Source organism: Diabrotica virgifera, chromosome 4, assembly GCF_917563875.1.
Source record: "Diabrotica virgifera virgifera chromosome 4, PGI_DIABVI_V3a".
Lineage (NCBI taxonomy): Eukaryota > Metazoa > Arthropoda > Insecta > Coleoptera > Chrysomelidae > Diabrotica > Diabrotica virgifera.
In genome coordinates this window covers 242,741,639-242,802,586 of record NC_065446.1, presented here as the reverse complement: position 1 = coordinate 242,802,586, position 60,948 = coordinate 242,741,639, and the positions used below count along the sequence as shown (strand labels likewise).

The 60,948-nt window shown below is 32.4% G+C and overlaps 2 protein-coding genes across 2 annotated transcripts in view; both read right to left on the bottom strand.

The window, feature by feature from the left end:
* Nucleotides 1–574: 574 nt before the first annotated feature.
* Nucleotides 575–30,343, bottom strand: LOC114347214 (UDP-glycosyltransferase UGT5). The gene is made up of 4 exons (XM_028297946.2): nucleotides 29,847–30,343; nucleotides 7,015–7,833; nucleotides 4,030–4,249; nucleotides 575–913 (listed from the first exon to the last, which is right to left on the bottom strand). Exons 1-4 carry the CDS (start codon nucleotides 30,100–30,102, stop codon nucleotides 619–621), a joined length of 1,590 nt encoding a protein of 529 aa, XP_028153747.1. The 5' UTR covers nucleotides 30,103–30,343; the 3' UTR covers nucleotides 575–618.
* Nucleotides 30,344–53,449: 23,106 nt separating this feature from the next.
* Nucleotides 53,450–60,948, bottom strand: part of LOC114347204 (UDP-glycosyltransferase UGT5) — a 38,657-nt gene continuing 31,158 nt past the window's right edge. The window contains exon 4 of the mRNA XM_028297935.2: nucleotides 53,450–53,779. Within this exon, the coding sequence (XP_028153736.1) occupies nucleotides 53,497–53,779 (283 nt within the window). The 3' untranslated portion in view covers nucleotides 53,450–53,496. The remainder of the gene's footprint in view (nucleotides 53,780–60,948) is intronic.

The window sequence follows — 60,948 nt, the reverse complement described above, 5'->3', positions numbered from 1 at the left end:
GCATACCTTGGACAGCTCATAGGACAAACGTTTCCATTCTAAACCAACTCAATATTAAAAAAAGGCTGTCCACAATATGTCTGCAACGAATTCTGCAATTCTTTGGTCACGTGGTTTGCAGAGGTGACGACAGTTTGAAGAGATTAATTGTTTCTGGAAACGTTCCGGGGAGAAGATCAAGAGGACGATCACCAACTAGATGGTCTGACCAAATAAAGTATTCAGCTGGAAACTCATTCTGCGAAGCTCTTAGAGCAGCTGAAGATAGAGACCAATGGAGAAACATTGTTAGGAATGTTGGAAGAAATCACGATCCCCAGTAATGGGGGAAACGAAGAGATAAGAGGGAGGGTGGATAAGACGAATCATGGAATGGAGGTGCAAAAGCAAAGAAAAAGCCGAGGACAACAATCGACTGATTGGACTGATGACGTGAAAAGAGTAGCGAGAAACTGGCTACAAGCGGCCCAGTGTAGAGAACACTGGAAGAAACTGAAGCCTATCTGCAGTGGATGCGATTGGCTGAATGATTATATTCTGGGGATTTATTTAGCTCTGAGAATATTATAAATACTTTAAAAACTTAAAAAATTTATTATTATTTATTGTACAACAATCCTATTGGTTTTTAACTTTCTTATTTGATGATTTAGGCTTTCCCCCACAAACTAAACTGCACAGGAAACCAAGTGTCTTCTTTATTGCATATAAAACTAAGAATATAGTTCCGAATATAAGTCCGAAGACGTCTAGTAGGTAATATTGGTACCAGGCTAAATCCACATAAGCAACTCTGAGATGTTTAGCACCATTATGCCTTGCGATGTATTCTACCCAGAAAACTGCTTCGTCCATGGGCTTTACTGGTCTGTCGTGGAAGATTTTAGACCGGGTTTTTGCATTTTGGCGATATCTGCAAAAAATATGTTACAATTATACACAAAGTTATTAAAACACAAAACTATACTAAAATGAACAACCACATAGAAATCAAAATCTTGAGGGGTATTATAAGAGTAAGTATTTACATAGACTAATTTACAGAAAAATTTAAAAGAAACCAATTATTCTTGTTCTGATTTTTTCTTTAACGTCTTTCTTTTTTGCGTATCTCTCCGTGACTCATATTAATTCGTCGTCTTTCCCATCGTCATCAACATCTCCTTTTCCTCCATGGGTATATTTGACGTATGTGAAATTAATTGAGCGGTATCGTCATCATTTAAAACTTTATCGTAGTACCTACCATTTTAATCATACAACCCATTTTAAAATCCCAAGAGAACGGCAGTTCTCGCCAGTGGCACACAACCCCCCTACACGCGACACTATATATACACGAAATTTTTGATTTTCTGAATCGGACTGAATTGAAAATTGGGCCAAATCCCATCTTAAAGTTCAGAAAAAACTCACCCATCCATATGTCAACCGTCCATTTTGGTCCAAGGGTGTGGATTTTACGGCCCTTCCTGTTTAGGGTCTGTTTCTCGTTCTCGTCCCAAAAACTCCCAAAAATTTCGAAAATGTAAGTCCGGCCTTTGCGGCTTCTGATGTTACTGATCATTACCTTTCCAACGCATGTCTAATTTTGAAAATCGGTTATACCATTCAAAAGTTACCGAGCTCAGAAATATGATTCAATTTCTATTTAAAAAAGGAAATAGTATGTGGATATGTAATGTAATGTACGTATGTATGTATGCATGCATGTATGTATGTGTGTGGAAAAGTTAAACCGATCTGAATTTTTTTTCTGTGTTTGAAGAGGGGGTCAGGGCCGATTCAGAACCGGTGTAGTTTGTGACTTTTGACCACCCATAAGATAGCTATAGGACTTGGTAGGAACAAAACGGCATATTATTTGGGGGTATATATCTTCGGTTCAATAAGAGACAGGAGAACCGCAAGTACACCAAATCAATAGTGTTCAGTTAAGCTTTCAAATGGTGTTTAAGACGTCAGGATCAGACATACACACGGCTCAGTATAGCCGAAAAACTGAAAAACTAAACTTTAAAAATTTTGGTTTTTCGACAATTACTCAAAATTTCAACCTACGAATTGCGCCAATAACCGAGCGTTTGTAGAAGGGCCTCTAGGCATACCTAACGGTGTATACCTCATATCCGGGAAAATTCGAATTTTTAAGTTATAGGCTTTATAAGTATGATAAAATCTATTTCCTATGGGATAAAACGGTTTTTCAAGCTCAATAATTCCAGTAATACCTTTAGTTACCATACTTTACCTTAGATGCATCAGATGCTACTTGTCAATACGTTTCAAACTCATGTTTAGTGATCAAAATCGGTTAAGCCGTTTAGAAGTTATTAAGCTACAAAAGTATAATCCAATTAACCATTATCTCCGAAATGGTTTATGTAGTTGTTGTGGTTACGACGCTAAATTTGATCGGGAAAACGGGCAATCCTTCATTTACCGGTCATACGAATATTTTTGTCAATGTACTTCGAATAGAAAAAAAATCTAGTGTACATTCGATGGACGCTAGATCATTTTTGGGAGATAATGCGACAAAGGCGACCATTTATAAAGCTTAACGTGTAATCGAGAAACATTACATTCAACTTCATACATTTAATTTATAAATAACTTTGAAAAACTCCTGATACAAGAATAAAAAACCGCTAAATGCCGTAAAACTGAGTGGCGCATACAATATTCCAGCTACAAAAGATCTCATATGAATATTGCGTGGCGCGAAAATGTATTTTCATTTTGATGCAAAATAAAGTTCTAGTTTTATTTTAATAGATTTTTTCATAACATTTTCTAAATTTGAAGTAAACGCGCCACAAAAGAGTTTCAAAATTCAAACTGTATCAAAGTTAGTCTTTTGTGGTGCGTTTTACTTCAAATTAAGCAAATATTATGAAAAAATCCTTTAAAATAAAATTAGAATTTTGTTTTGCATCAAAATGAAAATACATTTTCGCGCCACGCAATATTAATATCAGATCTTTTGTAGCGGGAATATTGTATGCGCCACTCATTTTTACGGCGTTTAGCGGTTTTTTTATTCTTGTACCATATTCAGCAACATTTTCGCTGGATTGATTTTAGGTTTTAGGATACTGCTTGTTCGTCTGATTCAGTTTGAAGATTTGACGTATCCACAGCACTTCCTTAATTTACAACTTCTTCTATATCTGGGCACACTTTTCTCCATGACTTGATGTCATGGGGTTGTATTTGATCAAAGGCCACAATGATAATCACATGTTCATCTTGATTATCTTAACAATTGGACAAGGTCAGTCTTGCTTTGCTCTCTAACTTATACAGAACTTCTGACAGGAGCTTCCTGCGATACTTTCTATTTTCTGTAAATTTTGCTGACTTACCGATGGCAAAAGTGGAATTTGTGTACCTGCAGCATTGGAACAGTGAGTCACTGTGATCCTGTCCTTGTCTTAATTTAAAACCAGGAGCAAACATTTTCTGCTAACGCAGTCAATGTTTTTTGTGGTAAAATCTGTAACCCCGTTTTGTCAATTTTGTGTAACTGTTCTAGGCTTAGATTATTGTCGACTACTTGCTCTATTTATTTTTTTGAAAACTTGCTTGCAGCTGTTTGGTCTGCTGATTTCTTCACCTCACATTCCAAGAAGATGAACGCCGTGTCTATTTTTCCAGCGTGAAAGCCAGTCGTCAATAGCCTCAAATTTTCCTTCTCCTTGAAGTTAAATGTGTAGGATAACCGCCTTTTCTTATAAAATTGTGTTACTAATTGGTGTTCTTCTTCTACGTTATTGCAAAAACCAAACCAAAAGATCATTATTTACTGACTTATTTTTAGGTTTGTTTTAAGTTCAACGAGATGAAAGAACTTTACCGGGTTCTGTGTACAAAAACTCTCAAAAAAAGGAGGATTATTGGTCTAATTGCTGCTCTGTAAATTTTCAGTTTAGTATTCTGAGTAAGCTTCTTATCTTTGAGGAAGTTGCTGTGTTTCCAGATATAGGATTCAGGATCTTATATACCTAATAAATTTAATATACTTACTTTGGATTCGAAAGAATTTCTTCTATAGCCGCCGAAAGTTGTTGTTCTGTAAGAGTATTATAGTCAACAACAATGGAATACCCATTTTTTTCTGCTTGTTTTGCATTCGTTTGCTGATCGTGAACCACAGGTACTGCGACAGTTGGTATTCCGTGGTAAAGAGTTTCGATAGTGCTCAAGAATCCTCCGTGAGTAATAAATAGTTTAACGTTTGGATGAGCTAAAAATAAGTAAACCTTTAAATCAGACAATGTGACATTATTTCTTACTGGAGATCAAAAGGTATTAAAATAAGATAGGATCTGCTGATTAAGCAAAAAAATAGAAATTTAGCTATGTCGTTCCTCTTTTCAGGGAAGACATTAAAAAGGATCATGGATGTGTAGTGGGGTCTGCAGACCAGTTAACTATTTCCCTCTGGTATTGCGAATTTCAACCTGGTCGTTCCAGTCTCAGCGACGAATCCAGAACAAGTCAATCCAAAAGAGCAATCTCACAGCAAAACATTGACGTGGTCCGTCAGCTAATTAAGGATGACTGCCGTGTAGCATATCGGGAAATAGAGGCATCTTTGAGTATTTCAAAGACCTCGATCCAAAAGATCCTACAATAGGAACTGGGTGTTCGAAGTCAGATCCCTCATTTGCTCACAGAAGAGCAAAAAGCGGTTCGCGTCAATTGGTCTCGAAAAACAATGAAACGGTTCTACAAAGGAAGCCCCAAGAAAGTATAGTATTGCTAGTGGAGATGAATCTTGGATTTACACCTACGAACCGAAAAATAAACGCCAATCCGCTGTGTGGGTGTTTCAGGATGAGGAAAAACCAACAAAAGTGATCCGTTCTCAATAGGGGTCAATAGTAGTAAAAATTTCAAATCTCGACGGAATTTGACCGTCGCGTTAGCCGCCATTTTGATTTCAAACGAGAGACGTTTTTGCTCAATATCTCCGCCATTTTCAACTTTTCGACAAAAAGTGTAGAAACTGAAATTATTTAAAATGTGATTTTGTATCATTTCGTTTATTATATTTTTTTTTCGTGCTGTCGATATTTTCCGAGTTATGGGGAAAATAGTGACAGTTAGAGCATAATTATTGATTTATTGAATTATCTCCTTTATTATTAGTCTTACAACAAATTTGAACCTATACAAAAGTGAAGAGAATTAAATTTTGTACAATTTTGATCTACTTCATTTTTTTGATAAAATCAATATTTAAGGTAGTACGTATGCGGTAAAAGCGCGAGCGTAAGACCTGATTGATTTTATAGCAATTGTTTTTGTTTAATATCTCCGTTATTTTCAACTTTTCGACAAAATGTGTAAGGACTGAAATTGTTGCAATTAAGATTTACTACAATTTTTCGAGAGAACCAGGAGTGGGTCTACGAGAGGGGGGGGAATGGGGAAATTCCCCCCAACAGGGTCCAAAATTTTAAAAAAATTGATGAAATATTAAAATATGTTAGCTGACATGAAACTTAATTATCGGCAGACAAATTCAACCAATAAAACCTGCCAGTTAATAAAATTAAGTGAACTTAATGCATATAAGTTATTATTTATGTCTTTTATATACTAAGTTTGGTTGGTGTTTCATTGGAAGTTTCAAAAATTGTATAAAATATAATTCTCTTTATTTTTGTTTATGTACAATTATGTCGTAAAGTTAATAATAAATGAGACAATTCAATAATTATGCTTCCCCTCCGCTTCCACTATTATCCCCTTTACCTCGAAGAATATTGATCGCATAAAAAAAGTTGTGGAAAAGAAATTGTAGGAAATTGCGTTTCCAACAATTTTAGTTCGTACCGTTTTTGTCAAAAAGTTGAAAATGGCGGAGATATTAAGCAACAACGGTTCTCCTTTAAAATCAATATGGCGGCTAATGCAACCCCGGAATTCAGTGGAGATTTTAAATTTACACTACTATTGATCTCCCCTAAAGGATAGAATTATAAAATTTGGGGCAGCTCGGAAACAAGATTCAAGTCAGTAATTATGCTCCCCCCACCACTTTTTATTCTTTTCCCACTTAACTCGGAAAATATCAACCGCATGAAAAAATTTTTAGAAGTAAATTGTAGGAAATCATATTTGGAACAATTTTAGTTGAAAATGGCGTAGATATTGAACAAAAACAATTGCTACAAAATCAGTCTGGTCTCACGCTCGCGCCATTATCGCATACGTACTACCTTAAATACATATTAACTTAAGCAAAAAAATGAAAGAGATTAAAATTGTGTATAATTTAATACTCTCTATTTTTGTATAAAAACATTTTTGTCGTAAAACTAATAATAAACGAGATAATTGCATAATTATGCTCTAACTGTCAATATTTTCCGCCATAACTCGGTAAATATCGATAGCACAAAAAAATTGTAACAATTTTAGTAGTTATACTTTTTGTAGAAAAGTTGAAAATGGGGGAGATATTGAGCAAAAACGTTCTCGTTTAAAATGAAGATGGCGCCTAACGCAATGGCGGAATTCAGTCGAGATTTTAAATTTACACTAGTATTAACCCATCTAAAAAATTAGAAAAATAAAATTTGGGACAGCTCCTAACGCAAGGTTAGGCCTGTTATTCGTCTAACCTGACTGGACTAATGTGGCAACAATTGCTTTAGAAGATCGAACAACGGTTACTTCTGATTGGGATATAACCGTTTGCTTACCAAAAGTTATCGCGAAACTCCGACAAAGCAACACTCAACGGCGAATCATCATACATCAGAACAATGCAAGTGCTCACACTGCCCAAAAGACAGAGATTCCAGTCGCAAGAAGAAGCCATCGATACCTTTAAAATATCGAGATTTTGCAGGTGTCACTGTCAACTGAAGACTGGACTGGGACATATTTTGAAAAGCAATAAAGTACTTTAATTTTATTTATTTTTTGTCTTAATGGCTATATGCAAAACTGAATAGACAAACTTCCTCGTAGCAAAACTGAATTAAAAAAACTTACCTAATAAATCGGACTGCGGCAACCACTTTTCAATTCTCACATTCTTAGGCTTTCCTGGCAAGTCTGTATCTTCAAATTTCCACAAAATGTTTTCTTTCCTTTTAGAGAAAGCTTTCATGATGCTCTCCCTTTTTTCTTTGGGAAAGCTGTTACTGTAAATATTGGAACCCATACTGAAATAAATGACTCCGTTCTTAGATTCATCCAAGTATTTTTTAAGATCAGCAGGCAATGGTTTAGGTTCCTTGACGTGGTACCCTGCTATTTCTTTCATGCATGGAACTGATGGTGCTGGATTGTTTAAGCTAGGATGCGAATTTGAGAGTACCAATGCGACATCATATTGAATTTTGGTCAAGTCCATATCTTTTGAAACGTATTTCTTTATTAGCTCAGCATGAGCTGGATATTGTACCAAATTATGGTTCACATAAGTTGCTATCGTATACAAAGTGTTAGCTAGTCTCTGTTTAAAACTCATCAATTGTGGATAATCGAATATTAGTTCAGGATTCAATGAAGGTAGGCCCGAGTTTCCTACAAAATGATTTACCCAGCACGTTGCAGCGTTGTCATTATACAGAACTAAATGAGCGCCAAAATGTGTAGCTAATGCCTTTGTTGCTTCTACTGCATATTGTGTGAGTATCATGACATCAAACTTTTCTCCTGACTTAATCAACGCTTGTACTGTAGGATGGGATAATGTTGCTTCTGTTACAGTTAAGCCAACCATATTGAAAATTTTCATCATACCAAGAGGATTTTTCGCTGCGTACGAATCTTCGTCATTGAGGTTTGACATGTTTGCGAACAATTCTGAAACCAAAAAAACCTTATTAGATATTAAGATATTAAGCAATAAATCTTCTGAGATACATTGAGGACGCTTTAATACGGTTTAGCGATCACTACCCTACGTTACTATTGGTCATATGCAGCATTTTATAATCAACTAGCTGACCCGGTGAACTTCGTTGCACCTTAGATAGTGTGTCATAATTAGATAATCTGTCATAATTTTGATTCTAGATCAGTTGCTTGAACGCAGTTGCTAGAAATCAATTACTCAAAATCAACTGCTCGAAAATGAATTGCTAGACACGAAAATTGATCGAAATGCAATTTGCTCGAATAAAAAAGAAAATTTTATGTCCAAATATTTTTTTACAATAATGCAAAATTTTTAGGTATGGTCGAACGAAATTCGATAGTTTTAAGGCATCCCAGAAGCCGCTACAGATAAAATGTTTTAACAACTCATTAATCATTCAGAATTAGTTGACGGTTATTAAAAGTTAAAATAATTAAGACGATAACTGGACGATAACGATTTAATGAGTGAAATTAAATTTTTTTTTTACTTTAATGACAAAAAAAGCAAGCTCATTAGCAGAGCCCAATTAAAAATTATTTTGCACATCATATTTGAAGCAGTATTTGGTTGAAAAATCTCATTTTTGCTGGCAACAAATATATTAATTAGTCTGGACTAAATTACAGTTCTGTTTATCTTAAAAGGGATATGTTTCTATCAACATTCACACAGTGTTGCCAAACTGAATTTTGTTATTTTAAGTGTAAATTTTCCCAGCAATCTCCGAGGGTACAAACGTCAAAATATGAGAATGAGAAATATTTTTAGCCTAAGAGAATGGAAAAACTGTTTAGTTTTTAAAGTAAAATAAATTTTATTATTTTAATTCATACCTCAACCTTTAACTACACGCGCTGGCGTATTTTTGTACGCCACATATAAGAATTCTACTACAAATGTATTTAAAAATTTAATTTTTGTCTTTGTTTATTTATCTAACCTATCACTGGAATGTGCTTTACACTGGATTTAGTTTAATAATCGGCGTTCTAGGAAGATCGTAATTTACAGTTTATTATTTGTTGTTTCCGGTGGTGGATAACATACGCCACAATTATAGTAATACAATTAGTAATATAAGTAGGTACATATTTCAAATGTTTTTAGTCATTATGGCACAAAATATATTTTTCTTTATAAACAATACTTTTTCTTAAGTAAAAAATATCATTTCAAAAAAATTTTTATTAGCAATTTTATTTATCATGGAATCAGATTCCAGTTATATATCCCAATTTGCTTACTGAGAAGGAACTCCAAGTATTCGCTGACGCCGAATAAGGTTTATAACAGACAAATAAGTGTATTTTTTCAAAAAAAAAAACAAATCCGCTCTTTTTAAGTGTATTTTCTTGTGGCGTATAAAGTACGCCACGCGTGTAGGTATGTTATATTTTGAAGCGCGGGTAGTTAAAGGTTAAAATTCTAAATATTAATTAATTATGACAATAATAATTTTTCGTTAGTTCATCTAATAAACATAAATAAACTGGACGGTTTGCCCAGGCGAAAGCAAGATTTTTTGAAAATTGCGTAAAATTAAAAAATTCATATTTTATACAATTTCAGTCCAAAAGTTAATCTGTTTAACTTTTCTTTTATGAAATTTCCCATTCGTTCTTCTTCTGTGCTCAGAATTTTGCTACGGCTTACGGTTCGCTATTTCGGAAACGGACTGCGCTAGAGAAGAAAAAATAGAACCGTTTTGTTCCGAATTCATTCATAAAAATCGGTCAAGTCGTTTCGAAGGAGTATGGCAACAAAGATGTACAATATTTAAATGGCTATTAAAAAATAACGGTTGAAGATAAAAAAGTGAAAATTTAGAATTGTATGTATCTTTTGCTTCTACATCATACAAAATTAAAAAAAAAAATGGTTTGTCAAAAAATTAAAAAAATATTTCAGGGGGGGCAACCCCCCTTATGACGTACGGGCATGAAATCAGAGCTATGCCTATTCCCAGTCCGGTAGAATACACGTGTAAAATTTCATAAAAATCTTTTGAGCCGTTCTCGAGTTATAAATGGTGTAACTAACATAACTCGACTTTCTTTTATACAGAGAGCACGTAAAAGTTGGAATAAATTCATTTTCTCGAGAATGGACAACTTTGGAAAAAAATTCCGAAACAGGTTAATTTTTATTTTTAAATTACGACTTTTTGGCATATATATCATACTACTGACTTCACCCATCTGGGCGTGATGACGTCATCGATGATTTTTTTAAATGAGAATAGGGGTCGTGTGATAGCTCATTTGAAAGGTAATTTAATTATATATTCAGTAATATAAATATTAACACAATTATTTATATAGGGTGTCCAAAAATTTTTTTTTTATTTAATTTATTAACATAATATAAAGGAGGATGTGTGTAATTTATTTAATTCAAAATACATTTTACTGCTATCAGAAAACAGGAAAAAATGTATATTTGATCAATAAATATTGTTTTTTGCTTAAATTCAATACTAAAGCAGCCACCCACCTGCCTCTTGACAGTTTGAACCTTTAATTTTAGCGAAAAGCAATGATTATTTTTCAAATAAATATTTTTTTCTGTTTTATGAGAGCAGTAAAATGTATTTTGAATTAAATAAATTACCTATGTTCATCTTTTTATGTCAATGAATTTAATTTCAAAAAATTTTTTTGGACACCCTGTATAAATTATGTTAATAGAGAATTTAATTAACTTTCAAATGAGCTATCACACGACCCCTATTCTTATTTAAAAAATCATCCATGACGTCATCATGCTCAGATTGGTGACGTCACTCGTATGACATATTTGCCAAAAAGTCGTAATTTTAAAAATAAAAATTGACCTCTTTCGGGATTTTCTTCCAAAGTCGTCCACTCTTGATAACATGAATTTATTCCAACCTTTACGTGCTCACTGTATACAGTGCTAGTCAAAAGTCCGTACCCCCCTCGTAACTTTTGAACGGTTATACTTATAATAGTGAAATTTGGAGGAAGGAAATGAACTGACGTATGCTTCTTAACTAGTCATGACAGGTGACGTAAAAGTGACAGATGACTTTACAACGCCACTGTGACAGATAATTTTAAATGGTACCCTATGGTAAGCGATACCTCGTTTGATAGGTATTGAAAATACCCATTCAGCTATACTAATTTTGTTTGAGTTTAAACTCATTTGTATGAATAAATGAAATAATATAAAATTGTAGTTTCGCATTTAATTAATAAAAATTCAAACCTCCGCCTATGGTTACTTGTCAAAAAGGTTGACGTTGACGTAAAAACTACTAGAGAGCTGAAAAATGTCAACTTTTTTGACAAAATAACCATGGGCGGACATTTGAATTTTTAATAATTAAATGCGAAACTACAAAGTTATATTTATTTCATTTATTCACCAAAATCAAAATCAAATTAAACCCAAAAAAAATTAGTATGACTGAATAGGTATTATCAATACCTTTCAAATGAGGTGTCACTTGCCATAAGGTCCCACTTAAAATGATCTGTCACAGTGGCGCTGTAAAATCATCTGTCACTATTACGTCACCTGTCATGACTAGTTAAGAAGCGTACGTCCGTTTATTTCCTCTCTCCAAATTTCACTATTATATGTATAACCGTTCAAAAGATACGAGGGGGGGTACGGACTTTTGACTAGCACTGTATATAGATGTACAATATTTAAATAGCTATTACAAAATAACGGTTGAAGATAAAAAAGTGAAAATTTAGGATTGTATGTATCTTTTGCTTCTACATCATACAAAATTAAAAAAAACGGTTTGTCAAAAAATTAAAAAAATATTTCAGGGGGGCAACCCCCCTTATGACGTACGGGCATGAAATCAGAGCTATGCCTATTCACAGTCCGGTAAAATACACGTTTAAAATTTCATAAAAATCTTTTGAGCCGTTCTCGAGTTATAAATGGTGTAACTAACATAACTCGACTTTCTTTTATATAGGGTGTCCCAAAAGTAGGGGAACGGTCGAATATTTCGCGAACTAAACATCAGATGGAAAAACTGAAAAATACGTGTTCAATCATTTTCAAAAATCTATCCAATGACACCAAACACCAACTCCCACTACACCCCCTGGAGGTGGGGTGGGGGGTAACTTTAAAATCTTAAATGGAAAGCCCTAGTTTTTCTTGCAGATTTGCATTCGTTACGTAAAAGTAAGCAACTTTTATCCAACACATTTTTTCGAACTGTGGATAGATGGCGCTATAATTGGGAAAAACGATTTATCCTGATACCATAGGTAAATTATAGAAACGGTCTAATATCTCGAGAAATACACTTACAAATAAGAAACCAAAAAACAGGTTTTTAATATTTTTCGAAAACCTATCGATAAACACTAAACATGACCCTCCAACCCACCCCCTGGAGGTGGGGTGGGGGGTAACTTTAAAATCTTAAATAGCAACCCCCATTTTATTGCAGATTCGAATTCGTCATGAAAAATTAAGCAACATTTATTCGAAACATTTTTTAAAAATGCTGATAGATGGCGCTAATAAAGCGCCATCTATCAACAATTCTAAAAAATGTTTCGAATAAATGTTGCTTAGTTTTTCATGACAAATCCGAATCTGTAATAAAAAGTGGGGGTTGATATTTAATATTTTAAAGTTACCCCCCACCCCACCTCCATGGGGTGGGTTGGAGGGTGTTTAAACATAACCCCCATAACATTATGTTTAGTGTTATTCGATAGGTTTTTGAAAAGTATTAAAAAAAATTTGTTTGGTTTCTCATTTGGAAGTGTATTTCTCGAGATATTAGACCGTTTCTATAATTTACCCATGGTATCAGGATAAATCATTTTTCCCAATTATAGCGCCATCTATCCACAGTTCGAAAAACTGTCTTGAATAAAAGTTGCTTACTTTTACGTAACGAATCCAAATCTGCAAGAAAATCTAGAGGTTTCCATTTGAGATTTTAAAGTTACCCCCCCCCACCCCACCTCCAGGGGGTGTAGTGGAGGTTGGTGTTTGGTGTCTTTGGATAGATTTTTTAAAATGATTGAACACGTATTTTTCAGTTTTTCGATCCGATGTTTAGTTTGCGAAATATTCGACCGTTCCACTACTTTTGGGACACCTTGTATATAGGGTGAGGCAGATAACTGGCCTATTAGAAATATCTCGAGAAATAAAGGCAACAGAATCATAAAAATTGGAATGTAGGGGTTTTGAAGGATGATCTATTAAATGAAAATATTTTCATCTCTTTGCAACTTCCGGTTATACCGGAACTTAACTTCGTTTTTTTTAATGGGACACCCTGTATATTTTTATATTTTTGGATTCTCATCAATATCTTCTTTCTTAAAATATGAGGTTTTGTAATATTATACAGGGTATTTTAAAAGATATTTACGTTTTTTTATTAATTTCGTAGCAATATGCAAACCCTGTAGAATTGTAACAGTTTGACATTAAAAACTCTGCTTACGTTCAAGTGATTTTTAATATAGTCTACTATTGTTAAGAATCATTAGTATATCTAATTTTGAAATTTTAGTATACAGGGTTGGTCGAAACTCGGAATGAATATTTTCTGAGTTTTCTTAAATGGAACACCCTGTATTTTAGTATTGTAACGAAATGATATTTCATGGTACTTTTTTATTTTATAAGTATTCCCTATACCTAATTGCTTTCATTTGTTAGTTATTGGTGATTCAATCTAAACATTAATTGCAAAAAAATACGTAAAATTTTATTAGGTTGGCCGTGAAAAAATTCAATCACAAATAATTTTTCAGAAATAAATACATATTAATCCAGACTGATCCTTAAAATTACCAATAATGGTTTAGCTATCAAAATACCTACGTAGTTAAAATTGTTGGTGTGATTAACAATTAAGCACAAATTAAAGCAGTTAGGTATAGGGAATGCTTAAGAAATAAAAAATTACCATAAAATATCATTTCCTTACAATACTAAAATACAGGGTGTTCCATTTAAGAAAACTCAGAAAATACTCATTCCGAGTTTCGACCAACCCTGTATACTAAAATTAAAAATTTAGCTATACTAATGATTCTTAACAATAGTAGGCTATATTAAAAATCATTTGAACGTAAGTAGAGTTTTATATGTCAAACTACTACAACTCTACAGGGTGTGAATGTTGCTACGAAATGAATACAAAAACATGATTATCTTTTAAAATACCCTGTATAATATTACAAAACCTTATATTTTAAGAAAGAAGACATCGAAGAGAATCCAAAAATGTAAAAATATATAGGGTGTCCCATTAAAAAAAAAAACGAAATTATAAGCAATTTCCGGTATAACCGGAAGTAGCAAATTGATGAAAATAATTTCATTAAATAGATTACTCTTCAAAGCCCCTTAATTCAAATTTTCATGATTCTGTTGCCTTTAGTTCTCGAGATATATCTAATAGGCCCTTTATTTGCCTCACCCGGTATATATAGATGTGCATCAATGTGCAAACATACGAGTTGGTCAGAACACGACTGAAGCAGTGGAAATAGGAGGTGGAGTAGTACTACTCTGGACAAATTAGCAAAATATAAGGAAAAGTTATTTACCAGCAATTTTATTGCGGGAATCGAATCTTATGATTGTATATATTAATAATATAGGTATGCAAAGTCCGCAGATTGTGTGCTATTTTTTTTATAAACAAAATGGAGCCCCCGAATAGTGTTTTTTTCAACTATTGCTCTATAACTCTGAATTTTAACGATTTTAGCTTTACACCAAAAATACTCTAATAAAAATTCACTACTGTAAGTAAATTCTGCATAGAGACATGTTTTTCCCGATTTGCTTTAACGAAAATTTTCCTCGGAAAATGCGGGTTTTCCCAACAAAATCTTTAATTTTCAACAAAAATTTTAGGTAAGTAATTATTTATCAATAATTAAATAACTTAGTGACCTAAAAGCCCTTTTGGTATAGATTATATTTCCAGAAGCCGATGGAAATTGAATAAATATTTTAGCAACAATTAAATTGTTAGTTAACAATTTACGGTCGCAATAATAACCATAATAATTCTAATACATCAGAATAACTATGATTTTTGTGTAAAAACACTATATCTAACGTATTTTACAGAATTGAAATTGGACTATTTAAGCTACCTCAGGAATATTTTAAAATTATAAACAATTTTTTGGCTTATAAACAAATATGATATCTTGGCAACCATTAAATTAAATTAAATTAAATCATAGGCGTAACCAGGATGATCCTAAGGGGGGGGGTTACAACTACTGGAAGGTCTCTGAGGGCTATGGTGTTAAGCGTATAGAGCTCAAAGTACATCCCAGTGGGGGGGGGGGGGGGGTTATAACCCTCAAAACCCCCCTGGTTACGCCTATGAATTAAATTATGAAAAAGTGTTCTTTTCTAAAATGAAGAGAGTGTTCTGTGGAAGAGATTTGAGTCTTGAAATGAAATTTCGCCTGATGAGATGTTACGTACTTTCTGTGCTGTTCTACGGAATGGAGTCATGGACGCTGAAAAAGATTGATACCAAAAAATTAGAGGCATTTGAACTGTGGATGTATCCCAGAATCTTGAGAATATCATGGACGGAGAGAGTCACAAACGTCGAGGCCTTGAGTAGCCCTCTGGCTAATACATCCTTTTTGGTCTCGAATTTAGATTTCTCATCCCAAAACACCCCCGCTTACCAAATTTCGTGTTATTATCCCATGCCCGTCAGCAAATATTCAAGAATAAATAAAATAAAAGTTTAACTTTGACACCCTGTATTTCGGTTATTATCAACTTTTGTACTAAGGTAAGTTAGCTTAAATCGACCTATTTTAAGCTCAGGAATCTATGGTTAAGCTATGGCCCATTCTTTACCAAACACCCTGTATATACAAGGTGTCCCAAAAGTAGCGGAACGGTCGAATATTTCGCGAACTAAACATCGGATCGGAAAACTGAGATACACCTTCTCAATTATTTTTAAAAATCTATCCAACGACATTAAACACGATTCCCCACTCTACCCCTTGGTGGTGGGGTGGGGGACAACTTTAAAATCTTAAATAGAAACCCCCAGTTTTCGTTATAGATTTGGATTCATTATATAAAAGTAAGGAACTTTTATTCGAGACATTTTTTCAAGTTATGGATAGATGGCGCTATAATCGGAAAAAACCATTTATCGTGAATCATAGGTAAATTATACAGCGTGTCCAATTAAGTCGGCATCATATGGGAAACTTTTTTATTCTTAGTTTTAGGAAAAAAAGTTATTCTTTATAAAAAGTTGTGCATGGTCTAAAACTTAAAATACAACCATCAGTTGTCAATGTTTTTAAGCCATATACGAGGTATGTCAAAAAATATGAATTTTACTCAAAAGTAAAGTAGCTTTATTTTTCGCAATATTGAAAACTGTTTTAAAAAAAGTTGTTTGGAATTAAGAACTATATTCTAATATGCAATTTCATCCTTCTAATTAAAAAAAAATTGAATTTTTTTTAAATTATGGATAACCAACATTATTTTCAGTTATTTCAATTATGATAACTATTTTATTATTAATTTTACGAAAAATACTTATTTTTTGTAAAAAGTTCTGCATGGTTAAAAAACCTTAAATACAACCATCTAATATCAAATTTGATTAATATTATACGAGGTACGTCAAAAAAGATGAAATTCCATCAAGAATAAAGTACCTTTACAGCTCAGAATATTTCAATAAGAAGGATGGAATTACATATTAGAACATGGTTTTTAGTTATAAACAACTTAACATAAGCACAATTTTCAATATTGTAAAAAATAACGGTATTTTTTAAGCACTCTTGAGCAAATTCATATTTTTTGATATACGTCGTATAAAATTGACAAAATTTGATATAAGATGGTTGTATTTTAGGTGTTAGACACTGCAGAACATTTTATAAAGAATAACTGTTTTTCATAAAATTAATAATAAAAGAGTTATCATAACTCAAACAAATAACTAAAAATAATGTTGGTTGGTAAAATTTTCAATTTTTTTTTCTATTAGAAGGATGAAATTGCATATTAAAATATAGTTCTTAATTCCAAACAACTTTTTATTATAACAATTTTCAATATTGTGAAAAATAAAGCTACTTTACTCTTGAGTAAAGTTCATATTTTTTGACATTCCTCGTATACGGTTTAAAAAAATTGATAACTGATGGTTGTATTTTAAGTTTTAGACCAGGCACAACTTTTCATAAAGAATAACTTTTTTCCATAAAACTAAGAATAAAAAAGTTTCCTATATGATGCCGACTTAATTGGACACGCTGTAGAAACGGTCTAATATCTCGAGAAATACACTTCCAAATGAAAAGCCAGAAAATACTTGTTTAATATTTTTCAAAAATCTATCGAACCACACTAAATATGACCCTCCACCCCACTCCCTAGAGGTGGGGTGGGGGTTAACTTTAAAATCTTAAAAAGCAAACTCGATTTTTATTACAGATTTGGATTGGTCATGAAAAATTATGCAACATTGATTCGACACATTTTTTAGAATAATTGTTGATATGGCGCTATACCAGGAAAAAGACGATTCATTAGCGCCGTCTACCAACAATTCTAAAAAATGTTTCGAATAAATGTTGCTTAATTTTTCATGACGAATACAAATCCGCAATAAAAAATGTAGGTTGCTATTGAATATTTTAAAGTTACCCCCACACCACCTTTAGGGGGTGAGGTGGAGGGCTATGTTTAGCGTTATTCGATAGATGTTTAAAAAACATTAAATACATATTGTTTCTGAATAAAAATGTATACTATTTTTATTCGGTTGCAATGCAAAGGCAAAACTGTATTATTTTTCACTTAGTGTAGAGTGCGCAAACTAGCACTCTCTACACTAAGTGAAAAATAAGACAGTTTTGCCTTCGCATTGCAACTGAATAAAAATGGTATACATTTTTATTTTTATTAGTATTACTCCTATACAGTAACTAGGTCCATTTTCCGTTGGAATTTTACCAAGCTGTAGACGTGGTTGTGAATTGCAACTTTTAGAATTCCCTCTTGTCTTCACTGCAACATCCATCTGGCTTGCAATTTTTAGAAGCCATGGAGGTGTCACCAGGAAAATGGTCCAATAAGTTTTTCAATTAAATATCTTTTAAAATATTTATTTATTAAATATTTTATTAGGTTGAAAAACTTTGATTTACATATTTTTTGGTTTTTCATTTGGAAGTGTATTTCTGGAAGATATTAGACCGTTTCTATAATTTACCTATGGTATCACGATAAATTGTTTTTTCCGATTATAGCGCCATCTATCCATAACTCTAAAATAAAAACTGGGGGTTTCTATTTAAGATTTCAAAATTACCCTCACCCCACTTCTAGGGGGTGGAGTGGGGGGTCGGGTTTGGTGTCATTCGATAGATTTTTGAAAATAATTAAATATGTATTTTTCAGTTTTTCGATACGATGTTTATTTCGAGAAATATGCGACCGTTCCGCTAATTTTGGGACACCCTATATATTATATACATTGTAAATCATGATTTGGGAGTGCTCCTTGTAACATTCAACATGTCTTGGATTGTTTATTTATTTCTATAGTTTATTTTTTAACCAGGAGGAGTAAACTAAAAAGACAAATTCACACCCATGAAAGTCACTAGAATAACAACCAAATACATCTTCTTTTTTGGTTGATCTAGTCGGCCCTCAAGAGTAATCCATAAATATTATATTAAATTAATACGTCGCTAAAGAGTTCCAAAAACAACTGCTTTTTATATAAAAGTAGACTAACAATCTAAAAATTAAAGGAATAACACAGAAAACACAAAAATCGCAGATATAACTTAATTAACCTATGAAATGTCACTAGTGTCAAAATTTGATAAATGTCATTAGTGTCAAAATTTTATAACAGTGGAGTAAACTTGCCTGCGGTTGGACCAATTACAAACAAGCAATACAGCGCGGTAAATTTGAATCACTCCTCTTGGTTAAAAAACAAACAATAGTGCATCTTTATTGTGATTTTAGTATAGTCGTTTCGTCAGCTCACAAGAACGTTAGCTAACCAAACAAATCTTCACTTTTCACAAATAATTAATAATAATTCTTACTGCCAACAAAACTCCATGGAAATAACAACGAAGCCACTTCATTCACAATTATTCAATATTATGGTTATATAATTAATAATTACCTAATTATACAACCAGTTTAGTGGCACGTTCATTATTTCTACTTTCTACAGTAAAACTTACATTTTTCATGGCTAATTTGATAATTTATAGTAGGTACTAACTAAGGCCACTTGAAATCCATTCCTTATATGGATAACATAATTTAAAACAACTGATCGAAGCCAAGGACTGAGGACTTATCCTACAAATAAACAAAAAAATATTGGAGTACCTATCCTTGGGTTAAATGGTACAGATAATGAAATGCGAGGTGATGATACGTAATTATCTGCCCACTTTTTAATAGCTTATCTACTTAACCTAATTCTAAAATGCAAGTGGGCTAAAATCTTTTTTGTTTAACTTTAATAGCGTAAAGATGGTTTTTACACTTTTTTAATTTAACCTAAACCGTGAACAAATCAAATCCCGGGCTCAAGCCCTTCTTCTCCATTGGGCACACTGGGCACGTGCCCAGGGCCCCGAATCAATTGGGGCTCCCTAGCCTCTACTCGATTACGTAAATGATAACCGAATCTAAGCACGGAAAAAATATAGGTGAAATATAAGAAAAATATATCTTAGATACATATGTGTAATACTTGTATCAGGCTAGTATCATAGCAGTATCAGAGGTGACACCGTTCTTAAGGGGGGGGGGGGGGGTATGGTTTGAAATATTTAATTTTTTTATTATTTCAAATAAAAGTGCATACTTTCAAGAATACACTCTGAAAATTTCAAAATAATCGGAGTAAAATTACCAGAGATACAGGGTGTTGAATATCCCTACATTCGACTCGCTTTGCCGCGACTTCGCGCCAGCACGCTTGAGCGTAGTGAGAAACGTTAAACAACTGTTCGCCTTCTCTTTTGTAGATTATTCCTCGATTCAAAAAACATATTCCAATGTGCATCACTTTACGATTTGGCAGACAAATAAGAAGATGAAGATGCAGTTGTCAAAACTTTAAACGCATTTTTCTCAAAACTGCTTTTTCAAATGCGGTGGACATTGTAACTGAAAAACTACTAGGCCGATCTACCTGATATTTTGCACAGATTTTCTTTGGACATTTCATGAGGTAACAACGTCGAGATATTTTTCTTTTTTTGCTTATTTTTTGTTCGACAATAATAAATCTGTTGATTTTCACAAAATTTTTACCAAAAATTTAATTTTTTTGATTTCTGAGTGATACCAAGAATTCAAAAATCATTAAAAATAAAAAAACTCGACGTTGTGATCTCGTGAAACTCATAAGATAATAAAATCTTTTTGAATTTTTTGTTTCGTATGATCGAGTGTCGAGTTCTGATGTCCACCGCAAAATCCATTTTTTTGTGAGCTGCCTGTCAAAATTTGTCACCAATGGATTATTTTCAATATTTTGGATTGAATTTTTTTCTAACATATTCTTTGAATTGTATGCTTATTTAATTTAAAAATAAAATAATTCTACCATAGCTTCGAAAAAAATTTACAAAAATGTGCTTGATATGTTGATTTCAAACCATACCCCCTCCTTAAAATGATTCAGAAAATGTATAACTTTTTTCCGGGCTCCACTTACCTTTGAAATGTGCTGACATAACATTTAGGTTTAAAAAAAGTTGTTAAAAGCCTTTCACAAACAAGATGTGAAGAACCAGACGTAGAAGCTCACGCCAGACATTTTTTTGATGACTGCACCATCAGTCCAACTGAATGGAAAAGAACGATTCAGTGTCGAAACCTCTATCCCCATAATTGATAGTCAACGCTTTGGATTTTTTTTCCCTTAAAAGCTCTAAATTCCAAAGAGTTGAAGCAAAGCTGCAAATAATTAGCTGAAATCTATTATGAAGACGTAAACGAGAAAGTGTTAGAAATTAAATGTCTGCTTTTACCAGAATATCTACTTGAAAATTAATCAAAGTAAAAATGAAAGAATTGTAATAAGTAGTGTGTTGTTACTGTCTTCTAGGTCGTAATTAATTAAAACTCTCTTCTTAGTTCAAATACATTATATTATTTACACTCAACTCCATCAATGACTAACCATAACAATCTGTTTACATATATCAGTAGCGACCTACCTTACATTAATTAAATACTGAGTACAATAATCTTTCTCCACCGAGTTAATGTTTATATACACATTTAAATAATAACAAAACATGACAATTCAATGTTACTTGCGGTTATTGAATCCAAGAACAGATACTACATGGATTAATGACTTTGAATGAGTTTTAAACATATTTTGTACAGGGTGATATTATAATGCCACAGAATTCAGCGGCAGAATTCTTAAAGAAGGGACGTATTTGGTGCTCCGAGATATTTACCCGAAAAATACGGGCTATTTCGAGAATTTAATACGGGAACGTTTTACCGAAGAGCGGAATATGTAGTTGGCGTAAAGTGATTACGGAATTGTGGCAATCGCCTAATTATTGTTTCAGAACAAAAAGAAATTGCGAAATTCACATTGTTTAGTTTTAGTGTTTACAATCATTAACAATATTCGAAAACCCATTAAAAGATGATAAGAACGTGCAAAAACTGATACGGTAAGAACTGCTTTTAATACGGTGGATAGAGGAACGAGTTCCGAGCGGAGGAAGCGACGAGCTCCTTTTACGCTATCGTGTTAAAAATTTTGTGTAGGTACCGGTAGCCCAGTCGGGATAGCATTTTACCTTGCATTACGAGCTGCCCCAAATTTTATTTTTCGAATCCTTAGGGGGTTCAATAGTAGTATATATTTAAAATCTCGACTGAATTCCACCGTTGCGTTAGCCGCCATCTTAATTTTAAACAAGAAAATTTTTGCTCGATATCTCCGCCATTTTCAACTTTTCGACAAAAAGTATATACACTAAAATTGTTGAAAATGAGATTTTCTCTAATTTCGTTTATTATAATTTTTTTCGTGCGGTCTATATTTTCTGAGTTATAGTGACAGTTAGAGCATAATTATTAAATTATTGAATTATCTCGTTTATTATTAGTTTTACAACAAATATGTACCTACACAAAAATAAATAGAATTAAATTTTGTACAATTTTGATCTCTTTCATTTTTTTGATAAAATCAATATTTAAGGTGGTCCGTATGCGGTAAAAGTGCGAGCGTAAGACCTGATTGATTTTATAGCAATGGTTTTTGTTCAATATCTCCGCCATTTTCAACTTTTCGACAAAAAGTGTAAGGACTGAAATTGTTGCAATTACGATTTACTACAATTTTTCGAAAATACCAGTGACGGGTCTTCGAGGGGGGGGGGGATGTGGAAATTCCCCCAACAGGGTCCAAAATTAAAAAAAAGGAATGTGTGTGTACTTTGTACGTACGTAAGAAGTTATACTTCTACTACATATTATGTGATTCTTAAGACAATACCAAAAATTTAAAAAAAATAAAAGAATAAAACGCACACAAACACATTGAAAAATGCCACAAAGAAAAAATGATTTCTGAACGATAATAATTGTTGGCAAAAATTTTAAATACGCATTTTCTGAAAAAAAAAATATATAACAAATATACTTACAATCATAAAATGCATAAAAAAATAAAAATAATAAAAACTTGCATCGGGAATTAAACCCGTGAATTTCGGGGCGCTTTGATTCGTAATCGAAGCCTAGACTCACTCTTTTAACTATGTATAATGGGAAATAAGCCGCAATATTATTAAAAAATGATTTTTAATAACGTTTCGACGCCCAAATCGGGTGCCGTTGTCAAAATACAAAATACTACTAACATAAACAAAAATGTTGTTGCTTAGTAAAAAAATTCTTCTAATAATTTATTTAATTTGACTCATTTATATCGGCAATTCAGATACATATAATACATTTTATAGTAGAAGACTTTAAAATGATATTGCCAATATTTATGAGTTGCGCTCCTGGGACGACTTTACTGAAAGATAGTTCATTCGATTACATGAAATCAACCCCAACTCGGGTTGATAATAATAATAATGTTGCGGCTTATTTCCCATTATAAATAGTTAAAATTGTAAAAATGCCACAAGAAAATAGCTTCAGAACAACTAGACTCACTCGTCCAATTCCACATTATTTGTCATGTGGAAAAATAGGGTAACTGAACGTTTTACTGTTTGACAGTTGTTTTGAACATAATTAAATCATGTAGTTTAAATTTTGTGGAAGAAAATATTAAAATATAACAAAACAGTAAGAAAACAATATATTAGATGAAGATTGGTAGAACTTTTGTTGGTAATCAAATAAAGTATGTAAATCAAAGCATTACATACCTACTAGATAAATAAATCTACGCCAAAAAATCATAATTTAAAAATAAAAATCGGACCTAATTTGGGATTTCTCTCTAAAATCCCCATTCTTGAGAAAATAAATGTACAGTAGAGCGTCGATTATCCGAACGTCGATCAACCGAACGACCGCTTATTCGAACTATCGACTCCCGCGTCCCGCACTCGAATACCGAGCAAGCGTTAGTAATTGACGCCTAAAATATCTTCAATTTTCTTCAATATTGTATCCAAAAATAATTATGTTGTTGCAAAGACTGCACTTTTTTGTTTAGTTGCTAGTTGTCATTATCAAGATATAAATAAATATGTAGGTATATAAATATGGATTCTATTCACTTGTGGATAAATATGTATGACTATAAATATGTATCAATATATTGTAGTTCGACTATCCGAACAAATCGGTTTTCCGAACACCTATGTCCCCCAATTAGTTCGGATAATCGACGCTCTACTGTATTTCAACCTAATCCAAATGTATAATTACAATATGATTATAATAAAAACTACTTACCAAATTAGAATGAGTTTTCCTTGTCCAAAATAGTCCAAAAGTCCAAAAATATAGGTATATGAAAACTATTTAAAAAGGCAGTATAACTATTAACTAACTTTTGTTTGTTGTTTCTTTTCACACAAATTTTAAAACGCAACAACCATAAATAATCTAACTACAGCTGTGCCACAGCCGCCATATTGAATAATTTTTGACATGTCATTTGAACATCCAATCAGAACAAAGTTATAATGCGCATGCGCCGGAATCATAGGTTTTAACATATAAAAATTCACCCTCATATCGCCGGTAAAGAAGTATAACTTCAAAAAAAATTGTTGAAATATTAAAATATATTAGCTGACATGAAACCTAAAATATCGATAGACAAATTCAACCAACAAAATCCGCTAGTTAATAAAATTAAGTGAACTTAATGCATATGTTATTATTTATGACTTTTATGGACTTAGTTTGGTTGGTGTTTCATTTGAAATTTCAAAAATTGTATAAAGTATAATTCTCTTTATTTTTGTTTATGTACAATTATGTCGAAAAGTTGAAAATGGCGGAAATATTAAGCAACAACGGTTCTCCTTTAAAATCAATATGGCGGCTAATGCAACCGCGGAATTCAGTCGAGATTTTAAATTTACACTACTATTGATCTCACCTAAAGGATAGAATTACAAAATTTGGGGCAGCTCCAATACAAGATTCAATCCAATAATTATGCTCCCCCCACCACTTTTTACTATTTTCCCACTTTTCCCACAAAAAAATTGTTAAAAAGAAATTGTAGGAAATTATATTTGGATCAATTTTAGTTGAAAATGGCGTAGATAGTGAACAAAAACAATTGCTATAAATTCAATCAAGTCTTACGCTCGCGCCATTACTGCATACGTACTTCCTTAAATATTCATTTTAGAAAAAAAATGAAAGAAATCAAAATTGTGTAGAATTTAATCCTCTCTATATTTTTATAGGAACACTTTTGTCGTAAAACTAATAATAAAAGAGATAATTCCATAATTATGCTCTGCCACTATTTTCCGCCATAACTCGGAAAATATCGACCGCACGAAAAATTGTATTAATATAAATTATAGAAAATCACATTTTCAACAATTTTTGTTCTTATACTTTTTGTCGAAAAGTTGAAAATGGCGGAAGTATTGAGCAAAAACGGTTCTCGTTTAAAATCAAGATGGCGGCTAACGCAAAGGCGGAATTCAGTCGAGATATTAAATTTACACCACTATTGACCCCCCTAAAGATAAGAAAAATAAAATTTGGGGCAGCTCCTAATGCAAGGTTAGGCCTGTTATTCGTCTAACACGACTGGACTACGGGGGCGTGTGAGAAGTTACTGAAATGTCGTCGGATCAAAGAAAAATGGACAGGGTGATGACATTGTTGGAAGATTTAGCATCCGCTGTGAAGGATATTAAAAGGGAACGAGGAAGTTATGCAGAAGAAATTAGAATATTGAGAGAAGAAAATAAAAAAATATGAAAGAAAACAAAGAAATTAAAAAAGAGAATGAGCAAGCTAGAAGAGATGTAAGATATTTAACAAGTAGGGTTGAGTATTTAGAGAAAGAAAGCAAAAAAGCCAACGTGATTATAACCGGTGTTATACGCATGACTCAGACATTTTAAAAGAGGTGATGGAAAACATGATTGAGAAGACTATGAATATAAAAGTGGATATTAAGGTGATACAGTAGCGATCAACAGGTAGCCAAAACGCGTTCCAAGAGTGCGGCTATAATTTTGAATATTTTTTCGAGATATTTGGTACACGTATTCGTAATATAATAAAGAAGGCGGTACAGAGACCAATTTGAAAAATATATTAATATGTGGAAATTACTCTGTAATTAAATATAATATTAAAAAAACGAGCCTATACCTGCACCGCCATTAAGAAGAACAAAAAAATACACTTTCTTCAAATAAACTTTTTTATCCGATGCCTAGATTTTGTGTCATTTTGGAACTAGTAATGAAATAAAAAATTTTAGTAGTTCCAAAATGACACAAAATCTAGGCATCGGATAAAAAAGTTTATTTGAAGGAAGTGTATTTTTTTGTTCTTCTTAATGGCGGTACAGGCTCGTTTTTTAACATTGTATTTAATTACAGAGTAATTTCCACATATTAATATATTTTTTAAATTGGGCCCTGTACCGCCATTCTTTATTCTATTACGAATACGTGTGCCAAATATCTCGAAAAAATATTCAAAATTACAGCCGCAATCTTGGAACGCGTTTTCGCTACCTGTTGATCGCTACTTTTTCCTCTTAAGGCAACTGTAAAAGTGGGAGAGGAAAAATGTTTACTGCACTTGGAAACCGCAGATAAGAGGAAGGTAATGTAAAATAAAAAAACTATGGGATTTTAAGGAAGAACAGATTTATATAAATGATGATCTAACAGTAGCGGAGATGGAAATGAAGAGCGAATTATGGAAAAAAGCTCAAGAAGCTAGGAGAGAGGGCAAGTCAGTGAAGCTGGGGTTCAGGAAGCTTATAATAGAACGAAAAGCTTGGAGATGGAACAGAAAGGACGGAAAGTTGGACCAACCAAGAAACTAGAGGAGTCCGCGTGATGGGAACAACAAGATGACAAAAAAACGCTACGAACAAGGATCTGAGAGAACACACGAATGATAAATGTAAGAGGGAAAAAACAGAGAAACAATGAGCCCATTCTTAGAATAGGAACTTGTAACATGAGGAGTACGTATGAAGCTGGTGCTTTGAAGCAGATAGTCGCAGTGATGAAGCAGTATAAGTGGGATGTATTAGCAATGCAAGAAGTCATCACTATTATCACTGTGTGATAACAGTGAACGGTTACAGTTTTTTCAATAGTGAAAACGCCGATAGAATGCTGGGTACAGATTTTGTGGTAAGTGAGAGGCTACAGAGGGTCATGGTAGCCTTTGAAGCTTTATCGGAAAGGAGCTGTATGCTGAGAATCAGAGGTAAGACTAGAAAGCTAAGTTTATTAAATGTGCACGCCCCTTCAAAAACCAAAGATCAAGAAACAAAATATATGAGAATAATGAGTACATACTTTGATCATAAGGCAAAACATAAAGAGACATGGATTTCACCAGATGGCCAAACAAGGAATCAAAATGACCATATTTTGATTGAAGCTAAGCATTCGAAACAAATAACAGATGTAAGAAGCTATCGAGGAGCTGATATGGATTCCGATCATATATATTGTTGATAGCAAAAATAAGAGAAAGTATGCCGAAACCGAGATGCCAATTGGAAAGTTGAAAAAAATACGATGTTGCCAAATTGAACAACGATGACATTGCAAAGAGCTTTGAAGCAGAAATTACGAACAAGCTTAGAAGTAGGCAGTACCCTGACAATATAGACACGGAGTGGACAGAAATCGAAGAATCTTTGAAGGAATCAGCAAGTAAGCACCTAGGACAAGTAAGAAGAAAACAAGAAAAAGAATGGTTCGATGATGACTGTAGAAAAAGTTTAGAGAAAAGGAATCAGGCAAGGCAAAGAATGGTAGATGAGCCAAGTGAAAAAAATAGAAAGAAATATGAAGAAGAGAGAAGAAACACAAAGGGAATGTGTAGATATAAAAAACGGGAACACATGACTAAAAAGCTTGAAGATATTGAGCAACACTATATCAATAAGAACATTAGAAATTTATACCAAGAAGCAAAAAGAGGAAAAGAACAGTATTCAAGAGGACAAAAATTTTACAGGAGCAAAGAGGGGCACATAATAGGAGACAAGGAAGGAAAACTGGACAGGTGGAGAGAGCATTTTGAGGAACTGCTAAATGAGAGGCAGGAAGGTAATGACGAGGTTCAGATGGAAGTGATACAAGAAATCTACAACCAAGACGATGTAGTGGAGCCGCCGATAGACGAGGAAATAATGGAAGTCTTAAGAAGCATAAAAAATAACAAAAGTGCAGGTATCAACGACATCCATGAAGAGATGATTAAACATGGGGGTAAAATATTAGAAAAGAGAATATGTAGCCTGCTAAAGATGATATGGGATCAGGAAGAAATGCCAAAACAATGGAGTCAGGCTGTAACATGCCCGATATTTAAAAAGGGAGATAAATTTCAGTGTGAAAGTTACAGAGGCATCGCTTTGATTGATGTAATTTATAAAGTTCTTGCCAAGGTTATAAGAGAAAAATTAGACAGATATGTTAGTGTGCAGGTAGGTGAATATCAAGGTGGTTTTAAGAAAGGAAGATCTATCATAGATCAGATTTTCGTATTAAAGATGTTACAGAGCGGTACCTACGACCAGCAGCTAAACATGAAGCTCCTTTTTATAGATTTCAAGCAGACATATAATACAGTCGTAAGGAAACGTCTGTATCATGCACTTCGGTTAATTGGGATACCGGAGAAGTTGGTCAAACTAGTAAAAATGACACTGGAGAGAACAGAAAATCGAGTAGCACTGGAGGGTAGCCTCTCAGAAAAGTTCAAAGTACGAAGGGGTTTGAAGCAGGGAGACCCTCTGTCAACTGTCCTTTTTAATTGTGCATTAGAGGCAATATTCTACAAATTGACTGAATCAATAGTACGGTGATACAACCTACAGTACTGTATAGTAGTGAGTGTTGGATTCTGAATAAGAGAGAAGAAAATGCATTGGAAAGATTGGAACGGAGTGTGCTGAGGAAGATTTTCGGTGGTGTGAACGTGGGAGATGACGAATGGAGAAGACGGACGAATGCGGAAGTTCAAGAACTGTTTGGGAAGCCAAACTGTTTGAAAAATAACGCCCTTGGGCATTAAATTTAAATAACGACTTAGATACTGTCAAGTTGACAAATATCAACCTAAGTAAAACTATGGTTACCACAATTACTTTACTACTGGTACTGGTAAATGTACTTATTTGAAAACTATTTAATTCAAAATTCATTCAAATTTTTCGCATATAAAGAATAATTTAGTCGGACATTAAACGTTGAAGGCACCACGGGTATTATAATAATAACGCTTTCGGTCTACGTATATCCCTCGGGCCAAAGGCCCTCGGTAAATACACCATTGACCTCAAGCGTTATTATCCTTATAATACCCTTGGTACCTTAATAACTATAAGACGTGAATTTAATAAAAAGTTAATTGTTTGTTATTTATGGACGACCCAAGCAGAGAATTGACCAGGATATATTCAGTGATCCAAGTATTTTGTTGTTAAAGATGTTCAAAATTGTAAGCGTTTCATAGTAACAATATGTTATTAAAAAATCACTTTATCACTTTTCCTCTTTTCTCGATTGATTATTAGTTTTTGTTCTACATTAGATAAATTATTACAATCACGGAATAGGTACATAGTTAGTGAAACAATTATCATATTAATTAACTGAATTATTAATTAAGGCAATTAATTATACAAGTAACAGTTATCCAAGAACATTCAAAAGCCATCTTTAAAGTTAATGATGACATTGTCAAGTAAAGTTTACATATCCACACCAGTGAGAATTTTACTACACGTAATTTGCCGTGTAAAGACAGAAAAAGTAGGGATAGCCGTAAAATATTTGCGAATTATATACCGATGGCCATAAAAAGGAATAAAAATAAAGCTAAAACTTTGCATATTTATAATATGTTATTTTTCTATTCTAACAAGGTAGTGCTTTATTATAGCTATAGGCCAGGGGCCTGATTTTCCTAATGTGCCCAAGGCTTATTCCAATAGGTGAAAGACGGCCCTTGTCGGGCCCCTTCATAGGTACATGGCAAAATCAGCTTTTCACATAAATAAATTTTTTATTTATTAATAATAGTTTAAAAGATATTCGGTTTGTTTATAGGCTAAATATGACAATCATTTTCAAAACAATTCTTGATTATAGAAATGATTTTTTTAAACTTTTTGGGTGCATATGAAAAGTAAGAGTTCACATTAATGGCAAATAGTAACTATCATTCTTACCGTATTGTACATTTAACACTTCCTTTAAAACAAGCTGCCGAAACTTCCCATTCTTAGGAGGATTCTTTTCTTCAAAAACTGTTATCATAGTCACATCATGGCCAGCTTCTGCGATACCTTTTAGGAGCTCGTTTCCTAAAAAGTAGTGGCTAGGAGCTCCGTAGGGAAACAACCCCAAAACCTTCAAGGAACTCACATAATTCACACTACAAAAAACTAACACGAAACTAAATATTGCAGCCACTTTAGAACCCATAGTTCGTCTGGTATTATTTATAAAATAATACTTAACGTAACGACAACTAGAAATAATTTAACAATAGAAGTGAGTTTTTATGTAGCGTAGCATCTATCTTAGCGATAAGACAAATATTAGAATAACATTATTTTTATGATATAAGTCTCAGGGAAAAAAGATGCGTGTTACTATAGTCTATTTCAAGGTTGACGTTCAAAACAGCTGTGCGTGAGTCGAAGACTTTGATCAAAGTCGAAAGGAAGAATTTTAATTTTTAAATTTGGTTTGTTTACAGTATCTAGTATGCGTTGATGCGCCCTGAGAATGTGAACAGTGCGCATGTTCCTGCTATGTTCCTGCTGTTCACTGTCGTCAACCTTGACCAATTATGCTAATTATAGATATGTATTTAAAATACAGGGACTAATTAAAATTTCATGGAAATTTGATATTTTAAAATGTATATTTTAGTTATACACGGCGTGTTCAATAATTGAAACACATCTTTAGTCCGGAAAAACTGCAGTGGTAAATATTCTTCTTCTTCGAATGGCGCTACGCTACAACACTTTGTAAGTTGTGGCCTGCATATTCTAGTTCTTTCATTCTGCGCTTCTGTCTGATACTTTTCTTCACTGCTTGATGTATACCTAAAATCCTTTATAAAATGTATAAACTTTAATAAATTCCCTTTAAGGGCACCCAAAGGCCCATTTAACGACAATGTTAACATTATGTCATATAGCTCTGTAACCAAAGCACTTAGAGACCTAATTTTTGTTTTATTTTGAAACTACATGTATTGTTTAGTCCTGCATAGATTTTTGTAAAGTTATAGCGAAAGAAACATTTATTTTAAAATTTTTTAAATGCTCTCACAAAAAACCCAAAAAAGTTTAGATTTTATTTTTTATTTTACTTGTTTTTGTACATTTTTCAATAAAAATTTACGCGGGACTAGATATTATTTATCTACAATTATTGTAAAAATTTGGACCTTCTATCATCTAAGAAACCAGAGATATCTGACATCAAAAGCTAAAAACGTAGTATTCGGTAAATCGCAAAAACATAAAACACTCTAATAGGCTATAAAGCGAAGCTAGGACCAATAATCCCGGACAAAAAATCCCAACAAATTATGTCTGGACAAAAAATCTCCGGACAAAAAATCCTCGGACAAATAATCCCCGGACAAAAAATCCCCCACAAAAAATCCCGGACAAATAATCCCCACAAATTTTTTTGGACAAAATATCCTCACAAGAAATCCCGGACAAAAAATCCCCAAGAAATATTTGCTGTCGAATAGTCCTCTAAAAGTTTTCCTGAAATTTTAACAAACTTCGAATTCCAATTCCATGCTGAAAACTTTATTTGTGTTATATTTTTGTTAATTTTATTTGTTTATACATGACAAAAAAGTGTGAGTTTTTTCAAAAATCGTGGAAAATATCGGGAATGAGCTAAGGCCCCGTTTTCATGAACTACATACATTTTACTTGAGACCGTTCACATGCCAACGCGCGTCTTAATTACCTAAAACACGCGTTAGCCTGTGAACGGTCTTCAGTAAAATGTATGTATGTAGTTTTAATCGCGCGTTATCAAAACGCTCGTTAAGCGCCTTACATGAAAACGGGGCCTTAGAACATTCCCCATATGTTCCACAATATTTGAAAAAACTCACACTCTTTGTCATGTAAAATTTGAAGTTTTCAGCATGGAATTGGAATTCGAAATTTGTTAAAATTTCGGGAAAACTTTTAGATAACTATTAGGCAGCAAATATTTCTTGGGGATTTTTTGTCCGGGATTTTTGTGGGGATATTTTGTCAAAAAAAAATTGTGGGGATTATTTGTCCGGGATTTTTTGTGGGGATTTTTTGTCCGGGGATTATTTGTCCGGGGATTTTTTGTCCGGGGATTTTTTGTCCAGGGATAATTTGTGGGGATTTTTTGTCCGGGATTATTTGTCCGGAGATTATTTGTCCGGACCCCCTATAGAGTGTTACATATCGTTGGAAAGAGAAAATTTCAGGGAATAATTTTCAATCATAACTCAAAAAACTTAAAAAATTCAATTTTCGGACTTTGGCTGCCCTTAAGGGCTACATCACAGGACGTTTTCGATATATTTAAAATATCACCATCAGTGTTTAGCACTGGCTGATCACAAGCTGTGTCACCAAAGAAATACCAGAGTATAAACACTTTAAATGGTATAAACATTATAGCATACAGGGTAGCGAGAAAGTATGGAAACACGGTAATTTCTCGGAAACTGCTTGAACGATTTTTATAAATTTTGGTGGGCAAGGATGTTCTAATGTGGTCGATAATACAGTGGTAATTACATTGTTGTCAGATCTTCCATTTTTCTGTAAATCTAATGAACTTTCTAATTTTAAATGGAACACCCTGTATTTTTTTGCGTTTTGAAGTCCTTAAGAAACTCTGATATTTTTAATGTTATATTCCCTATACCTAAATGTCATAATTTCGAAATTATTGCTACATTTTAAAAAAAAAATTTTAAACAAATTATAAAAAATCAAATTTTTCAGCCCGAGTAGATATTATTTTAGGTTCTTTGTATCATTGGGAACAAAAAAGGTCTTTTGTAGTTTTCCTCTAAAGTTAATTATTTCCAAGTTATAAACAATTTAAAACTGAAAAAAAAAATCGAAAAATGACGATTTCCAAGATTCAAAAACACAAGTAAAAAATCATTTTTAAAATTAGAAAGTACCTAAATTCAAGCTCAAACCATCTTCTATCAGATCCCTATAAGAACTTTTGGCATGTTTTATTTTAAAATATTGTTTTGTTTTTTAATTTTTAATGAAGCTCATACAAGAGGATGGGCGATCGGGCATTAACATTTAAAAAATAATATTTTAAAATAGAATAAGACCGGAATTGATGCCTGATATATCAACAGACGAAATCAGGAACGCATTGAGAAAAATAAAAGAAATAAAGCTCCGGGAGAAGACAATATCGTTATAGAAGCCGTAAAGATTGAAGTAGACAGACTTTTAAACAACATAAAGGAATTGTTCAACTTATGTCTGCACCAAAGTGAAACACCTACAAGATGGCACAGTGCACTTACCATCTTATTACACAAATTGGACGATCCAACAGACCTCGAGAATTACCGGCCCATAAGCCTATTAGACCACATCTACAAGTTATTCACAAGAATAATAACAAATAGACTGGAAACAAAATTGAATTTTTACCAACCTAGAGAACAGGCGGGTTTTATGAAAAACTTTGGCACTAACGACCACCTACATTGCATAAAAGGAATTATAGAAAAATCTATCGAATACAACCGACCATTGGTCCTGGCTTTCGTAGACTTTCGTACAATGCATAAAAGGAATTATAGAAAAATCTATCGAATACAACCGACCATTGGTCCTGGCTTTCGTAGACTTTCGCAAAGCATTTGATACGATAGAAATTAACAGCATAATGAGAGCATTGGAGGAAAGTCGTATAGATTATCGGTACTCCAAACTGATAGCGAACATATACAATAATGCAACCATGACCGTCCGACTACACATCCATGATAGGTACCAAATCTATAAAAATCAAAAGAGGAATTAGACAGGGAGACACGTTATCTCCCAAACTCTTTACGGTAGTACTTGAACATGCTTTCAAACAATTGGAGTAGGACGCCAAAGGAATAAATGTCGACGGTAAAAGGCTCTCCCACCTACGATTCGCAGACGACATAGTTCTTATAACAGACAACTTAAAACTTAAAAGAGATTAGAACTATGCTTACTGAGTTAACAAATGCCGCCTGTAAAAAAGTTGGTTTAAACATAAATTTTGGAAAGACACAATACATGACAAACCTGGTACCAAGCGAAAATCCAAAAGTCGACGTCAACGAAATAGCATTGGTCCATAAATATAAATACTTAGGGCATGAAGTCCAAATTGCCAGGGACAATCGGACTGCTGAATTGCAGAGAAGGATCACCATAGCATGGGCCGCATATGGAGCTCTATCCGACATCTTCAAGAGCAACTTGCCAAATTATTTGAAAAGGAAGACGTTCAACCAATGTGTGCTTCCAGTCATGACTTACGGCGCCGAAACATTATCGTTAGCCCAGGCCACAGCAACGAAACTTAGAGTGGCCCAAAGAAGAATGGAACGGTCACTACTTGGACTGACTCTCAGATATAGGGTCAGAAAGGAAGAAATCAGAAGAAGGACAGGCGTCACAGATGCCATAGAGCGAGTAGCATGGCTGAAGTGGAATTGGGCGGGCCATGTAGCCAGAATGAAGGACAGGAGGTGGATTCAAAAAATTACAGTGTGGAGACCAAGAGAAGACAGAAGAAGTAGAGGTAGACCACCTACACGATGGACAGACGACGTCAAAAGGATTGCTGGGAATTGGTTGCAGAAAGCCCAACATCGACAAAACTAGAAGAAATTAGGGGAGGCCTATGTTCAACTTTGGATGCAGAAGGCTGGATAATGATAATGATGAAGACCAAATCACTTATCGGTATCTGAGACAATAAGGTTTGAGCTTGAATTTAGGCACTTCATAATTTCAAAAATAATATTTTTTTATATTGCATTGCTATTCTATCGCTCAATGATTCGACCAATTTTCGACTATAGTTGTCATTTATATGGGTCTGCGTCAACAGGATATCTTAATAAAGTTGAAATCCAAAGGAATAAATGTTTGAGACTCTGTCTCGGTTACTTAAAATCTACTCCTATTACTATTATTGAGATTGAAGCTAAGGAACCACCACTTACTCTACGTAGACAGTTTTGTACAGATAAGTTTGTAGCTAGAGCTATTTCAAAAAACGTCAGCTACTTAAGGACTATTCGTAACTTGAATATATTAGATTTAAGCCACAAATATTGGTGTACTAAAAAAAACACCGTATACGTTGAAAGCTATAGAAAATTGACAATGTATGAACACCAAATATACAAAAATAAAATACCTCCAATTTACACTAAACCTCCTGAAACTCTCTTTTCCAAGATAATACAAACAAATTACATGGATTCAAACCTTCCAGGCAGTATTATCAACAAAATAATTAAAGACAAGTGGCCTATGTTTCAATATATTTTTACTGACGGCTCCAAAATTCAAAATAGAACTGGAAGTGCAATATATCACTGGAATTCTGAATACAAAGAATCATGCCGATTGCCTAATGAAGCTTCAATATATTCTGCCGAATTATCAGCTTTATTACTTGCGCTAAAATATATAACCTCTGTTGGTATGGACAATTATATCATTTTCACCGATTGTAGAAGTATTGTGGACAAACTCACTTCTATCCAATCGACAAAAAGTCTAAACCACATTGAGATAGAAATTAAGAGACTATATTATGATATTACTTCCTCGGGTAGTTCAATTATTATTTGTTAGGTTAAAGGACATTCTGGAATATTTGGAAATGAAGAAGTCGACAAATTAGCTAAATCTGCAGCTTTAACCAAACGAAACATAAACAACATACTTCTACCAGTAACCGATATAGATAATATCAGTAAAAACCATTGCAAACAAAATTGGCAACGTGTATATAACCAAAGTACAACGGGAATAAATTTTAGAAATTGCCAACCACTAATTCCCAATGAGAGATGGCTTAAACAAGAATCAAATAGGCTATTTATAAAAACAATAAACAGAATGAGGTGAATCACTCACTCACCCCAGCATACAAACACAGCATAGGTATCAGTGATAACCCATATTGCGCCTGTGGTGGAATGGGAGATCTACAGCACCTAATATTGGAGTGTGGACAGTACAGACAAAATATTAAAGTGATGTATGAAAAGTTAATTGATCTAAATTGTCCTTTACCTGTCAATTTAAACGAAATTCTTTTTCCAAAAAATAAGCAGACGTTAAAATGTCTTTACGAATATGTAACGTCCTGTAAATTTAAATTTTAAATAGGCTTAGATAATAAAATTAAAAATTGTAAAAATATCACACAAAATTGAAAAATGTATTCATTAATATATTATAACAACCTGTAAATTTAGATAATAAGTAGGCTTAGATATTAACTTAAAATTGTTATTGTAATACCATACAAAAAAAACAAATAGTCTGGATAATTGGCTATGTCAAAGCCATTAATAAAAAAAATATATTTTTTTACATGTGTTTTTGAACCTAGAAAATCGTCATTTTTCGATTTTTTTCAGTTTTAAGCGTCGTGTCGTTTTCACGCTACGACTTATTGCACGTTTTGTGTGTCATGCAAAACGTACTACAAAACGTACGTTTTGTCAGTAAGCGGATTTAATTTTTTCGATTCAACAAGACGTACGTTTTGCTGTTTTCACGCTACGTCTTATTGTACGTTTTGTGTGTCGACAAGACGTACGTTTTGCTGCTTACATGCCACGTTATACACTGGACAAAACGTACGTTTTGTCGTATGTTTTGCATGACACAAAACGTACAATAAGACGTAGCGTGAAAACGAGCCTTTAAATTGTTTATAACTCGGAAACGATTAACTTTTGAGGAAAATTACAAAACACCTTTTTTGTTCCTAATGATCCAAGGAACCTAAAATAATGTCAACCCGGGCCGATAAAGTTAATTTTTATAATTAAAAAAAATTTTTTTAAACGTAGCAATAACTCCGAAATTGTGACATTTAGGTAAGGAAATAGAATATGAAAAATAATCAGTATTTTTTGAGGACTTTAAAACGTAAAAATTACACAGGGTGTTCCATTTAAAATAATAAAGTTTATTAGATTTCCAGAGAAACGGAAGATTTGACAACAATGTAATTACCACTATAATATCTGCCGCATTAGAAAACCCTTATCCACCAAAATTTATAAAAATCGGTCATGCGGTTTCCGAGAAATTACCGTGTTTCCATACTTTCTCGCTACCCTGTATAATCAATATTAGCATAATAATTGCTTAAAATTCCAAAGGATGGACAAAATTTATAAAGATTGGGCCTTTATGCACCGAATGACCCCCGTCATGTGGGTTACCAATATTTATAAATTTTGTCCAACCTTTGGAATTTTAAGCAATTATGCTAATATATCAAATTTTTATACAATTTAAAGGGTTTATACCCTGCTATTTCTTTGGTGACTCAGCTCGTGATCAGCCAGTTCTAAACACTGATGATGATATTTTAAATATCGAAAACGTTCTGTGACGTAGCCCTTAAAGGGATTTTAATAAATGGTATACCTTTTATGAAGGACATTTCATTAATTTTACTTTTATTAGAATATTAAGTAATAAATCAAATATGAGGTGTACAGATATAAAAGAGGTTAATGGTTATAGCAAAATATGGATAGTATCTAAAGGTTACTTTAAGATTAGTGTACTTGGATGGATTTGAAATATTTCAGATTAATAGTTAATTGACTCCTCCTCCTAATAGTTAATAGACAGTATTATGTATTATGAAAAGGCTCAGGGACCCTTCTTATTGTTAACGGTTGAGTAATTTTTTTAGTGTGAATTTGATGGCCTTGGCCGAGCCAATTAGCCAGATATTTTGTCATTTTAAAAACAAACAATTTTTTTTTAATCAGAGGAATTTTTCTGTATATCTAACTCTAAATTCATAACAAACTAACATATTACAATTATTATCTAAATAATACACTGTTTTGGTTGTAAATATTTTTTTGTAAATATTTATTTTTTTTGTATTTTTTTTATTATATTTTTAATTTGTTTTTTTATTATTATTTTTTATTATTATTTTTTATTAATCGTTTTTTACTACGCTAAGACAAAAACCCGATTCAACATCTGGGAGGTTTACATCTTCTTAGTTTTTTTCACCTTTCTTTGCTTTTTTGCTCTTTTTTTTTCTTTTTTTTCTTTTTTTTTTTCTTTTTTTTTCTTGTTCTTTTCTTTTTTCAATTATAATATATACAGTAATTCTTTAAATCTACAGAGTTTAAAAAAATATCAACAAAACAAACATATTTGTTTTGTTGAACATGCCTGCTTTGATTTAACCAAATTACTTAAATACAGGGTAAATTTTATTGCTACAATTTCTATTTACAGTTTTTGATATGTTCGTAAATTGTTTTTAATGTATTAATATCTTCAGAAAAAATCAAATTATTCAGGTAGACGGGAAGTGGAATTTTTAATATATTAAGATTATCATAAAATTTGTTTATATTCACTGATTGATGTGGACATTCGAGGAGAACATGTAGTAGATCACCTTCTTTTCCACACTCACAGTTAGGTGATTCTGTGAAACCCAAACTGTACATATTATGAAGGGGGGTAAGAGCGTGATTACTCATCTCAATATATTTATAACTCTTATGAAATGGCGATTTGATACAGAATGAAACCATCTTTTAATGGGAATTTCAGGTTGCATTTATTTGTAAGTACTTCCAGTTCTCGTGTTTCGATAATACGTTTGCCAATTTTCTTTTTGGTGTCGTCTACTAATAATATCAATATCCGAAATGGATAGTAAGAATTAATTCCTGACTAAAATGTATCCTTGGGGATACTTGCTGTGTATTCTCCGTATTGTTTTATGGGTTGGAAGCTTGGACCAGAGGCTTGGACATTAAAGAAATATATTTCGGATAGATTAGAAACCTTCGAGTTATGTGCTTACAGAAGAATATTAAGAATAAGTTGGGTGGAGAGAGTCACGAACGTCGAGGTGTTGAGAAGAATGGGGAAAGAAAGAAAGGTTTTGAATACAATTAAAGTTGCAATATCTGGGACATGTCATAAGGGGCGAGCGTAATAACTTGTTGCAACTAATAATACCAGGAAGAATACATGGTAGAAAGAGTCGTGGAGGAAGAGTCATCTCCTGGTTAAACAATTTGAGAGCTGATTTATCTGCACTTCTGCTGATCTCTTTAGAGCAGCGGTATCGAAAGTGCGAATTGCCATGATGGTAGCCGACCTTCTTAGAGGAGATGGCACGTGAAGAAGAAGGGACACTTACATTTTTTACAGAAAGTTGTATTGAATATATTGAAGATATTATTCGTCAAATTTAAAAATCGAATATTTCAACGTTAAATAACCAAAAAACGGAGCACTTTTCGAGAAAAACTCATTAAAACTTTTTTAACGTGTTTAATGAAAGGTTTATTTCTGTTTTTTAAAAGAGCTTCTAACATTAAAAGTAAAAAATACATAAGTAAATAAATAAAAAAAAAAGATTTAAAAAAAACCACAACGAAAGGAAACAATTCCAAATAGAAATAAAAATCGTTGAAAAATTAGATATAGGTATATAAAACAGTTCTTTGTAAAATTGGAGCAGGATTGTGATTGGATACCTACCGAAACAAACCAGTAGAAAGAGGAAGCACTCCTTTAGAGCTTCCGCATAAATAATACAAATAATTCCAAAAAGGTAAGATGGCGAATGGACATTGACTCACAAGCCAATAATGCTCAAACACACACACACATTAAAAGTAAGTGAGTTACTCTCAAAATATTGTTGGTTCCTTTTATTTTTTGGTAAAAAGAATCGCGAAAATCACCCCCTAATTAGCATCCCAAATAAAATTAATCGTTACCGCTTTACAAGTTTCTTTACTTATGTATTTTTATATGCACTGTAAGTTTCATCGGTTCAAAGTGCTTATTTTTTAAAAGGCTGTAGTTAAAATGGCTTGAACGAGTCACTAATCGGGAGTGTATGCAAATTTTGAACAACCATAGCATTGTCTAACAGGAAAACAAAAAATCCAAAATATTCAGAAACCAAAACGTACATTTGATTACTCATTGAGGTTTTTGGTATTACTAATAATTTTTAAGTTATTTTGAAAAAAAAAAAAAAATCACCTTTTTAAAAATTAAAAAAAACTTTTACTTATCCAAATTTTTTCAAAAATGGGCACTTTGAAACAATGAAACTTATAGATCATATTTTTATAAACATTACCGAAGTAAAGTAACTTGTGAAGCGGTAGCGATTAATTTTAATTTTGATGAAAATTAGGGGGTTATTTTTGCGATTATTTTTACCAAAAAAACTTTTAATGTTAGAAGTTTTTTTAAAAAACATAAATAAAGCTTTTCTTAAACACTTTAAAAAAGTTGTAATGAGTTTTCCCCGAAAAGTGCTCTGTTTTTTGGTTATTCACATTGAAATATTCGATTTGGAATATGACGAGTAAGAACCTACTATTCATTAGCTACAGCTCTGCTTCTACTGCGTCTACAGACTTCATACATACACCATATTTTTTACTTTTTTATAAGCTATAGTATTTTTTCAATAAAATACTTTTTGAGTTATTGGCGAAAAACCTTCCAAAAACATGTTTTTTTTTTGTTAAAAATGAACGTATTCACTCGCAAAATATTGACTAACTGAAAAAATTCTATAGAACAAAAGTTGCTTAGAATTAGTCATATTATCCAATTCTGAACTTATTTTGAATGTATATTTTCTCACCCCCGAGAAGGGGGTATTTCTCAATTTTTGTATAATGGAGGAAATTAGAAGTGTAATATTTTTCTTATACACTGGGGTGCAAAATTAACCGGAAACCTTAAAAATTGGTCATTTTTGATGTCTCGAATTTCCTAAACCTCTTGTCCGATTTAAGTAATTTTTTAATGTGTTATCAGTAGTAATAACCCAAGGACATTGATAATTGTTCGAAAAAATTTTATAACAGATTTCGAAAGCTTGTTGCTTGGAAACAGACCGACGCCGTAGGCGGAGGTCTGTTGCCTGTAAGCAACAAGCTTGAGAAAGTTGTTAAAAAATTTTTGAGCATTTATCAATGTTCGAGGGTTATTCGGATAGAAAATTTTTTACTGTAAACAGTATTCTTTGGTATATTTGATTCCATAATTTCATTAATATTCTCATCAGTATTACAACCAAATCGTGACATTTTGAAATATTGAATATTTGAAATGTCAAAATCGAAATGAAACAAAATGTAGGTATCCATAGCTACATGTTTGAGTGAAAACAGCCCATGGGATCTGTTTTCAGTATAATGTTGGTTTTATTGGTTGTATTCAATCAGATGACCACAAATTAATTGATTTCATTGGATTTCTAATTGAGCAAAAAATTTTCGCTGTAATAACATTGTTGCTACAAAGGTAAATTTTCATTGTATACCGGATATACCGATTGTAAGTAGTTATTGCACATTTTTTGACATACAAGTAGGAATTTAATTTTCACCATTGGCGCGCATACGGGTAATATGAAAGTTCATATTACCTGTACGTGCGCCAATGGTGAATATTAAATCCTTAATTGTATGTCAAAAAATGTGCAATAACTACGTGTTAAAACCCACCAAATTTCATTTGCATATCTCAACCTGTTTTAAAGCAATAAATAAATCGTCAGTTTGTAAGAAAAATTTCAACATCCCCTATCTCGAAAACGAAGCATTTGCGGACATACCGTTTATAATGCAATTTGTCATTATTTTTCATGCAGAATTACCCCCTAAAGTTTGCCATACTTATTTAAAAACACCCTGTATTGATGAAAAACATGGCTAGTTGTTAAAGTACCTAATTTTTTTGGTCCAATGTAAGCGAATGAATCAACAAACAAAATGTTGCGAAAACATAGGCTATAGTCGGATTTTAATTTCAGTATTTTATTAATGCTAGAATATTCCACAGGGTGATGCGAACTTTGAGAAAAGAACACAGTTTGATTGGTACACCCGGTATACAATGAAAATTTAACTGTTTAGCAATAATGCTATTATAGCGATATTGTTAAAGAATAAGGCTATAATATATTAAAAAATCACTTAAATCGGACAACAGGTTTAGGAAATTCGAGACATCAAAAATGACAAATTTTTAAGGTGTCCGGTTAATTTTGCACCCCAGTGTATTATAATAGATACTTTCAACTACGTTCCCGCAAATTTTCATTTTCATTTTCCTTTATTTTTTTGACGTTTTCGTAAAGTTTTGTGATCATTTTACTTTTAATAAAAATATATAGATATTATTGTTTATTGTAGACAAATACTTCAGATAATACCCGCAGTCGATAATTTTCGGTTCAGTTTAATTTTGATAAAAGCTATAAATTTATCTATTTAATTTCTAAAAATACATTTATAGAATGTAGGTTGTTATCATTGAATTACTTCAACTAATTACAACTGGTTTGTGGTATTTTAATTTGATCATCATTTCATCACAAGAGATTTACAGTTTTTTTGGAAAAATAATGCCTAGTCATTGTTGTCTACTGGCCTTGTAGAATGTAAATAAAAATTAAACAAAATAGAAAGTAAGAAGGTCTCAGATACAGAATACATTATTAAAAATACTATACACTAAGTTAAATCTAAAACCTTCCTTATTAGAACCATTCTTTGTTGGCACCCTGAATCTCTGCCTTTTACCATTTACAAGGCATAGAGACGATGAAAATATAGAAAACGGAAAGGATTCCACAATATGCAATCACATTACGTGTTCCTTCATCTAGGAAAAGGTACAGGAAATGGTTCTTAGTAGGTACTCATAATCTGATCTGAGTAAAGATAAAAGTGATTTAACGGCAATTTATATTATAGTGCAGTCATTGAAGCTTTTTAGCTCAGAAATTTTTTACTGTGAACCGATTTACATGAAATTTTGGAATTAGGCTTATTCTACCCTTAACTTCAAAAGTGATATTGACCCGAAGTCCGTTTTCACCCTGGGGGTGATTGCCAACCCTTTTCGGTGGTGGGAATTTTTTTAAATAACCTCAGATATCTATAGAAGACGCAAAAAATGTTGTATAAAGCTATTTCAAAAACCCAATACTTTTCCAGTTATTGGCAATTGAAAATTCGGAATTTTCTCACGATTTTCAACGGTGTTTTGCAAATATCTCCAAAAATATACATTTTAACGATAATATTATACGGAATAAAATTGTGGCAGGTAAAAAAATGAACAAATTGGTTTTTAAAAGAGTGTTCTAAGTGCAATATTAAGCGAGATATTGAAGATCAAATCGCAAAGATCAAATGAGCGAATAAATTATTAGTCTGGGCTGATTATCGGAGAATGGACCATTTTTGGGAAAAGTTATTTACCATCAATTTTATTGCTGAAATCGAATCTTATGATTGTATATATTAATAATATAGATATGCAAAGTCCGCAGATAGTGTGCTACTTTTTTTATAAACCAAATGGAGCCCGAAAATGGTGTTTTTTTTCAATTTTTGCTCTATAACTCCAAAGATTTTAACTTTAGACCAAAAACACCCAAATAAAAATTCACCGCAATTAAATTTTGCACAGAGACGTTTTTTTTCTGATTTACTTCGACGAAAACTTTCCACGGAAAAAGCAGGTTTTTCCAACAAAATCTTTAATTTTCATCTAAACTTTTAGATAAGTAGTTGTTAATCAATAATTAAATAACTTGGAAACGTAAAATCCCTTTCCGTATATATTATAATTCCAGAAGAAGATCGAAATTGAATGAACAGTTTAGCAACAATTGAAATGTTAATTAAAAATTTACGGTCGCTATACTAACGACAATAATTACGATACGTAAGAATAACTATGATTTTTTCATAAAAAGACACTATACCTATCTAATGTACTTTACAGAATTGAAATTTGACTATTTAAGCGGCCTCAGGAATATTTTAAAATTATAAACAATTTTTTGGCTTATAAACAAATAGAATATCTCGGGAAATATTAAAATAAATTAAATTGTAAAAACGGCATTCGAAAGACAGCGGCAGGACGCTTTTTTTTAAAGAAAAACGTATAATTATGATGAGTGGTTCCTGAGATACAACCGGTCAAAATTGACCGGAATTTACGGCAAAGATATAAACAATAGTATCATAATATTCAAACCATCACCTTTTTATTTTTGTCCTCTTTCTCCACACCAATCTTCACATCTTTAAAATCCTCATAACACATATTATTATAATAAAAACTATCGATAATACGTGTGAAAATTGCCAAAAATAGCAAAATTCCAATCAAAAATTAGGTTGGAGAAAATGTAACCCTCAAAGTTCAAAATCGGTATACGTTAAAAAAAATGCATTTTCTCGGCTTCCTATGGAGCAATTTCCTTCATTCTTTTTTTGTTCCCAAGTAACTCGAGTAGAGCCATCGAACTAACGCCTTATTAAATGTCAAACTTGCTTTTGTTTTGTTATAATAAATTAATTTATTTATTATAACACAATATTTTAATTTGTTTAAATAAAAATTGTTTAAATAATTATACAGCTTTCAAATGAGAATATTTATGTTTTTAACTTTAAAAGGTACACTTGTAGTAAGTCTATCTAAAAAAAAGCCTACAACTGGAAAAAATATGTAATTTTCTGTTCTTATAAATAAATTAATCTATTATAACAAAACAAAAGCAAGTTTGACATTTAATAATGCGTTAGTTCGATGGCTCTACTCGAGTTATTAGGGAACAAAAAAAGAATGAAGGATATTGCTCCATGGGAAGCCGAGAAAATGCATTTTGTTAACGTATACCGATTTTGAACTTTGAGGGTTACATTTTCTCCAACCTAATTTTTGATTGGAATTTTGCCATTTTTGGCAATTTTCACACGTATTATCGATAGTTTTTATTATAATAATATATGTTATGAGGATTTTAAAGATATGAAAATTGGTGCGAAGAAATAGGACAAAAATAAAAAGGTGACGGTTTGAAAATTATGATACTATTGTTTATATCTTTGCCGTAAATTCCGGTCAACTTTGACCGATTGTATCTCAGGAATCACTCGTCATAATTAAACGTTTTTTCTTTTAAAAGAAGCAGCCTGGCGCTGTATTTCGAATACCGTTTTCACAATTTAATTTAGTTTAATATTTCCCGAGATATTCTATTTGTTTATAAACCAAAAAATTGTTTATAATTTTAAAATATTCCTGAGGCCGTTTAAATATTCCAATTTCAATTCTGTAAAGTACATTAGATAGGTATAGTGTCTTTTTATGAAAAAATCATAGTTATTCTTATGCATCATAATTATTGTCGTTATTATAGCGACCGTAAATTTTTAATTAACTTTTTAATTGTTGCTAAACTGTTCATTCAATTTCCATAGACTTCTGGAATTATAATATATACGGAAAGGGCTTTTGCGTTACCAAGTTATTTAATTATTGATTAACAACTACTTATCTAAAATTTTAGTTGAAATTAAAGATTTTGTTGGAAAAACCCGCATTTTACGGGGAAAGTTTTCGTCGAAGTAAATCGGAAAAAACACGTCTCTATGCAGAATTTAATTGCGGTGAATTTTTATCCGAGTGTTTTTGGTCTAAAGTTAAAATCTTTGGAGTTATAGAGCAAAAATTGAAAAAAACACGATTTTCGGGCGCCATTTTGTTTATAAAAAAGTAGCACACTATCTGCGGACTTTGCATATCTATATTATTAATACATACAATAATAAGATTCGATTCCAGCAATAAAATTGCTTGTAAATAACTTTTCCTTGTATTTTGCTAATTAGCCCAGAGTATGTAATGTATGTTAATGAGAAAGGATTTTATAGTGCTTAAGGTTATACAGTAGCGATCAACAGGTAGCCAAAACGCGTTCCAAGATTGCGGCTGTAATTTTGAATAGTTTTTCGATATATTTGGCACACGTATTCGTAATATAATAAAGAATGGCGGTACAGACCCAATTTGAAAAATATATTATTATGTGGAAATTAAATACAATATTATAAAAATGAGCCTGTACCGCCATTAAGAAGAACAAAAAAATACACTTTCTTTAAATAAACTTTTTTATGCGATGCCTAGATTTTGTGTCATTTTGGAATTACTAATGAAATAAAAAATTTAAGTAGTTCCAAAATGACACAAAATCTAGGCATCCGATAAAAAAGTTTATTTGAAGAAAGTGTATTTTTTTGTTCTTCTTAATGGCGATACAGGCTCGTTTTTTAATATTGTATTTATTTACAGAGTAATTTCCACATATTCATATATTTTTCAAATTGGGCTCCCTACCGCCATTCTTTATTATATGTATTACGAATACGTGTGCCAAATATCTCGAAAAAATATTCAAAATTACAGCCGCAATCTTGGAACGCGTTTTCGCTATCTGTTGACCGCTACTGTTTCCTCTTAAAATAAGTTTTTAAAATGAGCACTGTTAAAAGTCTTTTGTACGTAAAATGAGTGAGCTGTGATGAAAAAAAAAAGAAGAAAATCAATTGTTTTTTTTAAATCAATGGATTTCAAAAGTGCCATTTCTACCAAAATTAAACTGAATCGTATTCCTTCTAGAATCAACTTCTATAAAGATTTTGATGGATTCTAGCAGTTTCGCTGCTTTGGAACACATATTTTTTGAAAATATCACGATATTAAGAAAAAAAATTTTCGAATTTAAAAAAAACACCTTTTTTTTCATAATATCTCAAAAATAATGAGAGTTACGTAAAATAGTGTAAAATAAAAAAATAGGTTTTTTTTGACAACAATTTTGGTTTGTTTGTTGTTCCTATCACACAAAAATTGACAAAGATATGATTGATTAAAGAGCGAGCGGTAGCGCAACCACAGTCTCTCTCGAGCCCTTAGACCCTTTTCACCATTTCAAAATAAAAGGTTTTTCACTACATATTATACTGAAAAAAGTTGTAGCTCCTTTAATTACCTTCAAAATGGTTTCTTATAAGTTGTGATAGCTTAAACATTGAAGTAGTTATGGCCCAAAATCTAAATCATACATATCCAATGTTTTAATTTAGGGGTAGTTTTAAGGGTTAAAGAACTTGAGCATAAGATTTTCCAGCATAGCTTTTTCGAGAATGTTGAACGACATTTAAATCCTTTTTAGTTTATCAAAAGAAATTTTTTATACAATTTTAATCGAGGGGTTGATTTTAACAGTTGAAAGGGGTTAACAATTAAATAATTAAGATAGAGAACGTAAAATATTATTTACTCTATATTTAAGTCTTCTTGTCAAACCAAATTAATTTTTTGTAAATTTTTTCTATTTAGGGGTTGTTTTTAAGGGTTGAAAGGGGGTTAACAATATGATAATTAAGATAGAGAACGTAAAATATCATTTATTCTATATTTAAATCTTTTTATGTCATACTAAATTAATTTTTTGTAATTTTTTTCGATTTAGGGTTTGTTTGCAAGGGTTGTACGGTTTCAAGGTGATGAAAATGAGTTTAACAAGGTTATTGTGTTAGAAAACACTTCACAATGTCGCTTTTTATTATTAAATACGTTTTCTGGCGATAAAATGGCTCAATGTCAATTTTTTTCATTAAGGGGTTGTGTTCACCCCTTAAAAATAGAAAACAGAGTTCGGGACAATATCACTTTTGAAGTTAAGGGTAAGATAAGCCTAATTCCAAAATCTCATGTAAATCGGTTCATAGTAAAAAATTTCGGAGGTAAAAACCTATTTTACGCTTCAATGACTGCACTATTATTCCGATTCAGAGGCAAGGCAACCTTCATCAGTACAGATGCTCGCCCGCCTCTGAATTAACACAAAACCAAATTGCCTACAGTTGAGTCCGCGAATCTTTACCCGTGCGTCATCAGTTGAAGCATACGAAATAAGTCGATGATAAGTAGGAAATTGAAATTTACTAAACGCAACAGCAAGTGACAGTAAGCGACTTCCTGTTGCGTTTAGTAAATTTCAATTTCCGACTTATCATCGACTTTTTTCTTATGTTTTAAATGATGACGCACGGGTAAAGATTCGCGGACTCAACTGTATTTAAGGGAAATCTCAAAGATAATTGAAATCCGCTTTGAGGACGCAAACAGCGAAATCTATTAAAGAAAATAGAAAGTAGGAGGGTACATGATACAGAATACATTATTAAAAATATTATAGGTACACCAATTTAAATCTAAAACCTTCCTTATTAGAACCATTCTTTGTTAGCATCCTGAATCTCTGCGCTCTACCATTAGTCCAGGAACCGAAGCTTTTCACCTCGCAATTTTTACAGAATAGATCGATTGACTGCTTAAAAATTTAAGAATAAGTAGTGGATAGTCCAAGGATCAAAATCTATATAATGCCGAAAGGCGCTTTTACCATGGGGGTGGTTTTCCCCCATCTCGGGGGTGGAAATTTTTTATCATATTTTGACCGCAAAAGTTGATAAAAATATTTATTCTAAGCAAAAAATGTTTCATACATTTTTTTGATAAAATTAATAGTTTTAGATTTATTCGCTATCGAAAGTTCGTTAGTTTTATATCGAAAAAATCAATGTTTTTCGATATACTCATTTATGATTCACTCAATTTTTGCCGTAGAAAAAATTTTTTCAAACCATCTTTTTGGGAATTAAATTACCTACAATTTCATATTGAAATATTTTTTCGTATCTTTGATGCTAATCTTTCTATTCTGAAGAAAATGGCAATTTTTACCAAACTACAAAAATTCGTTATTCGCTTTTAACTCCAGTTTTTTTTAAACTGATCTTTCTAAGCCACTCAAACTTCTAGAATCTATTAATAATACATAAATAAAGAAAAATGAATAAGACTAATGACTAAAAACACCGCTAACTTAACATTATTATGCTTCCAATTAGATTTCTCCTTTTTTTTCAAAAAAATATATCGATTTTTAACCGTAACTTTTTATTTTTCATCTTAGAAAGTTGAGGAAAAAATAATTCTGTAGGTTTTTACAAGATCTATTAGGCTATTATTATTAAACCTTTTTAAAGTCCTCAGTTGCAAAAAGAGGTGACTTTGAAAGGGTTGGTAAAGGTGGTTTTTGCATGTTATTACAAGTTTTAATTGTCAATAGCTCACACAATTTTTGCCGTGGAAAAATTTTTTGCAAACCAAGTTCTCGGACATTAATTAAGCTACAATTTTATATTGAAATATTTTTTCGTATCTATGATGCTAATCTTTCTATTCTGAAGAAAATAGCATTTTTTTATCAAACTACAAAAATTCGTTATTTGATTTTAGCTCCATTTTTTTTAAACTTCTAGAATTTATTAAGAATACGTACATAAATAAAGAAGAACAAATAAAGTCAATGAATAATTTTAATTAGGGTAGTGATTAGGGGGTTTTTCCGATTACTTTTTCGCTGAAAAAAAATTAGGAGCTGACATTCTTTTTATTATAAGTCAATTAATTTTTGAGCTAGAGACTTTTTTATTTCTGGAGATAGATATTTTTAAATACTTTAAATTAGTTTCAACAAGTTGTCCTCAAAAATGCATAGTTTTCCTGTTTTTTTGACGGAGAAGAGCTAAAATATAATAAAGTATTGCTCGATTACTATTGGTCTTAAAGAAAGTTAAAAAAGACGCTTTTGTTTATTTTTTCAAAAGGTATATTTTTGTTAAGTAAAGTTGTTTGTTGAACATAGGCCACCTCCAGATACTTCCATCTTCTTCAGGCTGATTCACATCAATAAAAATTTATGTTGTACGTTAAATTTGACGCAAATTTACTCGTGTACGCTGAACTTTTTGTTGATGTGGACTGTGCGCCGCATAGAAAAACGCAAAAATATTTTCGTGGCGAACACCGCACGCTATTTGTCGTGATGTCGGTTTTTCAGTCGCTTTCAAAGAAATTTGCGCCGCACAGCAATGTTAGTGTGGACCTGATTATCTACTCGTCGCTAAGTGGATTCGGCGGTACAAAACACGAACTAAATTAATATTTACGTGGTAAAAATACTTGACGAGATTTAAATGTGCGAAATATGTTTTCTGTATTTTAAAATACAACACATACACAAATTTTTATTGATGTGGATATTCATTTCATATTTTTAGACAAGTTCTATGGGGACTTCTCGATTTCTATTAGCTCATAAAATTGATTTCTGAATACTTTCATTTTATATTTAGACGAGGCAACGAAGCATTAAACCTAGGAATTTTGTGCAGTAAGATGAATTGTCATGCAACTTTTTGCATTTGATTCGTGAGAGTGTCAGGCAATTTTGTGAACTAAATTGATCTCCGGCAAAAAATTCTGTGCACTATAAAAAGCATCTTTAAAGTGCATCTCGAAGAGATGGAAAATAAAAAATTTAGGAATGACACTAAACACGACCACCCCACTCCACCCCCTGGAAGTGGGGTGGGGGTAACTTTAAAATCTTAAATGGAAACCCCATTTGTTATGGCAGATTTGGATTTTTTGCGTAAAAGTAAGCAACTCTTATTCGAGACATTTTTTAGAATAGTGGATAGATGACGCTATAATCGGAAAAAATGACTTTTTCGTGATACCATAGGTAAATTATAGAAACGGTCTAATATCTCGAGAAATACACTTCCAAATAAAAAACCAAAAAATCTTCTATATTTTTTAAGAACCTATCGAATAACATAAAACACGACCCTCCACTCCACCTCGTGGAGGTAGGGTGGGGTGTAACTTTAAAATCTTAAATAAGAGCCCCCATTTTTATTGCAGATTTGGATTCCTTACGTAAAAATAAGTAACTTTTATTCAAATATTTTTTTCGAATTAAGGATAGATGGATTATAATCGGAAAAACACTATTTATTATGATTTAACACTAAACACTATTTATACACGATTTCCTATGATCGGAAAAACACTATTTATTAGCGCCATCTATTAACAATTCTAAAAAATGTTTCGAATAAATATTACTTATTTTTTCATGAGGAATCCAAATCTGCAATAAAACATGGGGATTGTGCGAAGATGCAGGTGATGTTGTCCTTAACAATTCGTCCTGGTGCCTTTGTTTCGCACACCAGTCATAGGTCGCTGGTTTTTTCCCTTGGGAAACTGAATTTTCTTTTCTTAGGGAAATGGTTTCACTTTTCCTATACTTATGCGAAGGACTACCCAAAGCTTTGGGACAAATGAAATATGCGAAAAGAATGTTTTCACTAAGTCTATTTACTAAAAACAATTACAATAACGAAATTTTGGACGCCGATAGCTTGCTTGCGATAGCTCAATAAACGCACTATGAGCACGAAATAATAAAAAGAATTGGCACTAGTTACTCACCACGTATTAAAGAGTTCGGTTTGCGCGGAACCGAGAGCGTTGAGCTCCCACTGTTCGACTGTCCCGTCTGGCTCTTGCAACTGTACTCCTTCGGAACACAGGAACACCCCCAACCCCCTTTCATCGCAACCGTCTTCATTGACCTTCAGATTTTCCTTCTTTGGTTAAAGTTTACGTCAGCCGTCTTTCTCGTGAATTGGGTTATTTGAGAATTTTGGATAACAAAAACTGAGAGATAAGAATTTCTAAATATGTACTGTTATTGTTATAATTCTTAAGAACGCAGTAGGATTATATTTAGAAAGTTAGTTTGCAAGCAGGTATCGGCATCCGTACAAATAATTGAATTTTAGAAAAAAATTGTGTAAGTCTATATGTTAAAACTAATATACCGCTTGAGCGAAATTAAACTAATATTAAACATTGTTGTTTAGCAACAGGGATTCCTATTTAAGATTTTAAAGTTAACCCCCACCCCAGGGGGTGGAGTGGAGAGTCGTGTTTGATGTTATTCGATAGGTTCTTGAAAAATATTAAATACGTATTTTTTGTTCTTTTATTTGGAAGTGTATTTCTCGAGATATTAGACCGTTTCTATAATTTACCTATGGTATCACGATAAATCGTTTTTTCCGTTTATAGCGCCATCTATTTACAAATCGAAAAAATGTCTCAAATAAAATTTGCTAATTTTTCGTAAGAATTCCAAATCTGTAATAACAAATGGGCGTTACCGCTTAAGATTTTAAAGTTACCCCCACCCCACCTCCAGGGGATGGAGTGGGGGGTCGTCTTTAGTGTGATTCGATAGATTTTTGAAAAATATTAAACGCGGTATTTTCAGTTTTTCGATCAAATCTTCATTTCGCGAATTATTCGATCGTCTCACGAATTATTCGATCGTCCCAGGCGACGAGCTCTATCCTGGCCACCAGGTACCTCGGAGACCATCGCCGTTATGAAATTTGTGTTCACTGACCTCCAAAACCCCCAAATATAAAAATTGAATTCATTTCCGTCAATATTTCCTGAGTTTTCAGGAAAAATTTTTTGCTGGAGATCAACTTAGTTCACAAAATTGCTTGATACTCTCTTTGTATGACGATTCATCTTACTGCACAAAATTCCTAAGTTTTGGGCTTTTTAGTGCTTCGTTGCTTCGTCTAATTAGTTTACTCCTATCTGAGTATATGGGCCAAGTTTTCGTTGGAATTCTGCCTTGATGAATAGACAGGTGCAACTTTTATACTTCCCTTATCTTCTTTCATTCATCATTTGTTTGGCTTGCAAGTAATAGGAACCACAAAAACAGGCGAAGCCAAGAACTGATCCCAAGAGAAGTGTTTGTTTATTTCTCCGGAAATAAAACTTCGAATTATAAAAAAACTTTTAGTAATAAAAAAAATAAAAACCTTATCTTGTAAAAGGTATATTTAAAATCCTTAAAAAGAGCTATATCACAACAAAACGTGTTCGGAATCAATATTTCATCATCAGTGTTATCACCTAAAATAAGTATAACTCTATAAGTAAAGCAAACGTGAGGTTAAATTTTGACAAAGGTAAAAAGTGAATAGATAGTTATACTTACAGGTTTACATGCTTTAAGCCACCAAAATATACGGGTAAGTACCCTTGAATTGTTATTAAACAGTTGAGGTTACATTACATTATCTGATTTTAAAGGATGTTAAAAATATTTCCAGATTAACCCCACAAGGGTGAGAGCACGCCAAATAGAATTCTATTTTGCTGACGTCACAAAATCGAATTTCACAATGGGAGAATCGACGGTTGCTAGGCAACGTGACGTCACTAAAATAGAATTCTATTTGACATGACATCAACCATATTCATCAACCATGTCACGTGATGCCAGGGGTTAATCTAATCTGGAAATATTTTTAACATCCTTTAAAATCAGATCATATAATGTAACCTCAACTATTTAATAACAACTCAAGGGTACTTACCCGTATATTTTGGTGGCTTAAAGCATGTAAACCTGTAAGTATAACCATTGTATAACTAGACCAATATGTAGATAAACAATGGTATAACTATCTATTCACTTTTTACCTTTGTCAAAATTTAACCTCAAGTTTGCTTTACTTATAGAGTTATACTGATTTTAGGTGATAACACTGATGATGGAATATTGATTCCGAGAACGTTTTATTACGATATAGCCCTTTTTAGGGATTTTAAGTATACCTTTTACAAGATAAGGTTTTTATTTTTTGTGATTTATGGTATAGAGCCAGTTGCAGGAATTTCTTCCTTGTGATATTTTTTATTAATAAATTATTGTAAAACAATTTTATTGTATTTTAACTTTTTTAGCGGTTCCTCCAGAAACTAAACAGTATAGAGAACAAAGTGCCCTCCTTATTACATACAAAGCCAAGAATAAAGCTCCAAATATAAATCCAAACACGTCCAGTAGGTAATATTGGTACCAGGCTAAATCCACATATCCAACTCTGAGATGTTTAGCACCATTATGTCTTGTGATGTATTCTACCCAGTAAACTGCTTCTTCCATGGGTTTTAGTGGTCTATCGTGGAAGATTTTGGAGCGGGCTTTTGCATTTTCGCGATATCTGAAAAAAACTATTAAGTATAAACCAGGGCATTAAAAAAATAATGGATTTTTAAATACAGTACCTAGAGACTTGCACCTAGCTCAGAGAAATAAGGAAAAAAAATATCCTGTTGGTGACACAACCCCCTCCAGGCCGAAACCAAATTTTTTGAGTAGTATGGACATCTATAATAATAACCTATATGTTTCCTGCGGCCGATTTTGATGATATACATAGTTAAAAACAAATGAAGATCAAAAAACGGTAAATTCTCGCTTTTTTCGTCTATGTATTACCAAAAAGTTAAGCATTTTAAACAAATTTAAGAGTAAGAAACTCATAAATCGTATAAAAAACTTCAATATGCCGTTCGCTGAATAAACTCCTCGTCAAAAGTTAGGGATATAGAAAATTCTGCTGAATTTTCATAGTAGATTTTTTCATAAACAGACTAACGGATTCCGCTAATTTTTTTTATTATTTTAGATTTTTTTTAGTATTTACACAGTTATGCAAAGGTTTACTGAAACTTTTTTTGTACTTATACCGGGTGGAAGAAAAGAAATGTTTTTCTTATGTTAAGTTTGAGATGCCCTGTAGGGAGGGCGAGGTACAAATGTGAGTATACATCGAAATAGTATTGTAATCTTATGTTTTGTGAACATTTTGTTTTTTGAATGTCCCTGATATCTTTAAAAACAAAAGAAATAGACGGTTTTGTAACTTAACATGTGTTTTAACCGAAACAAAAGTTTGAGACACCTTGTATTGAGAAAAGGGCACAAAGGTGAGTATACCTCAATATTATGTTGTAGTCTCATATGTTGTGAATATTTTATTTTTTTAATTTCTCTGATATCTTTAATAGCAAAAAAACTAGACGGTATTACTCTTTAATATGTGTTTTAACTGACGACTTGCGCCACATCACACATGTGAAACATAGAAACACATATTAAAGAGTAATACCGTCTAGTTTCTTTGTTATTAAATATATCAGAGAAATTAAAAAAATACAATATTCACAAAATATGAGACTACAACATAATATCGAGGTATACTCACCTTTGTGCCTTTTTCTCCCTACAAGGTGTCTCAAACTTTTGTTTCGGTTAAAACACATGTTAAATTACAAAACCGTCTATTTTTTTTGTTTCTAAAGATATCAGGGACATTCAAACAACAACATGTTCACAAAACATACGACTACAATATGGTTCTGATGTATACTCACATTTGTACCTCGTTCTCCCTACAGGGTGTCTCAAACATAACATAAGAAAAACATTTCTTTTCCTCCACTCGGTATAAGTACAAAACATAAGTTTGAGTAAACCTTTGCACAACTGTGTAAATACTAAAGAAAAATCTAAAATAAAAAAAATAGCGGAATCCGTCTATTCTCGAAAAAATCAACTATGAAAATCATCATAATTTTCTATATCCCTAACTTTTGACGAGCAGTTTATGTCTATCCTTAAATAAATCATAAATTTTGAGTTTTTATAAATATTCATAAATTATGTAAAAAATTAACTTAAAACCTTCTTATTAAACGGAATGCTGAGACTTCTGGTGCTTAAATCATATCCTAAATTTCAAAGCAATCGGTCAAATAGTTTAACAGTTATTTAATTGGTTTATCCCAAATTATTTTTTTTGCAACACTATAAGTCAGAAAATGATGAAGTTACAGTCATACTTTGGATAATTTATGAAAGAAGAAGATTTACGCTATTAATTTAATTAAAAAAAGATGACAAAAAATAATTCTAAATATTGCAAAATTATTTTGCAAGAACATGTGAATTAAAAAAAGGGGGGGGGGCTAACTTCGTCCATAATTGTCCTAGGACAATTGTTTTTCTTTCTAAATGTGTATAAAAATTCAGTCTTTCTAAATATGAAAATAGCTATTTGTATAACAAGGGAGGAAAAGGCACTTTACTCCCATGTTATACATATGGTTTTTCCACCTTCCTCAAATAACGAGTCATTTTACATTTTACTTAATGTAACTAACCTACAAAATTTATTAGAACTAAAACTAACAAGTAGGTACAATATAACTGTCAACTGTCAAATATAAGTCAAATTATTAATGTAAACATTGTTAAATCAAAATAACAATTTACTGTTTTTTACCATTCTGCAAAATACAGGGTGTTTTATAAATAAGCGTTAAAATGTATAGATACTTACGTAATAGAAAATAGATATTGTACACGGTGTCAATAGTTATATTTCATGAATGAAATACCATGACGTCACTTTTACTTTTCCTCCCTAGGGAGCAAGTACAACTTTGCTCCCTACAATCAGGTTCGGAAAAGTATACTTTCGGTAGAGGTAGGTGGAAAAATAATTTTTCTACGGGTAACGGTTAAAAAGTTATTCTAATTGTTTATAAGTAAGCAAAAAATCGACATGTTTTTGCAAAATAATTTTACACTGTTTAAACTTACTTTTTGTCATTTTTTTAATTAAGTTCATAATATAAATGTTCTTTTTTTTTCATAAACTGTCCGAAGTATTATTGTAACCTCATAATTTTCTAACTTATAGTTACTAATTTAGCAAAAAAAATGAATGTGGGATAAACAAATTGAATAACTGTTAAACTATTTGACCAATTGCTTTGAAATTTAAAATATAATTTAAGCACAAGAAGTCTCAGCATTCCGTGTAATAAGAAGGCTCTAACTTAATTTTTACATAAGTTATAGGTCTGGATCCCGCGTATGAAAAAAAAGTTGATTACCATATTTATTACCAAATAGGCGTTCTACTGAGTGGAACATGTAGAATATGTTAAATGACAGGAATTATGACAGGTGATAAATAGCAGTCTGATTTTTGCATGAGAGTTTAATCTCTGTTCGGAGAGTTTAAGTCTGTTCTGTCGGACAAAATAAATGTGCCGTTTTCGTGGTCTGACCGTTCCAAATTTTTAACCTGTTCCACAATTAAAACTGCCCCTGTTACAGTATTCCCATATATCAAAGTTTATCCGACTAGACACCCTTAAGCTATTAACAAATTTTCAGCTTGCTATTAATCAACTTTTTTTTTCATACGCGGGATCCAGACCTATTATGAACATTTATAAAATCTCAAAATTTATGACTTATTTTGCAATTTTGTAAGCAACAAATAAGGACAGACATATTCAGCGAACGCCATATTGAAGTTATTTATATGATTTATGAGTTTCTTTTTCTCAAATTTGTTTAGAATGTTTCATTTTTTAGTAATAGACGAAAAATGCGAAAATTTACCGTTTTTTGATCTTCATTTGTTTATAACTATATATATCATCAAAATTGGCTGCAGGAAACATATAGGTCATTAATATAGATGTCCATACTACTAAAAAATTTGGTTTCGGCCTGGAGGGGATGTGTTACGGGAAAAATCTTATTTCTCTGGACTAACCGTTTTGAATTGTGTTCGGGAGGACGTCAAGAAAAAAGTCTACAATAGAAAAATGGGTGACAATGCATAATTGCATGCATTTAAAGTACTTGACATGCATCCGAAGGTGCGTAAACATGTCAAAATCTGTATATTAAGGCCATATTTTGTTATTCAGGTTTTTGGGTTCATGGAACATGAATACGCAATCAGAACCGACCCCGAAGCACCTGGTGCCCAGGGTTACTGCTAAGGTACGTCATCTCGAGTTTCGAGGGTTTTCGGCACTAAATTGATGCAAATAGATTACCCAGAAGTTTTTGGGATCGCTGAACATGAATACGTCATCAGAACGGACCCCCGGAGTACCTGGGGGTCGAATTTATAAGCCAAGATATGACGAATAAAGAGAGCCGAAAGGATTCTACAATATGCAATTACATTTCGTCTTGGAAAAGATCGGAAAGATAGTTCCAAGTACTCAAACTCTGAGCAAAGGTAAAGATAAAAGATAAAAGTGAACGACAGTTTATGTTTCCTTTCGATTCAGAGGATATCCACTATCACTAGACAGCTGTTTCTGTCTCTAGACGTCTTCAGTAGGGCTACGAGGACACCTCTGAACCAAGACCAAAATAAACTGCGTATTTAAGTGGAATTATTATAAAAATAATATTGAGAGTATTAATGACAAATGTCGCTTGAAAAATGTTCAACGTGTTTTAAATGTACTAATTTTTTTCAAATCCTGAGAAAAATAATAAATATGTATATATACACCGTTCTTAGGCATCAACGCCCTTTGGTAGGGATCTATGGAGGAGTATCACCAAGCCGCAAGCCCTTATCCTTTGCCGTACCGTTCCTCCATAGACCGATCAGACGCCAGTATATTCCAGACCAAGCCGTAGACTCTTATTGAGTTTTATACTACGGCGTTGGCCTTTTATTAATTTCATGACCTAGCTGAGGCTCGAACCAGCGATCGCAAATCGCAAATCCACTAAACTTGTCGATCGACTGCGCCTTAGCTAACTGGACCATCTAGATAATAGACAAAATAATAAATATTTTTGAAAAATTTAAACGTAGAATGAATTGTACAGGATTTATATTAGCATCAAAAAATAAAAGTAATCCATATCGATTTAATTTTTAAAAGTCTTAAACAAACATTGTCTACATGCATTGTTTACGTTACATAAATAGGTGACATTGATGTTGCAATGTAGGCCACTCGTTTTGAAAACTCCAAAGTCAGCGATTCTAATATTATTAGTAATTCACGGTCACATTCGGGTGTCGTCAATCATAACAAAACAATTACGATTTATTTATAGCAGGAGTGGCCACTCCTTTTTCTTAACCGTGTGCCACTATCTGTTTATGAAAAGTTAGTCGTGCCACCAAAAATTTTCAATCATAACAAAACAATTAAGATTTATTTATAGTATAGATACGGAGAAAATAAAGAAGAAATTGATTCATTATTCAGACATCGGCGGGGTTAGATCATAGACTTTGTCCACCAACTAGTTACTGGCGTATTTAGGGTTCCAAATAAATATATGTTTGGTATATAGTGTTTTCAACTTAATTAACCCCATCATCGGGGGTAACAACCTCCCAGTACCAAGATATGGCGATCTAGACCAGGGGAAACCACAGGAACAGGAATAAAGATGGCAAAAAAACTGGAAATGGAGACGTAAAATTGGGGTAAAGTACCATCGCCACACATTAAATAAAGTTTATTAGCTGATATGGAATTGTAGAGGCCAACCACACGGGGAGAAATGGTAGACGTCGGCAGGAACGAGGTTTTGGAGCCCAGGGCCCAGAGCACGCCAAATAGAATTGTATTTTGCTGACGTCACAAAATAGAATTTCATAATGGGAGAATCGACGGTTGCTAGGCAACGTGACGTCACTAAAATAGAATTCTATTTGGCGTGCTCCCGCACGCCCAGCGACGCGTAGAATTGGACCACAGTGAACAAAAAGGTGTAATCGTGAGTAACTTTTATCTATTTTTGAAGTTATACTTCTTTACGCGCGATATCATGGTGAATTTTTATATGTTAAAACCTACGATCCCGGCGCATGCGCATTATAACTTTGTTCTGATTGGATGTTCAAATGACATGTCAAAAATTATCCAATATGGCAGCTGTAGCGCAGCTGTGGTTTGGACGGTTGACGGTTTGGTTATGTATGGTTGTTGCGTTTTAAAATTTGTGGGAAGAGAAACAACAAAGGTTAGTTAATAGTTATACTGCCTTTTTAAATAGTTTTCTTATTATATTTTTGAAGTTATACTTCAAAATGTTTTAATTTATGTATGTATCAGTCCAGAAAAGGTGTGGAAAGAATATATTAGTGTTTTTAAATATTTTTTCTACAAACGTGTTAAAAATGCAATTTTTAGGACTCCATAGGAGCGTTAAAAATGCTACTTTAAGGCACTAGTGCTTTAAAATTTTTAAGGCACTGCAGTTAAAAGTGAATTGTCAAATTGTGAAACGTCAAAATATTTATATTTCATTTATTAACATTAATATTAATAATACAACTTGCGCAATTTGAAAAAGGTGGTTTAAAAGGTTTTTTATTATAATTTTGTGTCTTTGGATTTGTCTTCCTTGGGCGTAAAATAATAAAACATCTATTTTTATATTTCACTTGTCACCGTGATGTATAATTATGTATATCGGAAAGGTAAGTAGCATGCGGCTTGATGGCCTTGTTGGTAGAGCATTGGTCCAGAGATCAAAAAATCGCGAGATTGCGGGTTCAAATCCCGGACGATTCATATTTTTTTCTTTTTTTTTTTAATATTTGGCATTGTTAAGTTTTGGTTCATTTTTGGTAATTATTGTTAATTTTTTGTATTGTAACTGTTAAGTAGGTATATTTATTTCGTTGAAATTATATTATAATAGAAGTATAACTTCTTACGTGCGTACAAAGTACACACACATTTTTTTTTTAATTGTATACAGTCTCACATATACGAGTAATTTTCTTTTATTAATATAATATAGATTTAATATTTTTGAGAAGTATTAACTTTTTAAATTAATTGTTAAGAATTATATATAAAGAAACAAGTATAAATATATTCAATAATTTAGTTGATATGTTTAACTATATAAATAAGTGATATTAAGTTCTATTTTTAACCCGGCACCTGCCACGTGGGTTGCTACCAGCACCCCATAACACATTTTTATCAAATATTTGGTATTTCAAGTTTGGTAACCGAGCTGTGCGTCATAGTAGCTTTCTATAATATTATATAGGATATATGTGTTAGTGTTTGAAGTGGTTATTTAGTGTCATTCTGAACTTATAGCTCTAAAGTCGAATTGGGGTGTCACCATCTGGCACTTTAACTTTTAAATTTTTTTTGTATTTTTGATAAGCAGGTCAAATTTACATTTTTTATTGAAATAACTGATTTAACTTATTAATATAAACTCTATACTCACTAAATCTTAATTTTTTTAGATATTTTACTTGACTTCATTTATTATGGCTTGGTACTTGCTAATTTGCTTATAACACCTTTTTCATTTTATTTTTTAACTTTTATAACATATTAGTGGCTAATAAGTTAATAAAACATGTTTATTTATATTCTTGTGGTACTCAACATATTGTTTTGTTTTTTAAACAAGTAGATCACAGAAAATTTTTAAGGGGTGCTGTGAGCACCCCACGTGGCAGTTGGCGCCTTGCAAAGCCACGTGGCAGGTGCCGGGTTAATGTAA

Bases quoted from the DNA above. Each gene is read 5' to 3' on its own strand.
- LOC114347214 (XM_028297946.2), bottom strand. From the start codon at position 30,102: ATGGGTTCTAAAGTGGCTGCAATATTTAGTTTCGTGTTAGTTTTTTGT. The intron at 7,834-29,846 runs GTAAGAATGATA...TTTTGGTTTCAG, and splicing joins AGTGTTAAATGTACAATACG to AATTGTTCGCAAACATGTCA. The intron at 914-4,029 runs GTAAGTATATTA...TATTTTTTGCAG, and splicing joins GAAATTCTTTCGAATCCAAA to ATATCGCCAAAATGCAAAAA.